We start from the raw sequence: 66,292 nt of genomic DNA, 5'->3' as shown, positions 1-66,292 counted from the left end.
TTGCTAAATGGGCCAAAGCCCATCAGGCTGCAGTACTTGAGAGAATAATCTGCTCATCTTCTCATTCCAGGATGCTGCAGACTGGCGACTTTTTCTTTGCTTTCATTTCACAATCCCGGGTTTATTTTGGCCTACGAGTTTCTCCAAAGTCATCTCAGTGGTTAACTTTAAAGTGCCCGACAGGGAGACTTCTGACGGATCAGCTCTGTCTCAGACGGCTCCATATCGTCGCGCGGATCCCTGTCAGTCTCTCTTTGAGAAGATCCGTAATGTCAAGTGCCTTTGACACTGGAGACAAATGGTCCTCTCAGCCCATGTTGCAGAATATTAGAACAGCACAGATGGATGCACGGCCGACTGGCGCCTCCTCAGACACATAGGAATCTAAATAGAGCTATTATCGTGATCATCACCATCAGCATCATCATCATCACGTTCACGTCCAGTGACTCCAAAAATGCCTCCGAGTGTGGGGTTGTTAGAGAGCTTTATCGTTCACAGAGGCACCGGCGCCTCTCGAAACTTACAAGCATTAATTAAGAATCCATTATGAGCCCAAATCCATCAGAAATGTGGTCATTACGTGGAGTGACACCCCCATTATTTCAACCCGCGTCGTGTTTTGTATGCCAGGGCCGTAGCAAATTCTTGTGAGTTTATGTAAAAAAGAGCAGCAGAGCCATCTGTTCGTGGCAGTTGAGGACGCAGAGCGAATATTGATAAGGGGAGCAGTGTTCTGGGTAATGTGACGCCTCGCAGCTGTATCAGATAAGCACCAGCAGCAGGATATCATGTCGCTTGTGTCATAACTATCAATCTCTTACAAACAGGCAAAGCGCACGGGCTTTAGCATTTTGTTTCTCTGATGGAAAATTGAACCGATCCTGACCTGTCACATCAAACTACACACAGCCTGTAGCTCCGGACAGGTATTTTCAAGCCGGCGTTTTTCCATGCAAGGTTACGAGTTGAACAAAGCGATGTTCACAGACGGTATTGATTTTCTGTTACCAGGCGTGGGCACGGGCGCTTCGGTCAGTGAGAAGAGAGAGTATAAAAGTGAACTCATCCTTCAAATATCCATTATAAAACCAATATTATTTTTATTTCCACAGCCTGATTCACTGCCTGGCCGCCTTTGACTTTGTATATAATGAAGTCCAGACCAAGGTTATGTTCAATGTGTGAGATTAGAGTGCTGGAGAAATTTGGAGCTTGCTCAGGTTTTCTTAAATGTGAGGCTTTCAGTTCAAGGTGACATCATCGCGAAGGAGCCCATGAATAGAGAAGCGCTGAGGCGGCGTGTCAGGCGGCATTAGAATCGAGCCGAGAAAGGATTTAGCTCCTGAAGGGCGAGTTCATTTGGAGTGATTATAGACGCGTTACCTTTGAATTTAAGGAGTTAGAGGGTCGAATTCAAACATGAATAAATCTGCCAGGAGGTCGTATACGGCATAAAGGAGCGTGCACAGTCTGTTCCGACACATCTCCTTTAAGGCGGCATGGCTCGTCTAATCTTTGTCTTAAGTCTTCACATCCAAAGAAAAAGTCCAACAACAGAGAAACAAGATTCATCTCAAATCCCTCTAAGCCTTTATTGAATACTCACTCAGTCACAATGAAGCCGCTGTGCTGGAACAGACCTAAGAAAAAAAGAGAACTGCAGAACACAACCACACACAAACACTCACACACACACATACACACACACACACACACACACACACACACACACACACACACACACACACACAAACATACATGTATGCAGGGCTTAACACTGCAAAGAAAACAGCAGTGAAAGAACACAGTTGCAGATGTTCATGGTTATATGCAGAATTGTGGCGCAGTTTGCTTTGAACTGCCATTTGAAACTATTTAAAAGTCAAATGAGCGTTTGTGAATAAAGTATGAAGAATCATGGGGCGTTTATACTTCTAGTGATGATTATCTAGAATGACAAATGTAGATCTGTCGGCGAGGATGTGCGTGTGGTGCTAAGTCTACGTTTAATGTCAAAACGCCTGGAGTATTGTGATTGCTTCTGAAATCATTGACCCAGTTGAAGCCTGATTAAAGTTAATTGCTCCCCAGCGTGCTATGACCAAGCATGACAGATTGCATGGGTATGTACATTCACATTTACTCCCACATAGCCTAGTGTGATTGAATACCTTTGTGGGCGCTGCCAAGTGGGATTTCAGATGAAGGTCTAATGTGAAAGCTATCCATCAGCTCTGAGGGCCTTATTCTTAAAGCGCTACTGAGTGGAACTGATGACAAACTGGTAAAAATCCACACAATGCTCCCCCGTGCCAGTAGGCATTACACTGTGTTGTTCTGCCATTTCTCAAGCTGTTGATAGTGGAGAGGTCGTTTCATTTTCAAGCAGGACATAAGTGTAATATAGTTTGGAAGATGTCAACGTAGTAAATGGGGACGTTCACGCCTTAGTTCCTCCAGTAAGGCTAGATAACTGCACCTATTAAATAGCTCGCTGTAATGTGCAACTCCAATGGTCAATCGTGGCATTTTATGACCGCTGAACTTGAAATGTGCCAATTTTGCTTGTTTGTGCAAACAAAGATGGCTACAATGAAGTACAACGGCTTTTTTCCCATGTTACAGAATTGGCAGCAGAGACGCCATTAAGGCCACTTTCTTACCGTCTACTCAAAACTTCTCTGGACTTCATTGGAGGTCTGAAGATGCTGCATGTGCTACCCCCACAATAATGAACACAAAGGCTGGTTAGTCCTTTACCTCCATATCATGTTTTCTGTAAGTAAATATGTTACAACTTCCCCTTTTTCACCAACAAAAGACCATGCAGTCTGACCAAACTGGCCAATCAGAACACAGAGTGTCTAGAACTATCTGTTCTCACTCAGTGTACAGTGCGGTGTAAGGGAGAGTAGAAGTGCAACAGTGTACAAGGATTCAATTCGACCAATAAATGCATAGAAGAACATAGAAATGTGTGTAATATGTCCCCTTCAACAGTATCAACCTAAACATTCAAGGCGTTAATGAGACTGGGTGTTATTTATTGTTGAACCTCTCACACACAAAATCCAATATTCTCTTTGGAAATTTCCCCTCAAAACTTTCCCCAGAATGCCACAGAGAATTCACGCAAACACGCAGAGTCTCCTCTTCCTCCTCGCGCAGCAGAAGTGCATTATGCATAAACCGCATTGACTAAGAACAACCGCGAATCTGATCATTTGATTAGGCCGAGCTAATATAGCTGCCATTAAATATTCAATACCTTCGTCCTCTGTTCTCAGCTCTGAATTAATGTGAGTGTTTTCAGCCTGGTGTTACGCCTCTCACAATAACAGAGTAATATTATAATGCACTCTGTGAGAGGAAACACACAGAATCTGTAATGGCTGCTGGAGGGCTGAGAGGGAATGAGCGGCACATGCAGCTGAGATCACTGCGAAGATGCAACCATGACATCATCAGCCCATGGTCAAATCATCAATTCATTATGTTGTTTTTGAAGCATGGCATGTATTTCTTTGGACTAATTAAATATAAAAAGGTTTTAGTAAGGAAATGTCCAGGGTTTTCTTCCCCCAATCAATAAAACGTTTAATATTTCAGTTGAGGGCATCTAAGGTTAGGGAAAAAAAGTATAAAATTCCAGAAAGCTCATCATTTAGGAGTAAGCTCGAAAATAGAATACAATTTTAAACAAAATTCAAGAAACATTGTAGCGACAGCGTAGAATATGCACAGTAAAAAAACAGACTTAATTTGATCTAATCTAACTTTAGCTTCTAATTGGATGCAATTTTCTTTTAAACTCACTTGACAACTACTGTAATGTTGTTTTTGAGTTCTTGCTTGTCGTTTGCAGGTTTGGCAAGAAAAGACAGAAATGTTGGACAAATTGAATCCTCCAAATTACTTACAGTAAGTACCTGGTTCAGTAGAAAACACAAAAGGGAAGAAACATTACAGTTCTTTCAAAAAGGAAGGAAAGAAGAAATACAGGTTTGGTGTATTTCCCTTTAACGTTGTTTCCCCCAGTTCTCATACAGTCTCAAACTGAAGACCGACTTTGAATTACAAAGTTTATGACACACTGTATGCACTGAACAATAGAGCTGTCAGGCCTATTCTTGCACGCTCAGCCCTTACTTTGTTTTAGTGCTGGAGCAGCACAGAGAGAGGAGAAACAAAAGGCAGAAGCTTTATTGTTTTGCGTATATTCTATCTAGATGGCCTCATTTGTAGAATTAATTATGAGTGTGTCTAATTTAGGAGGAAGCCGGCATGTAACAGAGAAGTGACGTGAGAGGTGTGTGTGTGAGAACCAGGCGTCTCACCTCACAATTACAACTGTTAATTGGAACAGTCACTATAATAATGAATCTAAGTCATTGTCACAATATTATCATAAATTACAGGCTTGTCTTAATCACTCACATGTCACAACATTTACTCTAACCAAGTCAAACAGAAGCCGTGATCAACCATAGAAGGTCACAGTTATTTCTAACATCAGCTTGCCAACGATTTCCATGCACAATTTGCCGTTTGTAATTCTTAGGCACTGCGCAGATGAAAAGACAATTGAATAAAATACAGTTTAATAAGAACCGGTGTTGAGTTATTGCCAAGTTTAAACTGATCTGGGGCCATTTTCACACAGAAGTGGTTTGGTAAATCGCACTTGGGTTCGTTCCCCTCTTGTCAGGCGTCATTCGGTCAGTTCTGAACGCAGCAGTCGCACCGAAACAAGACAACCAGTGGGGGATTGTGTTGATTGATCTGTGATACACGTCCTTAAAATGAACTAAACCAGACCTTTGATTAGCATTAGCATCAAGCAAATTCTCTGAAAAGGTGGTAAGACATCAAACTCGCCTAACGCGCCTCAAGAGGTTGCGCGTGCTGCTTGATATGAGCTCAATTCTCCTGCTCAGCCATCTGAAGCGGCACGTCGTCACGTTTTATGAAGACGGATGAGGTTTTCCATGCATCAGGGGGAATTCATAAAAAATCACAGTCACAACTCACCGCCACGTTAAATATGTGCCACAATAATTTCAACTCAATCGTAAATGCTGCGTATATAAGAGCCTGGCTGTACACTGCTCTGTGTAGTGTTAGAGAGATACGTAACTCCACCGTATATACATGAGACGCCGCTCAGATGGGATCAAAACTGAATAAATAAACAGATTAATCAACTCGATAGCTCGGATGTAGTTGCAATTTGTTAAAAGTATCAACCAGATTTCATGGTGCTATTCATTACTGTTAGATTGAAACAGGTTTTGTGATGCTACACAGCTACTAAAAAGTAGTTCAGTTAGCAGCTAGAGGCTCGCTAATGCCCAACGCTGTATCCAGATCCAAAAAGGCTTGCAGAATATCTACTTAGTGTTTACATGTTCACAACGCAGAGCCGTTGTGCCTGTTAGCAAAAACTTTAGCGTAACGGCCTGTTTCGTGAATCATCTCCCAGAAATGCAAATAGAGTAATACTGTAGTAACGCCCCCTTCAGGGCAAATGCTTAAAAAAGAGGCCAGTAGCAGACATTTATGAATGAGGGAACGATGAAATCTGCCCCGACCGAACAGCACATTAAAGCTGGCGCTGTGCTTTATGAATCACCATCATTGTCCATATGTGTCCTGCTGACACCGTTTCGTGGCCCAAAGGATGTTAGTATCCCAGTTTCCTCCTCATGTCATTTATTTATTCTGGAGTCGTTAACGTTGTCCTGATTTGATTTATGGCTCCTGCACTCTGACCTATAAGCACAGCTGCTGTCACGTGACTTTTGTTGATATATTACAGTTTGCCTGCGCTCCTGTGTGTACAACATGAGTGAAGCCAGCAGCAAACTCGGTATTGTGGTCCCTAAATTTGGGCCAGAGCAGACAAACTACAGATCTGGATGACATGCTGAGAAGTTTATTTAAAGACAGAAACAATATTTAAGGCTTAAATAGTGTAGCGGCCCACCTACTGAGGCAGCACCCAGAGAACAAGAACACAAGTCATCATCAGGTGTGAATACAGTGTGAAGGAATTCAGATTCTGAGACTATATTTACTGCAAGACTGGAAAGGATCCTGACTAAACCGTCACGTGCTGCCACCTTCCATCCTGTTATGTATGTTGGTATTGGATGGGATTTTGCCCATTGCTGAATCGTCCAATATGAATAGAGGCTTAATTTATGACTTTACTCTCCAGATAAGCCTCCACTTTCTTAGATTCACACTTCAGTTCATATAAAACTCAATCCTCCAGCTTATTTTTGAGATTTTAATAAAAAACCCTGAGCATCATCAATCAGAGTGGGATTCTGTTCGAGTCGTACCAGACGCAGATGCTCAGCTGGTTCCTTTTGGGAGTCGTAGACAGCGAGGTTTTCCCAGAAAGCACTGCTGCGTTCAGCACGAACGCCGGGCCTGCCGAAGAAATATAGGTGGCACTTCTCAGACACCTCGGTGCCTCAAAAATAACATCCCATTAAAAGCATGAATCATAACTCTGCACACCTGCAGAAACACATTAAAGAGAGAGGCGGGGTGTATTTCTATGCTGCCCGTTTGAACTCATTTGAGCAGCACTCAGATGGGAAACATTTAATTCACTGTAACAAATGTTTGCCATCAAGGTTGCTCTAAACATATTAATTGCTGGATTTAATGAGGGCTGCACTATAAGTGCCGGACCTGTTTATTAAAGAGCAGGCGGAGTGTCTTAATGGTGGCCGCACTGATACCTCCCATGGAGTCATCCTGGCTGGCTGCATTTTCTGAGTCATTAATGCGGCGCGGCTGCAGAGTGAGGTCGCCCGTTCTGAACAGTCGGGTCAAACGGGAACAAAGGGAGCCCAGCTTTTCTCAGCTTATGACTGTGGAATCAAACCAAGCGCCTTCTTTATTCCTGTCCCCCGCGTGGAAAGAGCAGGAAGACGCGGCGCATTGCAACATTTGGAGATTTTATGGCCGCTTTATGTTCCTGCTGCCATGTTGTGTTGGACGGTTAGGGGCTTGCAGCTCTCTATTCAGCCCGTCTGACTCACAGGATGCTGCGTGGGCTCCCTGCTGATCAGACATTGCCTCGTGGTTTCGTTCTGCTCTCCTTTCAGCTCTCTCTGCGTGTGGCCATTATGGCCCGAGTCGCTCGATGTGAACAACTGTGACGAACGACCCTCTGGCCAACTACTCCGCCGTTTCTTCCTCTCGCTAACAGGTTCATGTGTCGCCTGAGTGTCCTGAACAAGAGCAAAGCCAACTGATAATGATGCCAAAAAAATCTGCAAGCCCTCTGCGCTGTGCTAGAGAAAGGATTTCTGTGGATTCTATCTAAAGCGACATTTACGCATCTTTATATCGTCAGTCTTGAGACTTGAATCGGATTTTTTCACAGTGTTTATCCCTGTTGACAAGACAAAGCATCACAATGTATACAAGTGAGGCAGAAGTAACTATACAAGCCTGTTGCCCTCTGGAACATCATTTAATGTCCACAAGTCAGGTGGGGTGAATTTACTTATCAGGTGTAATAAATCCTTTGATTCATGGAATGAAGGAAAAAAGCTCAACTCACAATGTGAATATGTAGAGAAAAACTATGTAGGATTGTTTTGAATATGTGTGTGTGTGTGTGTGTGTGTGTGTGTGTGTGTGTGTGGTTGTGTGTCAGGCGTGTGTGCGTGTGTGTGTATGGACTACATTTCCAATAAGACTGAGCAACGGAAAAGCAGTGGCGTGTGTGTGTGTGTGTGAGTTCAGTCTGAGTGTGATTGTGTGTTTTGAGTAGTTTGGCCTCATCTGTGACTCAGAGCTCAGAGCTCACTTAAAAACGGTAAGTCACTGGAAAAGCTACATCGTTTTGAAAATAGATAAGCTACTGTCTAGCTACTGGAAAAGTAGCTTTGTCCACTACAGTACATGTGCTCTTCTAAAGCATATCTGATGTGTGTGAGCCACAGAAATCAGATTTGGGTCGATTTAATCTGGATGCATCGATGTCTTCTGAGATTATATATGAATGTGTATGTATCTAAATAAAATATTTTCCAATTCATGCATAACGAAAGAACTTTAACATGTACACTTTGGAATACAACAACAGGAAGAATGTATATGGATTTCAGTACAATGGCCAGGTTGTGACCCATTTCTGTGCTGTGGCGTTCTGCAGCCTGTTAGAGGGTCTGGGGGCCTGCAGCCAGTGGTCTCAGTCTATTTGGGGACTGAACTCCTGGCACGGCAGAGTTGTTGGATACCACAGCAATACGGGCTCCCGCTTCCCTCTATGCCGAGATATTGCGTTGACCTCCAGCGACCCGCATCCCGAGATTACCTTGACATCTGCCGGGTGGGTTTCAAACAGCTAATTAATCCCTGCTGACCTGAGAGTTTGGCCGTCTGTTCAAAAAGCCGCCGGAGTCTCAGGGTAAAGATCCGCCGTAGGTCAGACGTCGACTCCGCCGCCGCTGCAGCCAACGATTATGACTTATCTTGGGAAAACCGTCCGCCGCTTTATTCCCCTCCCCAGACAGCTTTTTGTGTTGGCGAGACACGGCAATCATGTCAGATATTTGAGTGGAAGCTGCACGTTTATCTGGCTGTAATCATATTCCCTTCACCCATTTGTTATTCCCGTGTATCTGCTTGCACGAGCTCCTGATTCGCCGATCCACAAACTCCCACTCCGTATTAGCGAGCATGATTTTTCTCTGCTTTGTCTTGTGGCCTCTTCCAGCCCGCTGAGCATTGCTAACAGTTTGCACCACGAGGCAACATTAATATTCATGAATAATGTTATGCAAAGAAAAGAGGAAATTAATAAATAAACAGCCAACACATTTGGCAAAGTCACCCCTCTGTCGCTGAAAGTGCTACAGGGCCCCCTGATGGAGCTTGTGATTTTTCTTCCGTGGCATTTGTAATTGTTGCAGTCAGGAAAAACATTGAAGGCCTCAGTGATATTTCCCGAGGTCCTCCTGGGGAAGGCGTCGCGCCCCTGTGGACGCACGGTTACCGCAGATTCCCAGAACTGTTCAAGAATTCTCCCAGATATTTGCTAATTTATTGCTCTAGTTTGGAGCAGGTGAAGGGAGCCTTGGGCAAAATTAGGTTTATCTGAGCGATGTTTGCCGAGGTATTCTGAGGGGACTGCATGGCCCTTTCCGTTTGTCATCGCTGCAGACGAGCGTGCTCAGCTGTTGTGCCGGGGGAAATTACCGGGCTGTTGTCTACACACACACACACACACACAGACACTCAGACGAATCCACCTTTCTGAATTGGGATGCACCTCAGGTAAACTTGTCAGATTTTCCGCCACAGAGAAAAATGTGTTTGGTCTTGGCTTCTCCAGGGAAGGTCAAGAAAACGATCAAAAATGGATGTGACTTTAGAAACGGAGCTCTATTGTTGTGCGAGTAATGGAAGCTTTTCATGTATTTTATTCTGGTTTTCTGTGTCGTCTAAGAATAATCATGACGAGCGTATTTTAAGCCCCTCCTACCAGGTCACAGCATTGAGATATCTGACTGAACTCAGATTTCATTGAATATTGGAAGGAATTGAATCAACAACAGGTTTGCTAAGTGACCATGTCAGAGTTAGAGACCTGTGTGACCTTTGTGACCTCCCAGGGGACATTTCTAACTGAACTGGCTGTTTGGATAATTGATTAGTTCGGTGATTGTTTTTCTGTCAGAGTTCATTTGAATAAAACCAAACAAAGCTTTGTAAAAACAGACCACAACAAAAAATAATGGTTTACAAAGGAATTCAAACAGTAATTAATTATGAATAAACCTGGATTCCACAGCACATAGAGTGGCACTTCTGTATTAAAGGCTTTGAAATGAATAAGTTATGTAAGTTGAATTACTATCACATCAATTTTTCACTGGCCTGCAAATAGGGCGAGGGATCTGTAAAACATTTATCTTCACATTATCATCATTTTAAGGGTTTAAAGCAGTAATTCTGTGATGCAGAAAGTGAATATAAACTCAGAAATAAACCTTCTGGTTCCAACGACCGACGCTTCAGCTGGAGTCCTTCCTCTCTCAGCACATTAAGGCTGAGACAGAGTGACGGTGAAGGTGAGAGAAGGTTTTAGTGCTTTTGTCAATAAGTTGTTGCAGTTACTTTTGGTTTTGGTGACAAACTACTCGCTAGTTACTCCACAGAAAGGCTTGAATTCTAGTAGAGTACAGCCTGGTGCCTTCCCTGACTGTGAATAACTGAAGAGCTGATTGCTTTCTTTGCTGATCTGTTATCATAACGTCTACATTTCTGAACAAATTGATCACTCATCCCAATTTTCCGGAAACAAATAAAGTCCAATCAAACATTAGCCTGCGATGTTGTTGATATTCCTTGTTGCTTCCTGCATTCATTGGCTAAATTCAATCATTAACACTCAATTGTAATACAATTGCTTGTGCTAAATGTTATGGCACCTGTGGGACGGTGTTAAATGGCCACAACTCCGAGGTTTGAGTCGCAGTATATGTTGCTCATCTCACTCTGATATGAAGCTCTAATAATATTCCAGACAGGGAGTTGCGGTTGTCGATTGTCTCTCACAAAATCTGACATGAACAGATTTCTGTTACAGAAATCACAGAGTTGCAGAGGTGTGACTCTTCTCTTGATACTTTCGATTTCAATTTGCTGATGTAATTTGTTTAGGCTAATTAAATACAAAAAGTAAAACAGATCTGTCTCTCTTTCCGTCTGACACCCTCGTCTCTCTGCATGTCCTCGTTTTATCTTCTTTTTGAAAGAAAGTAAGATATCTTGGCCATAGTTGCTGTTGTCGACGCTGCTGTGACTCAAAGCAAAATGGCAGAGAGCCTTTTATCAGCCGCTCCGACGAACTGAAGCCCTTGAGTGTTCTTTGCAGCCTTTCAGAGAGGGTGACCCCCGTCTCTACCTCCCACCACCCCCCCACACACACACATACGCACACACACACACCTTTCATGTCGCGTTCCCCCCTCTGGATTCTGACCCTCCTCCCACCTGCTCACCTCTCCATCTCCCTGGGCTCTTACTCTCCTGTTCTTCATCACCCCCCCACACCTCCCCTCCTTCTGTCCATTCTGCTCCCTGGATCTATGAAGACCTCTGCCTCTTGATCTCCAGTCCCTGAATACCTGCCCCAGCACTCCATCACTCCCTGTCCACCTCCCCCTGCCTCGTCGTCACAACCGATATCCTTTTGTCCTCCTGGTCATAGATCTATTTTGGCTTTCTCCCTCAGAGGAGCGGAGCGAGGAAGGGGAGGGGAGGGGAAGCCTTTACAATCTATAATTGTGTTTTGAAGAACTGCTCACTGAACAATCGCCCGGCTCTTTAGCAGAGATGCTGAAATACGTTTGGAGTCATTTGCGAAAAAGCATCCGGACGAGAGAAACGTGAACCTGATGGCGTCCTCTCTCAATTGACAAGGACACAAAAGCCTGAAATCCTCAGCTGCAGTTCCACAGCCGCATACGAAGGACAAAAGTAGTGCAGGCGTCTGTTTCGACCTTTGTGGAATGCTGAAAGTTACGCCGAGCGACTTTGCGTATCAGCGCTAATCGCCTATTGTCGTCCCTCTTATTGTGGTGCGACTTCAAAAATAAAGTCGAGCAGCGAGGAGGAGGAAGAGGAAGAAGGCTCACCGCTGCAAACTAGGACACAAACTCTGCCTCTCTCTCCCCTGTGGGTTGGGTCGCCAACACCGGCGTTATGCTGATGATACAAACACCATTTGTGGTGGGGGGGGAAAAGAAGCACACGCGGGGTTAATGTATCATGAAAAACATTTGATTCAGCGCTTCACGTAATCTTTGATCTGATTTTACAGATGAACAGATTCATTTACATTACATTACAAAAGTGGGCAGGGTTTTCCTCCCACCCATGCAAGAATCTAACAAGTATAAATGTAGCATGGCGGCTCTCTGCTGTTTGCTAAGCTGAGGCGCTGACTCGTCTAATGGCAGCCGAAGCCATTAGTGGAACAACTGGAACAACTGGAGTGCTGGAGCTTTGAGTCTGAACAAAACTACACATGGTTTGATGGAATACCACCCAGCTTAAGGTGGAATTGGTGGAAACAAAAGACAAGATAAGATAAGATAATCCTTTATTCGTCCTACAATGGGGAAATTCACAAAAGGGTTGCAAAATCCAAATTATTAATAAACCCATGAACACGGTCAAATATAAAAGCTTGCGACATTGTATTTCAAATATGTACTGAATCCAAAACACTACTAAGTATGTTGTAAAGTACACAGGCGCTCTGCGTGTAAACAGGTCGCCTCCCTGCAGGTTACCTTGATGAGGGGACAGTGCGGCCACCTGCAGCGAGGGTAACATCCCCCGGCCTTGCTCCTTACACGCTGCGGTCCAGTGCACAAATAGCCCACCCTACTGCCCCCCCCCCCACCCCTCTCCCCTGCCGCTTAAAGGACAGCAGGCATCTGAGTGTGTAATGATGCCAGGGGGTGTGAGGCACTTTGCAACCAGCCCACACCTTCACCCACCAACTGAGATTAATTGCGCTTGATTGGCTCTATCAGATGAGCTCCGTTCCAGCCGTCTGGTTTGGAAAACCAGGAGAATTTACGGCCGCACCTCCGCTCGCTCAATATATATCGCAGCCTTATCAGCCAAAGCCTAATTAAGCTCCATTTCCACGAGGTTATTTCTCCCTTCTTTCTTCTTTCAGGGCCCGCAGGTGGAGGTGGAAGAAATCTATTAATGCACCGACATGCCGATGTCAGTACGCGGCAGCAGGCGAGGGACAATCGCGTTGGCATGCAGTGCACGCTTTGCAGAACGGAACCGCAAATTGTTATTGTGTGCTCATCACGCAAACGTGTTCACGACTCCCCTCATATGATGTTGCTTTCAGAACGGCTCAGACCAAAACAAACATGGAGCCCAAACTCAGATTCTAGAATCCACAACGACCCAGACAACAAGCTCCTCCCTCCCTGAGCCCATTAGTCTCAAAAATGTTTCTACGCTGGCTACAAGTGGCTTTTGTGGCGAGTTGATACACATTTGATTTGTAAAACAATACTAGAAACAGGTTTTGTGCAAATTGTTGCTTATTTGTAGTATTTTATTGAATTATTTATGTTGTCTCTTATTTGTGTCTGATTCCCGGAATAGGTCGTCCGTAGTAGCCCGACAAAAATAAATAAACTACAAACTTGAATGTGGTTACAGGGAGAAAGACGCTTTTCTTATCAATGTAATTTCATCTTTTAAACTTTCAGTCAGTATATTTGCTTCCAACAACTTAAATTACTTCCTTCTGCCCTCAGCAATAATTAGTCAGATTTACTGGAACACACACGCAGGTGTTTTGGCTTATTTGATTGCTGATTATTCTTCCTCTCACATCGCAGTGCTGAATGAACACTTTCCAGATGCTCCCGACAGGTTTACCTCCTACACACACACACCCATACCCACACCCACACCCACACCCACACTCACACATACACACACACACACACACACACACACACACACACAAACGGGCATCAGATGCATGCTAAAACCGCAATACGCCGCCGTGTTGGATTAAAACTCGAGTGTTTTTTCCAAGTCCAACTCAAGCCATCACAAAATGTTTAGAATCCGAACTCCATCAAGATAGTTTGGAATCCGAACGAGAACATAATCAGACAGACCTGAACCCGATCAGAGAGCAAGTGGAGAAAACTGGACACCCTACTTTGTCTCTTTTGTTATAACCATTGTGTCTTCACTCAAACGCTTCAGACAACTTTTTCACTGTAAGAACTTTCTAGGTTTTCTAACTATACCGTCTGAGCCCAACCCAAACTGTCTGGTGTCGTTGGGTGTAGAGGCGCATTTCCTGCACCACCAGCGTAAAATGATTGAATAAGGCCGTGTACATTATCTGTAGGCGTGATGCGAGTGTGTGTTGTGTGTGTGTGTGTGTACATCACACGACAACTCTCATCTTTGAGGGCAGATTGCCTGAAGTCCTGAAATCTTACCTTTTCTTCACACTTTGGTCAAAATCAAACAGGGTTTATCTTTGTAACCCTCCAATAAATAATAATAGTAATACATACCATATGTTCGCCCTGTACAGATTCTGTTTCACTGGCCTGGTTCATCAAAACATGTCAGGTTTTGTAAAAGGGACAGATTGTGAGGCGTTTCTGCTGAGTTCCTTCAGGATGAAAGCGTTGCAACTGCTCAGATTTGTCAGTGGTGGAGGATGACGCACGCAGCTGTCACAGTGTGCATTATATAAGCGTGAAGCCTCTCTGTAGCACACATGATAAAGATATTTGCTTTGTGAATTGTATGGGAGAGATACAGTGTGTGTGTGTGTGTGTGTGTGGGAGAGGAGCCGTATACGCAGCAGAAGCCAGATCAAGTCAAACCTTTCCATTTCTGTTCATTATTTTTACCAACATCCGGAGAAATGTCAGCTTGCACCCCTCCCCCCGTTTCCCTCCTCCTCCTTTTTTTTCTCTCCTCGCCTTTCCTCCCCCGCTCCCTCGCTCTCCCCGGGCTCTGATTGACAGCCCGCCGCGTTCGCTCGCCTCCCTCCCTGCAGCCGGGCCGGAGAGACAGGCAGGTGACCCCCGCCTGCCGTGCTCTCCTGGCGGACCTGTGATTTCATAAGGATACCTCACAGCGACAACGGGGGCGGGGCGGTTCTGTCCTTCAGATGAAATGATGCGGAAGGCGAGAGAGAGGATAGAAAAAGAACTCGACACGACAATCTGATACGGCACAGCCTGATAACGCCGGAGCGATCAAACCGTCCGGCCTTCCCGAGCAAACGCACAAAGCGACGCCGCAGGTCCTTTGTTGTGGGGAGCGGGGCACCCTGCTGCCCAGTGATATAGCAAATCAACTACGCCGTAAGAGCTGAAAAAGAGGAAAAATTTAATTGCCTGACAAATCTGACAAAGGGAGACAAAATAAAACGTGCAATTTATTTCTCTCACGGAGGGAAATGTGATGTATGATAATGGAATCGGCTCCATTTGCAACTGTGGCGAAGGCTTTTAATATTCTACAGCAACAGTGTAAAGCTCCGATAATGGGATCCGGGCGACTTGCAAGGAAAATAAATTCTGCTAAACAAACAAAGGATGTAGTCAGGCAGCACAAACGTCCACCTGGACCCGGATGTCTGTCTGACTAAAACACAAAACCAGGAGCTGAAAGACGCTGATTTGAATTTGTCAGTGCGTCAGAGCCTCTCACTTTACACAAGGACATTTACTTCAGCTCTATATTCAATATTGCTTATCCAAGGTTTCAATTTCATTCTGATCCTTTGGACACTGCCAGGAACTCATTTGTTCTTAACGTGGAATAATTGTAATTGATTAAAAAACACACGAGGACTGAGATGGACGCAATTTAGAAAACAATCTACCAAACAAGTTTCCATTTAAGAAATTGAAAATGAAATCCGTCTGCCAATAAGCAATGAGGCTGGAATGATTAGCGTTGTAATCAAAATCACGATGCGTTTTGTCAATTCCCTTAATGCACTGTGATGATGAACTGTTTGCGGCTCCGTGATGGAGCTTCTGTCTGCCACCTGGAGGTCAAACGTGCTCCAGCGAACACATTCAGGGTTAAATCTCTGCAGTGTTCCGATATAAATAACCGATCGATACACTTTATAGTCCTGTAAAAGCAAAGTTGCTCGGCCGAACTTCACTCGTCGGCACACATGAAAGGAAACCATTGTTGAGGTCTATTTATAGTGGTGTTTAATGCGCTCGCCGCACTGTCAGCCCACTCCCAGGAGGAAGCGCTTGGAAAGTTCCCTTCCGTTCTCACAGAGGACAGCGGCAGGCCGTAGAGAGAGAGGTTTACTCACACTCATTTCTCTCTCTCTCTCTCTCTCTTGTGCGTTTACAAAAAGGTGATTCTCAGTTCATTGCCTCAGATGGATTCACAGAATTCCGCAAATCCCCCTGATGATGAATCGCTCTGAGCTAAAGTCATCAAAGGAAACGTGCCAAAAACAATTCACACATCACGGGGCGGGTAGAAATGTTTCCTGTTGTTGGGTGCGTCAAGCGTGAAAGATGGGAAATGTGTGTAAAAGAAAAAAGAGGGGCAAAGCATTAATGTCTGGCCTTGGGACCATAGTTATGAATCAGTGGCCGTTTGTTTCAGGTGCGAATTTGTAAATTTAGCCGTTGATTGTTGCTGTTTTGCACCTAACAAATGACAGAAAGGCGGCGGCATAAATAAAAGCTGTGTTAATGCGTTTTCTCATACATATGACAGCTAAAATATGGGAGGAGGGAACGGAGATTGATTCAGATGCACCGTTGGATTGATTTATGACTGCTGCAGGATAAGTGCCTGGGAGAAGAGCGTGTTAAGTTTGCAACTAAGAAAATAGAATAAAATAAATGTAATTACATGGAAGCAGCCGAACTTAAATTTGTAACGAATCAATTCATAGCACATAATCAGTAGGTGAATACACAAAACTGCAGAATAGCACAAAACTAAATTCAACATTCCTGTGCGTTTGCAAGATGCAGTATCTACTAAAGTTGAGAGGGGGCAGTAATGTCAACGTCGTTCGGGTAATGATAAGAGGGCAAACAGAGAGAGAGAGAGAGAGAGAGAGAGAGAGAGAGAGAGAGAGAGAGAAGGCCTGAAGGAGGAGCAGATGGAGCGGTGATGATCGCTCGGAGAGTAGCTGGCAGCAAATCGTCACAGTTAAGCAGAATTGGAAATAGTGCAGTGCTAACCAAAGCCAACGTTTGAACTCTTACATCACTCCCAAGTGGGTGTAGATGTTAATCCTCCAGATTGACATAAAGAGTGCAAGAAATGTGACCAAAATCTTTGCCTGTAACGACTATGTGAGTAATTAAAACGAGCATCCGGCTCACATGCAGACAGCAGCGCGGCACCGTAGAAGTCTGATTCTAAGATCTACTCATTTTCCTCTGCTCTGATTTCTGAGTGCTTGTTTGGTGCATGAACATCAAATCCCAAAGGGTGAAGCTTCGCACCATCGCTTACAAGGACAGAATCGATACTGTGTCGCCATGCCAACGCCTGAAAGTCTTGGTGGAGGGCAATTAATTTCAAAACAGGAAAGTTTGTCACTGTGACTCCTCTTGGCTGTCAGCTGCCAATTAATGTATGACAAAGCCATTTCAGAGGATTATGTGAGGTGAACTACAGGCTTAAACCAACGTCAACCATTAAGCTCACTACATTTAAGTACATTTGTGTACTTTTCATGTTGTACCTCTAATCCACCACAGTTGGGAGTCGACATATATCACTTTTTGTCTCCGTCACATCTCTGCTGGCTGTAATTAGGACGAACTGTCGAGCTTAAACCCAAATGGTGCGTAGGCACGGCCCTGTCCGCCCCAAAGGGGAAAAGTTCCATCATGTTCCATTGACTTGTATTGTGGTGACCATAACTCCTTGTCATTTTCGGTCTGCCAGCTCAGAGCGCAAAAAATCTAAAAAGGTTGTTATGGGGTTTGAAGCACGACGGACCCAGAAGTGAGTTTTTCTATAGAATTCTGTAAAGTGGAGCCAGCGAGCAGAGGAAAGTGGAAACTATAAGATCCTGACACTCAGGCAGGCATTTTGTCACAGATAAGTGAAACAAGTGACCCATTTTCCAATTTAAGGATAAATGTGCTGCTGTAAGTAACGCTCACATACTTTTCTTTCTGACAGTATTCACTTCTTGTACTTGTCATCGTCTGGCCACTCAGTGGGATCGTTTCTCGTGGACGTGGAAGTCGAGCAGCAGGATGGCCGATCCTGAGTTGCTCTAGGGTACTGAAAGAATCCAGATTGCTGCTGCTGAGCGCTGATTTATTAATAACTGACTCGCTCAATGTCAGAACACACTCGTCAGAAGGAAACACACTCTCTCGCTTTTCGAATGAATAAGTGACGCAGATACATCTTGAAAAGACGTGATGTGAACAGTCGGGTGCTGTCGCGTTGCGGTACGATACATTAGTATATAGTAAATTAATGAAATAAATTAGGTTTGGACAGAGTTGTCGAACTTTATATCCAATAATGGTTTGATTCCAATACTTGTTGTTTATGTAGTATCTTCCCTTGTTGATTTACTGCGTGTTGTTGAAGAGTTAAGAGTGCTAGCACTTCCTCCAACACCTCTGCTACACATTTAAGGCATTTAACTAACAGCTGAGATATCATGTCTGCTGTGAATTTCACATTTCTGGTGTTTGTAAGTAATTCCTTTTGCGTGTTCACCGTGCTGTGCAGCTTTGAATGTGTTTGGCAACGCATCGTGCAGGGAAAAAAACCGTCCTGTTTGACTTTCGAAGGCGCGTCATGTCTCTGATTGTCTTTCTGCAGCGGCATGTGGCAAGTTCAGCGCGGTAAAATCCCTGTCAGCCACATCGTCACATTCCGGGCCAACCCCAGGAATCCGCCTGAATTGTGCCGACACAAAGATGTTATGAATTTGTCACCTCGGCGTCGTTTTATCTCAGGCTGCAGGCGGCCTCCCCTCACAAAGCGCTGCTGCGACTGCACGCCGTGCTCAGCCAGGTTTCTCCTTTTCTCCGTCCCGTCTGTGAAAACTAAGAGTCGTCTCAATGTTATCAGAAAATTATACAGTACAGGACGTAAGCCCTTCATATCTGCCTATATTGAAAGCCATTTTCCCCTCTTCGTCTGCGCTCTTTGGGTAAGCCCTCTTGCCCAATTAGTCGTCTTAAGCTTCTGTACATGATGGACAAAGGCAAAGACAGATGTTAAATTGGCTGATTAGCCTGCTGTAATTATGGCATTTAAAAAAAAGAAAAGAAAAAAAAAAGTGGGACAAAAGTGGGAGAGAGGAAGCAATGGAGGAGACGTGGGGGGGATGGTGACTTTAACAGAGTGCAATCAGAGGTGAGAGTGTGACCGGGACGGTGTAGAGCTTTCAAAGATCAGGACGTAATAAGCTACGACCTCAGCCCGACACCTCTGGATGCTTTTGGTTCCTACACCCCATTACTGCCTCCTTGTTTTCCACTAATTCAATCGGGTCTGCTGCATTATCCGCAGCCTCCACATGTCCACTCAGGAGTCGTCCCATAGTCATGTCCTGAGGAGGAACTTGAGAGATGGATATGAGGGACTTTCTAAAGGTTTGGATGTCACGGTGTCACCAGGGGTTCAAGCCAATCAAAGACAATTGAAACTGTTCTAATAACACTAACACAACCAAGCACAATGACTCAAATAACTTCCCGCCAATCTCGGGAAATTGTATTCTAAATTTTAGACCAATCAGAGTTGAAGTCAAAGTTGTCTTGAAGTTTGGAACACGTTTTGGAAGTTTGTTATCCAACACTATCTGAGTAAGAAGTATGTCAGTAGTATTTCATTACTTGTATTTGCTCCGTTCTTCAAGTACTGTGGAAATTAAAGCAAATATATGTGTATATTGGACTCTGGGTAAGTAAATGTAGGAGGATCTTTGTGAATATGTTCTCATCTTTAATGGATGACTGAATACTCTGGATCTCCACATTTATAGACCCTCTTGCATTTTATTGAGAAGTGAAACCTAAAAGTTGAATTTCGAACTGTAGTTTTAGCTTTGTAAAACATTGGTAAAAATTATTGTGAGACATAGTGTTCTCTTCAGCTGTACAAATAAGCTCAACTTTACTTTACTTTAAACACTGAATGCATTGCCAACATTGTATATTTTCCATTGCGGCATTATTGCTTTTCCTTGTTTAAAAATGTTCTGCCTGCCTTCATGCTGCAGGGATATGACCAGAGGAAGAGCTCAGGACTCTGCCTCTGTCTCTCCTATTATGATAGATTTATTGCCAACTGTACAGAGTTTTGTACAAAGAACTGCTACCACTCTAATCCTTCTAAATATACTGTGCTCGGTACTGTCTTTTGATAGTGCCAAGGCTGAACAACACACCGTTAGACAAAAATATCAAGTGCATTGTGCTTAAATGTTTGTTATTGCAAATGACTGCTATTTCACGGGAGATTATATTCATTGGAAAGCACTTTACACCATCAGTCAGGGAACATCTTGCTGCCTTACATCTTTGTGGCACTAAAATAAGTTATTATGGCTGCAAAACATAAAGCAGCGCAATTAGCCTTTAACTCCCAGAAGACATAAGTCTGGTCTATGTCAAGAATTCTTCCATTTGCTCATTCAGTAAAGCATCAATCAGACATCAGACATTGTTTTAGGACCTTGACACCGTGTACAGATGAGACCTAAAACCGTGTTAAAGATGTAGAGCTGCAGATGCTTCTTTCCTTCTATACAGTTGGTTTGGCATTCCACGTCTACACATAACAGCTGAAAGTCGGCAGACTCATGATGTCCTAACCTTTGGTGCGTTATCAGCAGACGGTACCATGTGCAGAGGGGACCATCTGGCCCGGCTGAGTGGGAGCCGTCAACTGTGGCTCAGGCCAAGTGACCTTGGCAGGGACCAGACCTGGAGGTGCAGAGATGGCACCAATGTAACACTCACACCATGGAGGTGTTGCTAACTTCTGCGAAAAGGAAAACAAAACACTCACGTTCTAAAAACAGAAGCAGAAGTGTAATCACAAAATCTTTATAATAACAAAATGACTGAATATCAGATTTATTTCATTAAAGGCAACATTTAACTTCATAACAGAGGCTTCTGCTCAGCTACTGCCTATTAAGAGCCACAGTATGTCACTGTTTTGTTAAATCCACTGACATCCTCACTACATCGTGACAGGAATCCATAAATGGAGTTCCCTGAAAGAATATTTTCCTGTAGCGCCTCCAACTGATAGGATAGGGAACAACCTTTGAGCCCAAGAGATGCAACCATTTACCACACAGAGTGTTGTGTGGTACTTCAATCATCAGAACATAGCACATATTTTTGCCAAAAACCCAACAGTGAGCAATGGTATTTGTGTTGGCAATTGTTTTCATGTCCATCTAGAGCCCAAATATCAGCCTGGACCTCATCTTTTAGGTGGACTATGCTTAGTCTGATTAAAGTGTTGGTCAGACTGTTTTCATGAAGGTATCTTGGTCTTACTTTAGGTCTTTATCAGACAACATCAGATTGTTGCTTGGCATTTTCCACCCACACTGCTCCTGTAAAGAGACATTTAAACCATAATACTTTGAGGTCAACAGTTTAATGAATTTATAATGGCCTTTAGTGCCGAGATAGACATGATTTCATTACTTTTCAATGTCCACTGTGCTCTCAAAGTAAAAAGCCTTCATGCTATGGAGGGTGTCATGGCCAAGGACCCCATTGAAATGAGATGACTGCTCAGACCTTCTATAAGTTATTGACCTGCTCACTGAGAATATGGGAAACCACGTCTTTCATCGCTCCCATTCAGAGAACGCGGACTCTGCAGTCTGACGCCATGAACATCCCACCCACGCTCAACCACTTTTAAGAGCAAACAATTTACCGTCGCCTCGTGAACCCAGTCAACTTGAACCATCTCCCTGAAGGAAAAACCCCTGCTGAGACAGAGCATCGTGTTACATGGACTGTGCCCTCATGACTGATGACATTTTCAGAGCCATCTCCAGTGACTACCTCCAGAAAATGTTGTACAGTTTTTAAATGCTGCACAAACATTTTCACCTACTGTGTATCTGTGTATATAAGTTCCACAAGAGCAAAGGTCACAGCTATCAAAATTAATCATTCATTTACTTCAGTCAAGTTGACTAAAAATACAGACAAAATCAACAAAATCGAGTGGAAATTAAGTATTTAGTGTAAATAAACATTTTTAACTATTAAATTCACAGATACGTATGGGTTAAATATACATAAAATACTGCCAGTAAAAGATTTATATAATGTAAAATGTAAACAAATTTGAGGAAAACAAACATCAGCGAATAATACTGGCTGCCCATTTATCCGTTGAGCACTCATTTTGACTTAACTGATTCGACAGATTTGCTTTAATCATAAATACGTTCAGAAATAAAAGTTGCTTTTCAAAACTATTCAGCATTTTGTTGGTTATGTAGCAGGCAACATTAAAGAGGTGATGCGAGATGCAAAGTGTTCATTCAGGTAATCTCAAATCAAATCAAGACCTCCGTTTCAAACATGTCCAAAGAATAACAAGAACACCAATCCCTTCATTTCAGCTACATGTCACACAAGCAAAATGAGAAGGAATGCAAAGGGTTTCAACTGAGATAAAACTGCTTTAAATAAAGCTTCAAAGTCCCCAAGAGAATAAAAGCTTAAATAGAGCCACCTACACTTCTGAAACATGAAAAGTTCTTTGTGTCGGTTAAGAGCCTCGGGCAAATGAGAGTGTCATCGGCATAATAACAAACACTTGAGCCTTGGTATGATCTGGATTCAGCCTGCGTTATGATCAGATGGGCCGTTATATTATAAAAACCTGCTTATTATTTTTTGCGCACGTTGTAAATAATTAGTACATTTTTTGGCGTGGGTGGTTGCTATGCTGCTTTCCTGGTGTAAGAACACAAGGCAAGTAAAAACAACCGATTCAAAATAACTTTACGGAGAGGAAGAGGTGCCAGGAGGACGAGGTGGGTAATGTTTTGAACTAGTGTGTGGATGGTTTTACCTGGAGACTGGAGACCAGATGCATGGACTGTATTTCGGATCACTATGTGAGATAGATTTGAATTGTGATCCAATAATGAAGCGTTCCGTACACATTTCGATATAATTACCTACACCAAGGAGATTATGCTTTTGCCTGCGTTTGATTTGTCTGGTACTTTTTAAACTTTTTCTCATATAATCAACATTTATTTCTTCTTGGATTCCTTGTGTCGGTATCCATCCATATAGGCCACACCCAACCAGTCACAAAGTGTTACTTGTAGAATGTCTGGACTGAGGACTCTGTTTTCATTTATATTCTATACAGCTCTCCAATGATTGGCAAGTTGGGTGGCTGTGGCTCATTCTTCAAAAAGTGCTGCATCTCATGAATGAATCAACGGACTGTAACCAAACTGGGTGGACTTTGATACCAAAAATGATTATGTAAGAAAAACCACATAACACCATAAACCCTAACAACTGAGAGAGGAAAAGAATCAATAAAAGTGTTCTTCTTCTTCTTCTTCTTCTCTACTTTTGCTGAATATGCTAAGGAAATTGTTATTCCCACACACAAATGCAAATGCTATAATGTTGTAATAGCACCGACATCAAGTTAATTGATATGTAGATTTTCTCAATGTCAAGGATGACTCACACTAAAATAAGAGTTTCAATTACCTCTTAACAGTAAATTAACAGTAGATTTGAACTTATATCTTAAAAGCATTTAATTTACATGGATGAGTACATGAAGTATATAGAGCTCTTGTTGATACATAACAAGAACATCTGTAAAATGAGTGAACATGAATATTAATGGAAGACGTGGAAGCAGTGGAATTGCCGTTGACGGGAGATGAATGGGGCTGCTCGGCCATGGAGGAAATTAATGAACTTCCCTGTGTCTTGTTGATGGCGTTGCTCAGTGTGAAGGAAGCGCCACCATGCAGAACAGGTTATCTTTAGATAACTGATGTAGACATGCGGCACCATCTGTGTTGTGTAGGGTTGCATGTGCACAATGCAGAAACATAGATCAAATGTCCTCAGGCATGTGGCTCGGCAGTGGCCTAAGACGGAAAATGGAAAACAAACAATTTGTTTCAATCGGAACAAATGTCGCTCTGTACAGTTTTGATTGTCCTCTGCAGTAAAATGATCACAAAAGGCTGACGGCAGTGAGAAATATCGCTCCGCCTGCGTCCTCATTTCGGAGACATTTAAGGAAGACAAACTCATTCATAAGGACAGCTGTCAAACCCGCCAATTAGCATGCGTGTGCGTGTCAAGGTCGTTTACATGTATCTGTCAGAATCGGAAACGGCGGTGGCCCCTTCGCCTTAAAAAGTCATTAACTTCACAGAGGATGCAATTACAATGGATCAATTTAGCTTTGGCCTCTGACAGCGTGGGTCCGCTGGTCCCTCGATGGCCTAAGATAGATCTGACTGGGAAGCTAATGGGTCCAGCAGCTTTCCGATCACTCCTACTCAGTCAAGTGTTTACAACGGGTACCCCACAGGGTCCGCAGGCATTGGAGAGGCTCTTTATCTTAATCAAAAGGTTAATGTAGTGGTATTTAAACAACGCTGGTGACAAACAGCACGCCTGGTAAGTGCTTGAAACGCTGGTGTACCACAACAAGGAGAAATAAATTCATCTTGACACATTAAATTAGACTTAATCTAGAGCAAATGAGTGTCCGTGGAGTGTATTACAGTTAATGTTGGATCTGTCAAGCAACACGAACGCTGAAGTGTTTAGTTTACTGCTTTTTAGTTGCCAGAGTTGTGGAATTTCTGATGTCTTGGGGGGATTTCTTTCAGAAATGTGCATGCTAATTTGCCAAACACAGCTGGAATGTGGCACACTTTCATTCTTGGATGAAAATGGAGTAACATTGCCAGATTCGAGAGTGAAACGTGACTGTGAAAGGAAACACATACCTGGCGATGATGTCACCTTTTCTTTTCAGGCCGGCTGTATGTTGAAATAAGGCCAGGTTATAGTATATCGTGAATGAGCCACTCGCTACAACCAATGGCGCTCCTGGGAACCAACAATGGCTGTTTAATGTGTCTTCTTGGTTGTCATATTCTCTGTCGTGTTGTGTATTCTTGGGTGCTGTTGTGCTTGCAGCTATGCATCATGGATGTGTGTATACAGGCTTCATGACACAATACCTTGGAAACGTCTGGCAGAGTGAATAAACCAAACCTTGAAACGCCAGCACAGCTGCCCGAATCGAGTTTTCAACAAATCTCCATCATCAAGGTTTGGGTCTTATCACTCTTGACCACAATCACACTTTAACCATCGACCGTGTAAACAGGGAGCAGCTAATTAAGTGGGTTTATTACTCCATCCATTACGTGTGTTTTGTGTCATAACAGCAAGTAGAGTGGCACTATCCGATGTGGGAAGTAAACACATTTACTCAGACACTCCAGGTCTGGTCCTTTGGTCTGCCTCAATTTGGTTGTGACCAGAATACTTCCACCAAGAAATTCAGCGTTGCAGAGATATTTTCATCACTAAGAATCTATGCGTACTTGGAAAAGAGTTCAGACTTGGCCCGTCTCTTCATATTTGTCACCTTTGGGTAAGCTTTCATGCATTGTAATCCTCCATCCTCGATCCCACTTCTGCAGTGTAAGAAGCACAATCTCTACCTCTTGTCCTTTGGCCTTCGCAGATTTGTCGTCTATTGTGTTCACAGTGCGAGGATTTCTGCCATATAGAATGATAGATTCACGTAATCCTTTTACAATTGCTTATTTGCATAGTTCCTGTTCCAGTTGACAACATTAATCATGGCGTGCAGAGCTCGGCGGATGAATGTCTCTTGTTTATCATCGCCGTTCCCTAATTGCCTGAAAGCGACATCTCTTACCGTGTAGCATTAGAATCCGAATCCATCTTCAACCCAAATTATTGCTACCCAGTCCTTCCGGTGAGCCTGAATAAACCTATAAACATGAATATGGCGCGTTTAAAGAGGAGCTGTTTAATTAGTATTTCAATTCCTCTTCTGCCAGACAAATGAACTGCACTCTCAGATATTAAATTCATTGTATGACTGGCTGTGGGGCAGATCTGCTGTCACACTGAAAATGTAATTTATGCAGTGCAAATGAAGAAGAATGACCGTGCCATGATTCTAACACCCGACGCTGCGAAGAACACGCCGCAAACACAGCCACTGCACTTTTGATGCCCAGTAAACCCATCGCAAAGGATGTTATTCACCACAACCTTTCCTTTATTACATTTTTAATCTGCGTTTTGACTTCTTTTTGGTGTTGGTGTCAGTTTGTTTCTGCCATGAATAAACAAAAAGAGAGATCCTCTACAGGGGTGACCAGGGGAGGACACACAGACACACACAGACACACACACACACACACACACACACATCAACTCATTCTCTGTGACAGTCACGCCCGCAGGCAATTTCGACAATCCAATTCTCAATAATTCATTTGTAGGTCTTTGGACTGTGGGAGGAAAGCAGAGCACCTGTGAGAGAACATGCACACACCAAAGGGAAAAGGTCCCAGCTGGAGTTCAAACTGGGAACATTATCATTCCTAACCACTGGTGCTCAACATAAACAAATGGGACCTCGTCTGTCACAGCCGAATAGAAATGACCAGTGGAAGTGTGAGAGGCACAGCAAGAGATTGACTTTTTAAAAGGGACATGTTATGATTGTTGTTATTTTCTCACATTTTCGTGATGTAATAGAATATGGAGTATGAGCTGAACTTTGAAAATGATAGAAATTCATCCATTAAGTGTCTTTAATATATTGAACTTAGACACCTGCATGGAAATAACCATGAACTGTGATTACCTAAGATGCCCTGTGTTCACTCAGTGTGCACAGTGGTGCTGTGGCAAGCGAGTGTACCTTAGAACTAGATTGAAAATGAGGATAGAATTGTGGATGTTGTGAAAGTGCAACCTGGCGAGTGAGTGACAGGACAGTAGTGAAATTGTTGAGGCGGGAAGAAGAAAGTCGCAGCTACCTTTCATACAAAGGAGGACACAGAAAAAGGCGAGCGTTCAGGAGAATCAGAAATCAAAAGGGTGGAGTGATCATCTGTCATGTAGGAGACAGATTTTGAGTTCTTGCGTAAACCTATAGGCTTCTGTGTACGCGCCCCAGTTACATTTATAGATGTTTGGTTTCTGGTTCAGTCCATGTTGTCGAGGATGTGATATTTATGAGACGCCACAGAAAAATAACAGATGAGCATGAATTATCAATTGTCGGTGGCCACCCAATTGTAAACATCAGACGAAAAACACACCCAGACGACGCCTCGCCACCACCAGCGTGAGCAACAACACCGCCCATCACGAGCCCTCGAAGGAAGCGGCTCCTCGTGACGAACGGCATCCACGCCAACCCGAACCAACGCTGCAGTCTTTCATATAATGGAGGTACTTGGATCGCAGTAAAGTCCTGCCGGGCTGCAGCTTTGCATCCATGTATCTCTTTGGAGAGAAAAATGAGTCCCTGGGGAGCTCGGGGAGGGACACGAGTGTCAAACTACACACTTAGAATGAATAATGGAGGTGCAGGCTCATAAATGCCTCCGCTGACCTTTAGGTATTCATACACAATGTGCATAGCAAAGAAGGGGAACAACATGCCAACATTAATTGCTCCAAAGCCGACATTATTTTTCCTGCGTCGGTGGAAACGGCGGAACGGAATTATGAAATAAGTGTCGGGTGATAAATACAAATGAGTGGGAGAGGGTGTTCTGGGTCAGGTGGAAGCTGAAAGGACGGTGGGTGAGGAATGGAGCAAAGCTTGAATCTTAATCTGTAGCCAAGCTGTCGGTGGGTGACACCTTCAGGCTCGGTGGCTGGCTTGTTCTCCGTGTGACAAGGTCAGCCCAAAGCCCCTTCTTTACATCTTCACCAAGCCGCCTTCTATAAATCTGCACCTTCTTTGTTTCTGCTCATCGTTTCCTCTCCGGCTGTCACCACGGGAACAGATTGATGGTGCATTACCTTTGATTCCCTGGCTCGCTGTCATATCCAAGTCAGAGATCAAAACCGAGATGGTACAAAACAATGACAGTGATCTGCTCCGACCTATCTGAGGCTTCAAAGGGGCCTGAAGACACACGGCACCACAGACACACACACACACACACTCTCAGTCATCCAGTTGACCCAGTTCCCTAACGCTCTGGTGGCAAACATGGTGACGGCGTAATTCATTCTGCAGGCTAAAATCCTTCCCTGATCGATGGAGCCATCAGCTGCTCTGACGGTCAAGTTCACCGTTGCCACCTCTGCCCCCGCCCGTCTATAATGTGGCTACTTTGTTCTGTGCTAATTGGCACTTTCCACTTCATAAATCACCTAAAAATCTCTAAGCGGCAGCAGCTCTCTCAGGTTTTTCTGCGCTGCATTCAGAGTGACCTGAACCTTCTCATTAGAGAGGACAGACGCTGTTTCCTTCCTGTTATGTGCGCTGAGTAAACTCGCTGCTCCCCGACTGACGAAGACTGGAGGCCTGAACCGTTTAACCCTCTGCTGTCTGTTGTTATTCTCGGCTTTCACTGAATTCCGTCACCTAAAATACTATAAGAGAAATAGTTATTGTCTAGACAGGATGTATTAATGTCGTTAGTTTATTTGACAGGGACGGCACACGTTGATAACACCTCAGGAAACTTGGCCAAGTCACCCGCAGGCCTTCAGCAGGCAGCTGGTTATAAAAGAGAATTAATTAATGCAGTAGAATACAAATATGTGAGGATCAGATCTAAACATGGTATGAAGACAGAGACAGGACCTTTCTGGAATTGTTGCCTAATTTCTGAGATGGACCTTTTGTTTAAATGTCCTTTAGTGGAGATGTTGCTTCTTTTTTTTTTTTCAATGTTTTCTAGTTTTATTCTTCAGAAATTCTATTTAATTTTTTTCCTCATGATTTTTCACTTTTTTGTAATATTTTACATTATTTTTACATTTTGTATCCAAGTTAAAAGCTTTTGCTTTGCTTAGCTTTTGTGTGTTGGTTGGTTTTGGTTTGTTTACAGTGCAGCTCTGTTAAGGGCAAATAAAATCCAAATTCAGTCCAAAGTAACATTGAGCAGATATGACTACAGCCTCCAAAGCTTCAGGATGAGAGAACATCTGTTTAATCAGCTTCCCGTTCTGCTCTAGGTCATCACCTGAGTTATGCTCATAAACCGTAAATGAACAAAAAGATAAAGAGTTACAGCAATGAAAACATTCCCCCCGTCGCCGCCTGAAGGAAGAGGAAGTAAAGGGGCAGCATTACGATGAAGAGTGCCGCAGCAGACTGAGATAATTCATTAAATCAGCATCCCGACGTGGCCTCAGCCTGTGCATGTAAATGAGCAGGGAGCCTTTCAAAGCAATAAGCCGACGCATGACTGACCCCATTTTTAACACCGACACTCTAACATCGTCTCTAACTCCTAATGGAAAAACATCAATGCTGTATGAAAAGCCTGACGCCATCATAAAACCGTATTAACTTGATTTTTTTTTTTTATTAAATTTGCATTCTCAGGACCTCATCTGGGCAAGAAGATGATTTCATTCACTTATGTCTTTTAATTACCATCTCCCACCAATGACTTCAGACAATTTGCCCCCAGGGGCCTCTGAGTGTTGGAGGGGGCTGAGCGTTATTTCATTAGTTTGTGATAACATTTCTTAAGTCGCTGAAATTTATGAATGCTAAGACTCAACACAGCAGGATGGTATTAGAGTGGGCGGCTGCTGTTGCGGCGGCGGTGGCGGTGACACGTTCCTTTTCATAGTAAATAATAAGCTCATTAAATGGCTGAAATGTTTTTAAAAGCTATTATCTGCCCCATTTCACTTTAATTAGCCAAATGTCTCTGAGACCTGCGTGAGGCTCACACCAGATTTACTCTTTTTGTCAAACGGCGACAGGATGTTGAGTGAAGCTAATGCGCAATAATGGCAATGCGAGCGGTGTGTGACAGGTGTGACACGCCAGGGAACGAGTCGCTCCGGAGTTAAGCTCAACTAAACTAAATGCCGCAGGTGATGAACATGACTGCCTGGGGGGTAGCAAGCGGCACGCCAGGTCACTTACATGCAGGTAAACGTTCCAGTGTGTGTGTCTTTGAGTCGTCTCAGGTCACCTCAGGCTGTCAGGTGCAGCTTTGTTTATAGCCGTGGGTTTGCAGGTTTGTGTGTTTCCGGTGGCTTTTGCTGCTTTATTTGAGAGCCGAGCCACGGACATGTTAGCTGACTTCAGCAAAACTGAAGAGTGAGAGAATCTTCATGTGAGGGCGAAAAACGAGCACAGCAGGTCAAAGTTTAGCTTAGACTCACAGGTGTGTAGTTCATACCTAACTAGACTACCAACTAACTAGAATAAGTTACCTAGCAACTGTGCAGACATTTAGTTAACGGCATCTGCAAAATGTGCAAAAAAAAGAAAGGAAAAACGAAAGAAAAGAAATACACTTTTTAAAGATGACACTTTTTTCCAATTTTTTGGGAAAATCCAGTGTTCGAATAATTTCAGATTTTTTCCCCAGGTATCAGAAATTGTATCTATGTATTTATTGATTGGCTTTTTTATTTTTCCTTATGGACTGTGGGAGACTGGAGAGTAAAAATCTCCCTCCATACATTCGACTTTCCTTTTTCTGGCCTTTATAGGGGAATTCTTTTCCTGACATCCTGTAAAGCAGCCAGCGTGACGACATGACCCCCTGCTGCCTGACACTTTCACGCTTGTCTCTAAAATGGTCTCACCGCTGAGAGCCCGGTGTAATTAAATGGAGCGTAATACTTTTCTTCAGGTGGTAATTTGTGCTGCTGGAGAAAAGGTGGCCGAGCTCCTTATCACGGTAGAGGGACAAAGCTCCTAATGAGAGAGCTGAGGAGCCATAACGCTCCACACGTTCATTATTCAACTCGTACCAACAATTACAAGAGTTGAGCGGAGGCCTGTGCTAGGGGTACAACTCAAGTAGAGAGACTGAGGGAATGGAGCCACTCTGAGCACTGAGAGGGACTCCAATGGAATCTAATACAGGTATACAAGGAATTCACTATGGTGGAATTGCTCAACATACACTCATCTTATAAATAAATAAATAAACTGTACATGCAGTAAATTTTAGTAAGGAAATAAAATATGTACAGACATGTGCAATGTATCCGTAACATTAGGTCTTTTAATTTAGGCATATTCATCAGTGCAGAGAATGATTCATAAGCGAGACAGAGCAGGAAGCTGCAACATCTCCTGTTTAGGTGAGACTGAAAATGTGATATTTCACTGTTAGATAGAATGTATTGTATTGGAGAATGTATCTGCAGTCTACCAGAAAGACTTCAACAGAGGTGATGGATTATATTTCCCATAATGCCCGATAGCTCTGAGGAAGAGATTTTGAACTGTTCATTGTGAGAAACAAACTCGAGTTAACAGCGACGTCACAGCTCGCCAAGACAATTCTTTCATTCTTGAAAATTCTTGATTTAAAAAAAAAAACTCAAATAAAGAAAACTGTTCATTCTAATTCCAATTATAGTTTAAAAATCAGACAATTATTTGTTTCCAACAATGATCATAAAAACATTTGATCACGTCCAGGTTGACTGCAATAAAAAAGGTTTTGCTAAATACACTGTCCTGTCAGCAACCGTTTTTTACAGTGACACATAAAACTCAAATTTAGTGAATGATAAACAAAAAAAGAAAAAAGAATGTCCTGTATCATTCCTTCACTTGAATGTGGAAAAGAAGAACAATCTCTTAACATTGGAGTCAATTGAAAACTCGCAAATGGATTTTGATTTGATTGTTGATGACTAAAATTGAATGCCAATATTAAAATTCTGAGTTGAATTCCAAATGTAGTATTTTTCATTGTGGTTGTGGTATTTATCCCTGAGTGCTAATAGCTGGAGCGTTGACATCAGCGCGTAACACATTACCGTGTACATTGCAGAGGACTGTGCGTAAAATTCCAGTCGCTATATAATGAAGATATTCAATTACACCGAGCCGACCACAGGAAATGATTAAAAATGGTCACCACAGAGCGCAGACAGGGGAATTAACTAAAAGTCTTTAATTACACTTGGTGGACATTTATCATGCTGAGAGATGAGGTTCATTTCCAGCTCATCTTAATCTTCATCACGGAGGGGACAGTGAAGAAGATCCCGACTGGTCCCCGTACGCGCAGATGTGAATTCAAACCGCAGTACTTCAACGCGTTTTACCACCAAATGAAGCAAAGTGTTCAGCAGCACATCTCAGCACTTTGTTCTTATCTGCTTCAAAATGAATATTTATTGATGCTCACTTTTTGTGGGATTCATTTGCACTTTTCGAATAATAAAGGAGATAAACAGCGACTCCTCTTCTGTCTGCCTGATTAATATCTCCCCTTTAATTATTTATATCTAACACATTTCATCACTTTCTGCTGACAAACTAATTACAGATATGAGAGATTTAATTAAGAATAAATAAATGATACCTTATCCTCCGCAGAGGGTGACCTCACGCCGAGACAACACGAAGTGCCCATGACGGTGATGCGTTGTTGTCCTGGAAAACCGGAAAACGTTTTTCTCTCTGTGTGCCAAGGTGAGTTTCCAATCAAATCCTTGCCGCAGTTGTAATACGCTTAGAAAAACACATGGAATGCAATACTGACAGGACGAGGTGGCCGAGAGGTTAAGGCGATGGACTGCTAATCCATTGTGCTCTGCACGCGTGGGTTCGAATCCCATCCTCGTCGGTGGCTTTTGGCTTGAATTTACCTCATCGGATGAATGTCATGCCTTTCAAATCCATGGAGCCCCTCACACCTCATATCATGTTAGCTTAGGTCCAAAAAATGCAAGCAACTGCAGTCCGACGGAAAACTGAACCCCAAGTCATATACTTCTCCAGTTTTTTCTCACTCAGGACCATGCTTTATCTAAGGACGAGATGGCTGAGCAATGGACTGCTAATCCATTGTGCCCTGCACGCGTCCCATCCTCGTCAGCCAGCATTTAGTTTGTCTTATCTCACAGTGACGGTCCACACTGATGTTCATAAGGATTTACGTGTTGTAATAGTCGCATTAGCAAAGCACCTATCATCTCTTCCGTATTAGTCAGGATGTAACAGCGCACAGGACGAGGTGGCCGAGTGGTTAAGGTGATGGACTGCTAATCCATTGTGCTCTGCACGCATGGGTTCAAAATCCCATCCTCGTCTACTCCCTTCTGACTGGATCGGATTTTTGTACCCATCTCTTACCTTCAAAGGTTCATGCTGATTCCTCTGCCTTGAACCAAAGGCATTACACAGCCCTCGAATTGGTCCTGAGTTGCAGCACTGTAGCTTCCAGTTGCACAAAGTGATTAAGGTGCTTTAAATGCAAAGAGCAAGTTTTGTTGTACTTACTGGATAACAATAAAGAGAATAGAAAAACCAAGAAAGATGAAAATGTGCCATCAGTCCTCTTTAGAAGCCCTTTTATGGCGGCGTTATTGTGTTCTACAGCACGGCTCCTGCTGGTAGTGCTTCTTTCCACTGCATGTGCTCCCATTCGTGTGTGATCTCACCTTAATCAATGTATTCTCCGCTCTGCCTTTGCACGGAATCAATGCACCTGAAACACTATTACTGTTGTGCAAAAAAGTACTCAGATATTGTAACCTAAAGTACACCATTACTGCCTGTGATGCGCTAAACTCCAGCTGAAACCTTCCTCCAACTGGCTAATACGGCCTCCCTAAACAGAAGTGACACAGGGGCATATGCTGGAGGTCTTCTCTGTGATCTAACCATCTCATTATGCTGCCTGGCATGGAGCTGGGAGGAATAATCTGCTTTGGCGAGAGAAACTTGTGCCTAGAATGAGTCCTGGTGTTTTATAGCACGGCATACAGTCGCGTGAGAGCGAGCAAGTAAACTGAAGCTGTGGCTGTTGAAGGCTGCCATGTAGCATTTATGTCTGTGGAAATATGGCCTCTTAGTCCATCAAGAGATATAACTGATTAAGCGGCTGGGTTCAGTGTGACTGATAAGAGCCAAAAGGCAAAGAGAGAGTAAACATGACAGATGTGCATGAAGCTCCGGGTCCATTTTAGATTGAGTCCCTCCTTTCCCTCCTCTTTCTTCTCCAGCCAGTCACTTTTACTTTGTGCCTTTGTGCCTTAAGTCTGATTGAAACTCAAAAAAAGAGAAGAAGAGATTAAATTGCAGATTGAATTGCATCTCAAGGTCACTGAAGTGCTGGAGAAACGCGTTGCAGAAGCAGGTCGTTGCCTGTGGCCAATGGAGGTTCTTACTCTTCCCTCAAAAGCAATTTAGATTTTGTCTGCACTATATCTGACTATTTTACTTCCAATGTTAAAATACACGATGAAAACCAAAACAGCTTTGATCAGATTACACAAAATGTTGCAAACTAATCAATATGTGCAGGATTCTGTGATCTCTTTACAGTTCAATTTAGGTCGCAACCCTTCATGACACCTCATCTTGTTGAAGGTCGGGACCTCATTTGAACATAAACTTGATTCAATGAACCATTGATTCATGCTACGGATTGACTGAAGCATAAATCCCGTGGGTTCAAATCCAATCATCGCTTACATTTTGGATTTGATTCCCTCACAGAATGCAAGTCCTTATACTTCTTGTATCTTCTTCATCTTCGTCCAACACCACTGAAATGGAGCTTATACAAAGTTTGATTCCAACTCAGAGTCAACAATTAACAAACAGTGTTAAATTGCAACAGTTTCCTTGCAAAATCCATATCCTGGCCTTAGAATCCTGTGTCCTCCCTGATCCTCTCTGTGTTTCCCTCTTCCAATAATGTCATTAGCATTAGCACAGCTCCAGTTAGCATCTGGCCTAGATGTTGCGTTAGCAGCAGTTGGAGTTAAATAAGCTTGTGGTATCAGTTTGCTGAATTTTTTTAAAAGGTCAAACCGACATCAAAGGGAGGACGAGGTGGCCGAGTGGTTAAGGCGATGGACTGCTAATCCATTGTGCTCTGCACGCGTGGATTCGAATCCCATCCTCGTCGGTTTTCTTTTGGATTGGCTGTCCTCGCAAAATCCATATCTTGACCTTAGAATCCTGTGTCGTCCCTGATCCTTTCTGTGTTTCCCTGTTCCAATAATGTCATTAGCATTAGCACATCTCCAGTTAGCATCTGGCCTAGATGTTGCGTTAGCAGCAGTTGGAGTTAAATAAGCTTGTGGTATCTGTTTGCTGAATTTTTTTAAAAAGTCCAACTGCGGCAAAGGGAGGACGAGGTGGCCGAGTGGTTAAGGCGATGGACTGCTAATCCTTTGTGCTCTGCATCAGGGGTTCGAATCCCATCCTCGTCGGGTTTCATTTTGGATTGGCTCTCCTCGCAAAATCCATATCCTGGCCATAGAATCCTGTGTCGTCCCTGATCCTTTCTGTGTTTCTCTGTTCCAATAATGTCTATTGCATCAGCAGAGCTCCAGTTAGCATCTTACCTAGATGTTGCGTTAGCAGCAATTGGAGTAAAACAGCTTGTTGGATCTATTTGCTGAATTTTTTTAAAAGGTCAAACTGACATCAAATGGAGGACGAGGTGGCCGAGTGGTTAAGGCGATGGACTGCTAATCCATTGTGCTCTGCACGCGTGGGTTCGAATCCCATCCTCGTCGGTTTTCTTTTGGATTGGCTGTCCTCGCGAAATCCATATCTTGGCCTTAGAATCCTGTGTTGTCCCTGATCCTTTCTGTTTCTCTGTTCCAATAATGTCTATTGCATCAGCAGAGCTCCACTTAGCATCTTACCTAGATGTTGTGTTAGCAGCAGTTAGAGTAAAACAGCTTGTGGGCTCTATTTGCTGAATTTTTTTAAAAGGTCAAACCGACATCAAATGGAGGACGAGGTGGCCGAGTGGTTAAGGCGATGGACTGCTAATCCATTGTGCTCTGCACGCGTGGGTTCGAATCCCATCCTCGTCGGTTTTCCTTTGGATTGGCTGTCCTCGCAAAATCCATATCCTGGCCTTAGAATCCTGTGTCGTCCCTGATCCTTTCTGTGTTTCTCTGTTCCAATAATGTCTATTGCATCAGCAGAGCTCCAGTTAGCATCTTACCTAGATGTTGCGTTAGCAGCAATTGGAGTAAAACAGCTTGTTGGATCTATTTGCTGAATTTTTTTAAAAGGTCAAACTGACATCAAATGGAGGACGAGGTGGCCGAGTGGTTAAGGCGATGGACTGCTAATCCATTGTGCTCTGCACGCGTGGGTTCGAATCCCATCCTCGTCGGTTTTCTTTTGGATTGGCTCTCCTCGCGAAATCCATATCCTGGCCTTAGAATCCTGTGTTGTCCCTGATCCTTTCTGTTTCTCTGTTCCAATAATGTCTATTGCATCAGCAGAGCTCCAGTTAGCATCTTACCTAGATGTTGTGTTAGCAGCAGTTAGAGTAAAACAGCTTGTGGGCTCTATTTGCAGAATTTTTTTAAAAGGTCAAACCGACATCAAATGGAGGACGAGGTGGCCGAGTGGTTAAGGCGATGGACTGCTAATCCATTGTGCTCTACACGTGTGGGTTCGAATCCCATCCTCGTCGGTTGACTTTTGGATTGGCTGTCCTCGCAAAATCCATATCCTGGCCTTAGAATCCTGTGTCATCCCTGATCCTTTCTGTGTTTCCCTGTTTCAATAATGTCATTAGCATTAGCACATCTCCAGTTTGCATCTGGCCTAGATGTTGCGTTAGCAGCAGTTGGTGTTAAATAAGCTTGTGGGCTGTATTTGCTGAATTTTTTTAAAAGGTCAAACCGACATCAAATGGAGGACGAGGTGGCCGAGTGGTTAAGGCGATGGACTGCTAATCCATTGTGCTCTGCACGCGTGGGTTCGAATCCCATCCTCGTCGGTTTTCCTTTGGATTGGCTGTCCTCGCAAAATCCATATCCTGGCCATAGAATCCTGTGTTGTCCCTGATCCTTTCTGTTTCTCTGTTCCAATAATGTCTATTGCATCAGCAGAGCTCCAGTTAGCATCTTACCTAGATGTTGTGTTAGCAGCAGTTAGAGTAAAACAGCTTGTGGGCTCTATTTGCAGAATTTTTTTAAAAGGTCAAACCGACATCAAATGGAGGACGAGGTGGCCGAGTGGTTAAGGCGATGGACTGCTAATCCATTGTGCTCTACACGTGTGGGTTCGAATCCCATCCTCGTCGGTTGACTTTTGGATTGGCTGTCCTCGCAAAATCCATATCCTGGCCTTAGAATCCTGTGTCATCCCTGATCCTTTCTGTGTTTCCCTGTTTCAATAATGTCATTAGCATTAGCACATCTCCAGTTTGCATCTGGCCTAGATGTTGCGTTAGCAGCAGTTGGTGTTAAATAAGCTTGTGGGCTGTATTTGCTGAATTTTTTTAAAAGGTCAAACCGACATCAAATGGAGGAAGAGGTGGCCGAGTGGTTAAGGCGATGGACTGCTAATCCATTGTGCTCTGCACGCGTGGGTTCGAATCCCATCCTCGTCGGTTTTCCTTTGGATTGGCTGTCCTCGCAAAATCCATATCCTGGCCATAGAATCCTGTGTCGTCCCTGATCCTTTCTGTGTTTCCCTGTTCCAATAATGTCATTAGCATTAGCACATCTCGAGTTAGCATCTGGCCTAGATGTTGCGTTAGCAGCAGTTGGAGTTAAATAAGCTTGTGGTATCTGTTTGCTGAATTTTTTTAAAAAATCAAACCGCGGCAAAGGGAGGACGAGGTGGCCGAGTGGTTAAGGCGATGGACTGCTAATCCATTGTGCTCTGCACGCGTGGGTTCGAATCCCATCCTCGTCGGTTTTCTTTTGGATTGGCTCTCCTCGCGATATCCATATCCTGGCCTTAGAATCCTGTGTTGTCCCTGATCCTTTCTGTTTCTCTGTTCCAATAATGTCTATTGCATCAGCAGAGCTCCAGTTAGCATCTTACCTAGATGTTGTGTTAGCAGCAGTTAGAGTAAAACAGCTTGTGGGCTCTATTTGCTGAATTTTTTTAAAAGGTCAAACCGACATCAAATGGAGGACGAGGTGGCCGAGTGGTTAAGGCGATGGACTGCTAATCCATTGTGCTCTGCACGCGTGGGTTCGAATCCCATCCTCGTCGGTTGACTTTTGGATTGGCTGTCCTCGCAAAATCCATATCCTGGCCTTAGAATCCTGTGTTGTCCCTGATCCTTTCTGTGTTCCTCTGTTCCAATAATGTCTATTGCATCAGCAGAGCTCCAGTTAGCATCTTACCTAGATGTTGCGTTAGCAGCAATTGCAGTAAAACAGCTTGTTGGATCTATTTGCTGAATTTTTTTCAAAGGTCAAACTGACATCAAATGGAGGAAGAGGTGGCCGAGTGGTTAAGGCGATGGACTGCTAATCCTTTGTGCTCTGCACGCGTGGGTTCGAATCCCATCCTCGTCGGTTTTCTTTTGGATTGGCTGTCCTCGCGAAATCCATATCCTGGCCTTAGAATCCTGTGTCGTCCCTGATCCTTTCTGTGTTTCCCTGTTCCAATAATGTCATTAGCATTAGCACATCTCCAGTTAGCATCTGGCCTAGATGTTGCGTTAGCAGCAGTTGGAGTTAAATAAGCTTGTGGTATCTGTTTGCTGAATTTTTTTAAAAAGTCAAACCGCCATCAAATGGAGGACGAGGTGGCCGAGTGGTTAAGGCGATGGACTGCTAATCCTTTGTGCTCTGCATGCGTGGGTTCGAATCCCATCCTCGCCGGTTTTCTTTTGGATTGGCTGTCCTCGCGAAATCCATATCCTGGCCTTAGAATCCTGTTTTGTCCCTGATCCTTTCTGTTTCTCTGTTCCAATAATGTCTATTGCATCAGCAGAGCTCCAGTTAGCATCTTACCTAGATGTTGTGTTAGCAGCAGTTAGAGTAAAACAGCTTGTGGGCTCTATTTGCTGAATTTTTTTAAAAGGTCAAACCGACATCAAATGGAGGAAGAGGTGGCCGAGTGGTTAAGGCGATGGACTGCTAATCCATTGTGCTCTGCACGCGTGGGTTCGAATCCCATCCTCGTCGGTTTTCCTTTGGATTGGCTGTCCTCGCAAAATCCATATCCTGGCCTTAGAATCCTGTGTTGTCCCTGATCCTTTCTGTGTTTCTCTGTTCCAATAATGTCAATTGCATCAGCAGAGCTCCAGTTAGCATCCAGGCCTAGATGTTGCGTTAGCAGCAGTTAGAGTAAAACAGCTTGTGGGCTCTATTTGCTAAATTTTTTTAAAAGGTCAAACCGACATCAAATGGAGGACGAGGTGGCCGAGTGGTTAAGGCGATGGACAGCTAATCCATTGTGCTCTGCACGCGTGGGTTCGAATCCCATCCTCGTCGGTTTTCCTTTGGATTGGCTGTCCTCGCAAAATCCATATCCTGGCCTTAGAATCCTGTGTCGTCCCTGATCCTTTCTGTGTTTCTCTGTTCCAATAATGTCTATTGCATCAGCAGAGCTCCAGTTAGCATCTTACCTAGATGTTGCGTTAGCAGCAATTGCAGTAAAACAGCTTGTTGGATCTATTTGCTGAATTTTTTTCAAAGGTCAAACTGACATCAAATGGAGGAGGAGGTGGCCGAGTGGTTAAGGCGATGGACTGCTAATCCTTTGTGCTCTGCACGCGTGGGTTCGAATCCCATCCTCGTCGGTTTTCTTTTGGATTGGCTGTCCTCGCGAAATCCATATCCTGGCCTTAGAATCCTGTGTTGTCCCTGATCCTTTCTGTGTTTCTCTGTTCCAATAATGTCAATTGCATCAGCAGAGCTCCAGTTAGCATCCAGGCCTAGATGTTGCGTTAGCAGCACTTAGAGTAAAACAGCTTGTGGGCTCTATTTGCTGAATTTTTTTAAAAGGTCAAACCGACATCAAATGGAGGACGAGGTGGCCGAGTGGTTAAGGCGATGGACTGCTAATCCATTGTGCTCTGCACGCGTGGGTTCGAATCCCATCCTCGCCGGTTGTCTTTTGGATTGGCTGTCCTCGCAAAATCCATATCTTGGCCTTAGAATCCTGTGTCATCCCTGATCCTTTCTGTGTTTCCCTGTTCCAATAATGTCATTAGCATTAGCACATCTCCAGTTAGCATCTGGCCTAGATGTTGCGTTAGCAGCAGTTGGAGTTAAATAAGCTTGTGGTATCTGTTTGCTGAATTTTTTCAAAGGTCAAACCAACCTCAAAGGGACGATGAGGTGGCCGAGTGGTTAAGGCGATGGACTGCTAATCCTTTGTGCTCTGCACGCGTGGGTTCGAATCCCATCCTCATCGGTTTTGTTTTGGATTGGCTGTTCTCGCGAAATCCATATCCTGGCCTTAGAATCCTGTATTGTCCCTGATCCTTTCTGTGTTTCTCTGTTCCAATAATGTCAATTGCATCAGCAGAGCTCCAGTTAGCATCCAGGCCTAGATGTTGCGTTAGCAGCAGTTAGAGTAAAACAGCTTGTGGGCTCTATTTGCTGAATTTTTTTAAAAGGTCAAACCGACATCAAATGGAGGACGAGGTGGCCGAGTGGTTAAGGCGATGGACTGCTAATCCATTGTGCTCTGCACGCGTGGGTTCGAATCCCATCCTCGTCGGTTTTCCTTTGGATTGGCTGTCCTCGCAAAATCCATATCCTGGCCTTAGAATCCTGTGTTGTCCCTGATCCTTTCTGTGTTTCTCTGTTCCAATAATGTCAATTGCATCAGCAGAGCTCCATTTAGCATCCAGGCCTAGATGTTGCGTTAGCAGCAGTTAGAGTAAAACAGCTTGTGGGCTCTATTTGCTGAATTTTTTTAAAAGGTCAAACCGACATCAAATGGAGGACGAGGTGGCCGAGTGGTTAAGGCGATGGACTGCTAATCCATTGTGCTCTGCACGCGTGGGTTCGAATCCCATCCTCGTCGTTTTTCCTTTGGATTGGCTGTCCTCGCAAAATCCATATCCTGGCCTTAGAATCCTGTGTCGTCCCTGATCCTTTCTGTGTTTCTCTGTTCCAATAATGTCTATTGCATCAGCAGAGCTCCAGTTAGCATCTTACCTAGATGTTGCGTTAGCAGCAATTGCAGTAAAACAGCTTGTTGGATCTATTTGCTGAATTTTTTTCAAAGGTCAAACTGACATCAAATGGAGGACGAGGTGGCCGAGTGGTTAAGGCGATGGACTGCTAATCCTTTGTGCTCTGCAAGCGTGGGTTCGAATCCCATCCTCGTCGGTTTTCTTTTGGATTGGCTGTCCTCGCGAAATCCATATCCTGGCCTTAGAATCCTGTGTTGTCCCTGATCCTTTCTGTGTTTCTCTGTTCCAATAATGTCAATTGCATCAGCAGAGCTCCAGTTAGCATCCAGGCCTAGATGTTGCGTTAGCAGCACTTAGAATAAAACAGCTTGTGGGCTCTATTTGCTGATTTTTTATAAAAGGTCAAACCGACATCAAATGGAGGACGAGGTGGCCGAGTGGTTAAGGCGATGGACTGCTAATCCATTGTGCTCTGCACGCGTGGGTTCGAATCCCATCCTCGTCGGTTTTCTTTTGGATTGGCTGTCCTCGCGAAATCCATATCCTGGCCTTAGAATCCTGTGTCGTCCCTGATCCTTTCTGTGTTTCCCTGTTCCAATAATGTCATTAGCATTAGCACATCTCCAGTTAGCATCTGGCCTAGATGTTGCGTTAGCAGCAGTTGGAGTTAAATAAGCTTGTGGTATCTGTTTGCTGAATTTCTTTTAAAAAGTCAAACCGCCATCAAATGGAGGACGAGGTGGCCGAGTGGTTAAGGCGATGGACAGCTAATCCATTGTGCTCTGCACGCGTGGGTTCGAATCCCATCCTCGTCGGTTTTCCTTTGGATTGGCTGTCCTCGCAAAATCCATATCCTGGCCTTAGAATCCTGTGTCGTCCCTGATCCTTTCTGTGTTTCTCTGTTCCAATAATGTCTATTGCATCAGCAGAGCTCCAGTTAGCATCTTACCTAGATGTTGCGTTAGCAGCAATTGCAGTAAAACAGCTTGTTGGATCTATTTGCTGAATTTTTTTCAAAGGTCAAACTGACATCAAATGGAGGAGGAGGTGGCCGAGTGGTTAAGGCGATGGACTGCTAATCCTTTGTGCTCTGCACGCGTGGGTTCGAATCCCATCCTCGTCGGTTTTCTTTTGGATTGGCTGTCCTCGCGAAATCCATATCCTGGCCTTAGAATCCTGTGTTGTCCCTGATCCTTTCTGTGTTTCTCTGTTCCAATAATGTCAATTGCATCAGCAGAGCTCCAGTTAGCATCCAGGCCTAGATGTTGCGTTAGCAGCACTTAGAGTAAAACAGCTTGTGGGCTCTATTTGCTGAATTTTTTTAAAAGGTCAAACCGACATCAAATGGAGGACGAGGTGGCCGAGTGGTTAAGGCGATGGACTGCTAATCCATTGTGCTCTGCACGCGTGGGTTCGAATCCCATCCTCGCCGGTTGTCTTTTGGATTGGCTGTCCTCGCAAAATCCATATCTTGGCCTTAGAATCCTGTGTCATCCCTGATCCTTTCTGTGTTTCCCTGTTCCAATAATGTCATTAGCATTAGCACATCTCCAGTTAGCATCTGGCCTAGATGTTGCGTTAGCAGCAGTTGGAGTTAAATAAGCTTGTGGTATCTGTTTGCTGAATTTTTTCAAAGGTCAAACCAACCTCAAAGGGACGATGAGGTGGCCGAGTGGTTAAGGCGATGGACTGCTAATCCTTTGTGCTCTGCACGCGTGGGTTCGAATCCCATCCTCATCGGTTTTGTTTTGGATTGGCTGTTCTCGCGAAATCCATATCCTGGCCTTAGAATCCTGTATTGTCCCTGATCCTTTCTGTGTTTCTCTGTTCCAATAATGTCAATTGCATCAGCAGAGCTCCAGTTAGCATCCAGGCCTAGATGTTGCGTTAGCAGCAGTTAGAGTAAAACAGCTTGTGGGCTCTATTTGCTGAATTTTTTTAAAAGGTCAAACCGACATCAAATGGAGGACGAGGTGGCCGAGTGGTTAAGGCGATGGACTGCTAATCCATTGTGCTCTGCACGCGTGGGTTCGAATCCCATCCTCGTCGGTTTTCCTTTGGATTGGCTGTCCTCGCAAAATCCATATCCTGGCCTTAGAATCCTGTGTTGTCCCTGATCCTTTCTGTGTTTCTCTGTTCCAATAATGTCAATTGCATCAGCAGAGCTCCATTTAGCATCCAGGCCTAGATGTTGCGTTAGCAGCAGTTAGAGTAAAACAGCTTGTGGGCTCTATTTGCTGAATTTTTTTAAAAGGTCAAACCGACATCAAATGGAGGACGAGGTGGCCGAGTGGTTAAGGCGATGGACTGCTAATCCATTGTGCTCTGCACGCGTGGGTTCGAATCCCATCCTCGTCGTTTTTCCTTTGGATTGGCTGTCCTCGCAAAATCCATATCCTGGCCTTAGAATCCTGTGTCGTCCCTGATCCTTTCTGTGTTTCTCTGTTCCAATAATGTCTATTGCATCAGCAGAGCTCCAGTTAGCATCTTACCTAGATGTTGCGTTAGCAGCAATTGCAGTAAAACAGCTTGTTGGATCTATTTGCTGAATTTTTTTCAAAGGTCAAACTGACATCAAATGGAGGACGAGGTGGCCGAGTGGTTAAGGCGATGGACTGCTAATCCTTTGTGCTCTGCAAGCGTGGGTTCGAATCCCATCCTCGTCGGTTTTCTTTTGGATTGGCTGTCCTCGCGAAATCCATATCCTGGCCTTAGAATCCTGTGTTGTCCCTGATCCTTTCTGTGTTTCTCTGTTCCAATAATGTCAATTGCATCAGCAGAGCTCCAATTAGCATCCAGGCCTAGATGTTGCGTTAGCAGCACTTAGAATAAAACAGCTTGTGGGCTCTATTTGCTGATTTTTTATAAAAGGTCAAACCGACATCAAATGGAGGACGAGGTGGCCGAGTGGTTAAGGCGATGGACTGCTAATCCATTGTGCTCTGCACGCGTGGGTTCGAATCCCATCCTCGTCGGTTTTCTTTTGGATTGGCTGTCCTCGCGAAATCCATATCCTGGCCTTAGAATCCTGTGTCGTCCCTGATCCTTTCTGTGTTTCCCTGTTCCAATAATGTCATTAGCATTAGCACATCTCCAGTTAGCATCTGGCCTAGATGTTGCGTTAGCAGCAGTTGGAGTTAAATAAGCTTGTGGTATCTGTTTGCTGAATTTCTTTTAAAAAGTCAAACCGCCATCAAATGGAGGACGAGGTGGCCGAGTGGTTAAGGCGATGGACTGCTAATCCTTTGTGCTCTGCATGCGTGGGTTCGAATCCCATCCTCGTCGGTTTTCTTTTGGATTGGCTGTCCTCGCGAAATCCATATCCTGGCCTTAGAATCCTGTTTTGTCCCTGATCCTTTCTGTTTCTCTGTTCCAATAATGTCTATTGCATCAGCAGAGCTCCAGTTAGCATCTTACCTAGATGTTGTGTTAGCAGCAGTTAGAGTAAAACAGCTTGTGGGCTCTATTTGCTGAATTTTTTTAAAAGGTCAAACCGACATCAAATGGAGGAAGAGGTGGCCGAGTGGTTAAGGCGATGGACTGCTAATCCATTGTGCTCTGCACGCGTGGGTTCGAATCCCATCCTCGTCGGTTTTCCTTTGGATTGGCTGTCCTCGCAAAATCCATATCCTGGCCTTAGAATCCTGTGTTGTCCCTGATCCTTTCTGTGTTTCTCTGTTCCAATAATGTCAATTGCATCAGCAGAGCTCCAGTTAGCATCCAGGCCTAGATGTTGCGTTAGCAGCAGTTAGAGTAAAACAGCTTGTGGGCTCTATTTGCTAAATTTTTTTAAAAGGTCAAACCGACATCAAATGGAGGACGAGGTGGCCGAGTGGTTAAGGCGATGGACTGCTAATCCATTGTGCTCTGCACGCGTGGGTTCGAATCCCATCCTCGTCGGTTTTCCTTTGGATTGGCTGTCCTCGCAAAATCCATATCCTGGCCTTAGAATCCTGTGTTGTCCCTGATCCTTTCTGTGTTTCTCTGTTCCAATAATGTCAATTGCATCAGCAGAGCTCCAGTTAGCATCCAGGCCTAGATGTTGCGTTAGCAGCACTTAGAGTAAAACAGCTTGTGGGCTCTATTTGCTGAATTTTTTTAAAAGGTCAAACCGACATCAAATGGAGGACGAGGTGGCCGAGTGGTTAAGGCGATGGACTGCTAATCCATTGTGCTCTGCACGCGTGGGTTCGAATCCCATCCTCGCTGGTTGTCTTTTGGATTGGCTGTCCTCGCAAAATCCATATCTTGGCCTTAGAATCCTGTGTCATCCCTGATCCTTTCTGTGTTTCCCTGTTCCAATAATGTCATTAGCATTAGCACATCTCCAGTTAGCATCTGGCCTAGATGTTGCGTTAGCAGCAGTTGGAGTTAAATAAGCTTGTGGTATCTGTTTGCTGAATTTTTTCAAAGGTCAAACCAACCTCAAAGGGATGATGAGGTGGCCGAGTGGTTAAGGCGATGGACTGCTAATCCTTTGTGCTCTGCACGCGTGGGTCCCATCCTCGTCGGTTTTCCTTTGGATTGGCTGTCCTCGCAAAATCCATATCCTGGCCTTAGAATCCTGTGTTGTCCCTGATCCTTTCTGTGTTTCTCTGTTCCAATAATGTCAATTGCATCAGCAGAGCTCCAGTTAGCATCCAGGCCTAGATGTTGCGTTAGCAGCAGTTAGAGTAAAACAGCTTGTGGGCTCTATTTGCTAAATTTTTTTAAAAGGTCAAACCGACATCAAATGGAGGACGAGGTGGCCGAGTGGTTAAGGCGATGGACTGCTAATCCATTGTGCTCTGCACGCGTGGGTTCGAATCCCATCCTCGTCGTTTTTCCTTTGGATTGGCTGTCCTCGCAAAATCCATATCCTGGCCTTAGAATCCTGTGTCGTCCCTGATCCTTTCTGTGTTTCTCTGTTCCAATAATGTCTATTGCATCAGCAGAGCTCCAGTTAGCATCTTACCTAGATGTTGCGTTAGCAGCAATTGCAGTAAAACAGCTTGTTGGATCTATTTGCTGAATTTTTTTCAAAGGTCAAACTGACATCAAATGGAGGACGAGGTGGCCGAGTGGTTAAGGCGATGGACTGCTAATCCTTTGTGCTCTGCAAGCGTGGGTTCGAATCCCATCCTCGTCGGTTTTCTTTTGGATTGGCTGTCCTCGCGAAATCCATATCCTGGCCTTAGAATCCTGTGTTGTCCCTGATCCTTTCTGTGTTTCTCTGTTCCAATAATGTCAATTGCATCAGCAGAGCTCCAGTTAGCATCCAGGCCTAGATGTTGCGTTAGCAGCACTTAGAATAAAACAGCTTGTGGGCTCTATTTGCTGATTTTTTATAAAAGGTCAAACCGACATCAAATGGAGGACGAGGTGGCCGAGTGGTTAAGGCGATGGACTGCTAATCCATTGTGCTCTGCACGCGTGGGTTCGAATCCCATCCTCGTCGGTTGTCTTTTGGATTGGCTGTCCTCGCAAAATCCATATCTTGGCCTTAGAATCCTGTGTCATCCCTGATCCTTTCTGTGTTTCCCTGTTCCAATAATGTCATTAGCATTAGCACATCTCCAGTTAGCATCTGGCCTAGATGTTGCGTTAGCAGCAGTTGGAGTTAAATAAGCTTGTGGTATCTGTTTGCTGAATTTTTTCAAAGGTCAAACCAACCTCAAAGGGACGATGAGGTGGCCGAGTGGTTAAGGCGATGGACTGCTAATCCTTTGTGCTCTGCACGCGTGGGTTCGAATCCCATTCTCGTCGGTTTTGTTTTGGATTTGCTGTTCTCGCGAAATCCATATCCTGGCCTTAGAATCCTGTGTTGTCCCTGATCCTTTCTGTGTTTCTCTGTTCCAATAATGTCAATTGCATCAGCAGAGCTCCAGTTAGCATCCAGGCCTAGATGTTGCGTTAGCAGCAGTTAGAGTAAAACAGCTTGTGGGCTCTATTTGCTGAATTTTTTTAAAAGGTCAAACCGACATCAAATGGAGGACGAGGTGGCCGAGTGGTTAAGGCGATGGACTGCTAATCCATTGTGCTCTGCACGCGTGGGTTCGAATCCCATCCTCGTCGGTTTTCCTTTGGATTGGCTGTCCTCGCAAAATCCATATCCTGGCCTTAGAATCCTGTGTCGTCCCTGATCCTTTCTGTGTTTCTCTGTTCCAATAATGTCTATTGCATCAGCAGAGCTCCAGTTAGCATCTTACCTAGATGTTGCGTTAGCAGCAATTGCAGTAAAACAGCTTGTTGGATCTATTTGCTGAATTTTTTTAAAAGGTCAAACTGACATCAAATGGAGGACGAGGTGGCCGAGTGGTTAAGGCGATGGACTGCTAATCCTTTGTGCTCTGCACGCGTGGGTTCGAATCCCATCCTCGTCGGTTTTCTTTTGGATTGGCTGTCCTCGCGAAATCCATATCCTGGCCTTAGAATCCTGTGTTGTCCCTGATCCTTTCTGTGTTTCTCTGTTCCAATAATGTCAATTGCATCAGCAGAGCTCCAGTTAGCATCCAGGCCTAGATGTTGCGTTAGCAGCACTTAGAGTAAAACAGCTTGTGGGCTCTATTTGCTGAATTTTTTTAAAAGGTCAAACCGACATCAAATGGAGGACGAGGTGGCCGAGTGGTTAAGGCGATGGACTGCTAATCCATTGTGCTCTGCACGCGTGGGTTCGAATCCCATCCTCGCCGGTTGTCTTTTGGATTGGCTGTCCTCGCAAAATCCATATCTTGGCCTTAGAATCCTGTGTCATCCCTGATCCTTTCTGTGTTTCCCTGTTCCAATAATGTCATTAGCATTAGCACATCTCCAGTTAGCATCTGGCCTAGATGTTGCGTTAGCAGCAGTTGGAGTTAAATAAGCTTGTGGTATCTGTTTGCTGAATTTTTTCAAAGGTCAAACCAACCTCAAAGGGACGATGAGGTGGCCGAGTGGTTAAGGCGATGGACTGCTAATCCATTGTGCTCTGCACGCGTGGGTTCGAATCCCATCCTCGTCGGTTTTCTTTTGGATTGGCTGTTCTCGCGAAATCCATATCCTGGCCTTAGAATCCTGTGTTGTCCCTGATCCTTTCTGTGTTTCTCTGTTCCAATAATGTCAATTGCATCAGCAGAGCTCCAGTTAGCATCCAGGCCTAGATGTTGCGTTAGCAGCAGTTAGAGTAAAACAGCTTGTGGGCTCTATTTGCTGAATTTTTTTAAAAGGTCAAACCGACATCAAATGGAGGAAGAGGTGGCCGAGTGGTTAAGGCGATGGACTGCTGATCCATTGTGCTCTGCACGCGTGGGTTCGAATCCCATCCTCGTCGGTTGTCTTTTGGATTGGCTGTCCTCGCAAAATCCATATCTTGGCCTTAGAAACCTGTGTCATCCCTGATCCTTTCTGTGTTTCCCTGTTCCAATAATGTCATTAGCATTAGCACATCTCCAGTTAGCATCTGGCCTAGATGTTGCGTTAGCAGCAGTTGGAGTTAAATAAGCTTGTGGTATCTGTTTGCTGAATTTTTTCAAAGGTCAAACCAACCTCAAAGAGACGATGAGGTGGCTGAGTGGTTAAGGCGATGGACTGCTAATCCTTTGTGCTCTGCACGCGTGGGTTCGAATCCCATCCCTGTCGGTTTTGTTTTGGATTGGCTGTTCTCGCGAAATCCATATCCTGGCCTTAGAATCCTGTGTTGTCCCTGATCCTTTCTGTGTTTCTCTGTTCCAATAATGTCAATTGCATCAGCAGAGCTCCAGTTAGCATCCAGGCCTAGATGTTGCGTTAGCAGCAGTTAGAGTAAAACAGCTTGTGGGCTCTATTTGCTGAATTTTTTTAAAAGGTCAAACCGACATCAAATGGAGGACGAGGTGGCCGAGTGGTTAAGGCGATGGACTGCTAATCCATTGTGCTCTGCAGGCGTGGGTTCGAATCCCATCCTCGTCGGTTTTCCTTTGGATTGGCTGTCCTCGCAAAATCCATATCCTGGCCTTAGAATCCTGTGTCGTCCCTGATCCTTTCTGTGTTTCTCTGTTCCAATAATGTCTATTGCATCAGCAGAGCTCCAGTTAGCATCTTACCTAGATGTTGCGTTAGCAGCAATTGCAGTAAAACAGCTTGTTGGATCTATTTGCTGAATTTTTTTCAAAGGTCAAACTGACATCAAATGGAGGACGAGGTGGCCGAGTGGTTAAGGCGATGGACTGCTAATCCTTTGTGCTCTGCACGCGTGGGTTCGAATCCCATCCTCGTCGGTTTTCTTTTGGATTGGCTGTCCTCGCGAAATCCATATCCTGGCCATAGAATCCTGTGTTGTCCCTGATCCTTTCTGTGTTTCTCTGTTCCAATAATGTCAATTGCATCAGCAGAGCTCCAGTTAGCATCCAGGCCTAGATGTTGCGTTAGCAGCAGTTAGAGTAAAACAGCTTGTGGGCTCTATTTGCTGAATTTTTTTAAAAGGTCAAACCGACATTAAATGGAGGACGATGTGGCCGAGTGGTTAAGGCGATGGACTGCTAATCCATTGTGCTCTGCACGCGTGGGTTTGAATCCCATCCTCGTTGGTTTTCCTTTGGATTGGCTGTCCTCGCGAAATCCATATCCTGGCCTTAGAATCCTGTGTCGTCCCTGATCCTTTCTGTGTTTCCCTGTTCCAATAATGTCATTAGCATTAGCACATCTCGAGTTAGCATCTGGCCTAGATGTTGCGTTAGCAGCAGTTGGAGTTAAATAAGCTTGTGGTATCTGTTTGCTGAATTTTTTTAAAAAGTCAAACCAACCCCAAAGGGAGGACGAGGTGGCCGAGTGGTTAAGGCGATGGACTGCTAATCCTTTGTGCTCTGCATGCGTGGGTTCGAATCCCATCCTCGTCGGGTTTTGTTTTGGATTGGCTCTCCTCGCAAAATCCATATCCTGGCCTTAGAATCATGTGTCGTCCCTGATCCTTTCTGTGTTTCTCTGTTCCAATAATGTCTATTGCATCAGCAGAGCTCCAGTTAGCATCTTACCTAGATGTTGCGTTAGCAGCAATTGGAGTAAAACAGCTTGTTGGATCTATTTGCTGATTTTTTTTAAAAGGTCAAACTGACATCAAATGCAGGACGAGGTGGCCGAGTGGTTAAGGCGATGGACTGCTAATCCATTGTGCTCTGCACGCGTGGGTTCGAATCCCATCCTCGTCGGTTTTCTTTTGGATTGGCTGTCCTCGCGAAATCCATATCCTGGCCTTAGAATCCTGTGTTGTCCCTGATCCTTTCTGTGGTTCTCTGTTCCAATAATGTCAATTGCATCAGCAGAGCTCCAGTTAGCATCCAGGCCTAGATGTTGCGTTAGCAGCACTTAGAGTAAAACAGCTTGTGGGCTCAATTTGCTGATTTTTTTTAAAAGGTCAAACCGACATCTAAGGGAGGACGAGGTGGCCGTGTTGTTAAGTTTTGGTCTGCTAATCCTTTGTGCTCTGCACGCGTGGGTTCGAATCCCATCCTTGTTGGGTTTTGTTTTGGATTGGCTGTCCTCGCAAAATCCATATCCTGGCCTTAGAATCCTGTGTCGTCCCTGATCCTTTCCGTGTTTCTCTGTTCCAATAATGTCAATTGCATAAGCAGAGCTCCAGTTAGCATCCGGCCTAGATGTTGTGTTAGCAGCAGTTGGAGAAAAAATAGCTTGTGGGACCCATTTGCTGAAATTTTTTTACAAGGTCAAACCTACACCAGAAAGAGGACGAGGTGGCGGAGTGGTTAAGGCGTTGGACAGCTAATCCTTTGTGCTCTGTACTCTGGATTCGAATCTCATCGTCTTTGCTTGGCTTTTGGATCAACTTGTTAGATTTTCATCTAATCTCTTTGTCTCTGTCTGTTTACTTTTGTTAATTCAAACAGGCTGCGAATACTGAATTGATTTCCTCTTACCTTCTTTTAAAAAAACTGATGGGCTGCGACATGTCACCACTGCTGTTTCCTCTCTCTGCCAAACTCCATTATCATTGTAGCCTCTCGCATGCCAGCACCGAACTAGAAGACGAAAGCTTCAGTAGTTCCACACAGCTGAGCTCATTTGTCATGTTAATTGGGTCGCGCACGTGTCGTCTCCTTGACTTGGCTGGACACCTTTAACTTTGGCGTCCTGTGAATCCGCACACAAGGCTCTGCGAATTTATGAACGTGGTCCGGCTTTATTTACTGCGCTGCCTGGAGCAAAGGCCGGACGTGTCATCTCTGAGGACAGATGGGCGAAGGCGGCGTCACATCAGTCACATCAGTCACATCGTTAAGCCACGGAAACAGCAAAACAAGAGCGCTTCTATTAAGCAGAAATGTCACAGCAATTTTACTGTCAATTCATTATCATCACACACCCTGAAGGCCCAAAAAGTCTGTGTTTTACTCCACTAACTCCTCTCTGCTCAACAACCGAAGGCTACAAATTGACTGCCCATATTGTGATAACATTTTGAGGGAAATCAATGAAAACTGAAAAACAAGATGCAAAATGTCTGTTTATGGTTTTGTGGATGTTTATAACAATAGAATTCTACTATCTGAGAGACACACACACTTTGACTTTCTCCTTTACTTCGTCGACTTCTCAGAGGCAAAAATGAGCATGCAAAGTCCTCTCAGGCGTCACATAACACAAATGTCACAAAACATTAGAAATGGGGCACGAAAAGGGAATTTGCATTCCATGACTGGGGACTGAGGCGAAGTTGGTGCTGATGAGAGAATTAGTGTCACCTGATTCCTGTTAACAGCCCAATATATGTCAACTGCTGTTCAACTGCTGGCAAGGCCGATAAAAGAGAGACCAGAACGGGCGAGCGACCATTAGCAAACAAGCTGACGGTAGTGTTGATTTATAAACCTGTAGAGCCTAAAGAGCAGATGGACATTATAAATATTTAAGATCAAAAAGCAGGGTGAGGCAAACTTCACACCAATTGGCCAATACCTATGATTTTTGTTGGAAAATGGCTTGAAAAACTGAACCCCAAGTCAAATACTTTTCATCCAGTTTTTGGCAGTCAGTATAGTAGAGCTCTCTGAGGACTACATGGCCGAGAGGTTAAGGCGATGGACTGCTAATCCATTGTGCTCTGCGCGCGTGGGTTTGAATCCCATCCTTGTCAACTGCCCTCTGAGGTGAACCTGTGTTGTGCTGTGTTCCCTGCTGATGCTCTGCCCTTGAACCAGGACAATAGAAAGCCAACAAGAAATGTGAAAATCATCTGTCCTCCTTAGGACCTCTGTTATGTTACAATCAGAACATTTTGAAACCTTCCCAGAAGCGGCCTCTTGTGCGTCAGTGCTTCTTTATCTGCCACCTTCTTGCTGTTCCCTCATTTTTCCGGTTGTGGTTTTCTCACAGCGAGACTCAGAGCCGTCAGCGCAGATCGGTTAAACGCGGCCACTTTTTCGCTGGCCTTCGCTTGCTTTTCCCGATACAATTTCACAGTCGATTCAGACAAGGGGAGGCAGCCACAGACGGGGGAAATCTGCTGGCCGGATGGAACGTGCTGAACCTTCACCAACGCTGCACAGCTGTTTGGCAAACTGCTGATTAGAGTGTCAGTGCAGCCGCCCAGCTTGGACTCCAATAAGCTTCCCATCAGCGAGGCCAAACATCAGCGTCACACTTGTTTAGCACAAGGGAGTTAACCCCTGTTATCCAGGGTATCAGCAATCCAACAATCAGCAGGGGGACCTCATGCAGATCTTGAACATTTCCGTGTCATTCCCACTATGTGTGTTATATTTGAAACAATGGAAAAAGATTTGAACAATATATCTCTACTTCTCTTTTCTACAATTGTTTTCCCAGTCATTTCCTTGTGTAGCAGTGATGTCACACAGTTAAATGAAATGTCAAAGTAAAGAAACAAATTAAATGTATCGAGCTGTTCATACACGTTATCGATCAACTTCACTTTATTTACTTTATCAATACTAATGAGATGCTTGTGAAGGCCACCAATCGATGCCAAGAGGAGAACACATTTTTTTTCACAGCCAAATTAGTACTTTTGCCTAATTGAATGCCCAACAAAACAAATAACAGCCGTGCTGAGGCGAGGGTCTATATTGTAGATAAACTTGTTAAACTGGAGCACTAAAGCAGCTTTAAAAGGTCAATAAATCGTTGCCACATTAATTCTGAGACATTAGTATAATTACTGACAACATCATCAGCCTTTACCACGAGAGGAACTTTCACTTTGTTGCTCGTCTTTTACTGTGTTGAGTCAAAACTGGATTTTAATGGAAAAAGGAAGCGAGGAGGCGTTGAATATTTGTCTTTCTTTAAAGTTTTATGGTTGTTTTGACAGTCCACTGTCGCACAACGTAATCCTTCTTACAAAGTCGACTCTCTTTTTTCACAGCCTTGTTGTGATTTTAACCCTTTGTAACCTGCCATTGACACTGTTCCTTAGACTCATCCTACATACAGTAAATCTAGTTATACTGAGCTGTTATTTGTTTTTCTTTGGAGAACCTGGTCTCCCATTGGAGTGCATTTTTAGTCACAGTCTTTTTGAAGTGAGAGTGCCGAATTTTATATAACACCTTGTTTTATTCCAAGTAGATTTTAGGTATAATAAAACCGTTCCTCATGAAGTTAGAGTGAGTGTTTGCTGCTATGGTACTTTGAACATGTTTTACTGACCCATTTAAGTAGCATTTTGAATTTAAGTCGTAAACCTTCATCATAATTGTATTGGTGGTAGAATTTGAGACATGTATACACTACAGCAGCAGTGCAATGTAATTCGCAATTTAATTGAAACTGAAACTAACCGAAAGGAACGATTGCGACGAGCTGCCTACCGCACACGCTTCATCACATCATGCCATCAAAGTTTTGACGCAGCCTTAATTTAAAAGACGAGAGACTTCACGTCTTGTCAGCGGGCCAGATAATTATTGCTCAAGAGCCAGATTTGGCCTGCCAACCCCGAATAATCACTCATGATTCATATCCTCCTGTTGATGATATAATTTTAATTTGTCACATGTCATCGGCTCGCTCCTTCAGTGGCAACACGCTGACTGAACGGGACAGAGGAGAATGTGCCTGGTGCTCAGTAACGCGTGTCCCGCCGAGGTACAAAACTAATTACTCAGTAATGACTTGTCGGCCACCGCTGACTTACACACTCATGCATCGGCGATGTAATTTAATATACAATAGATAAGAAATTAAAGGTCAGACAAGGCTCCTTTCTGTAGCACTGCACATTGGCTTTATTTATTTTTTAACTGTTGACTTCAGGACCTTTAGTGTCGGCACTGACAAGATAATTGGCACACTTTGTTTGGACTGTTTGTCGTCCATCCACATAAATGTGTCTTTGTCTCCAGTCAGAAAAAATGAGTTTAACGGAGGAAACGGTAAAGACTAATACCTGACAGAGAAGGCAACAGTTTATTTAAATTAATCCAGATTATCATTTCTATTCCACAAGAAATCTTTGGAAAGCAGCTGCATGTTGCTAAAATTCCGCTTTGACAGGTTAGATTTATCAAGCTTCCTATTGTTGCCACAATGCCAAAAAAAGGGATTATTCAACTGAATATAAATGTAAAGTATAAAGGAGTTCAATCCTCTCTCTATTATTTATCCTCGAGCAATGCTAAATCTGGGATATGCAGAGCTCGCCATCTGTATATTTTACATTCTAATTGCCTGGAAATGAGGGAACCTGCTTGGCTTGGAGAAACTTCAGCCATTTATATGTGTATACAATTATCAAGGAAACTTTGTCCCTTCCACAAAAACACACAAGTTGCCTCTGGAGCATATGTCCCGGACGCATTAAGTCCCTTGACACACACGCACGCACACACACACACACAGACACACGCACAAACGCACACACACAAATAGCCGACCTGTCGATTAATCATCAGCACAGGAGAGCTGCAGGACCTGGGGGACTGCGATGTTATAGATATTGGCTAGTCCATAAATCTAAGCAGGACCTATATCTCAGGGCACAGATGATAAATGCTGGAATCTACTCTCATCTCTTCTCATAAACACTGTGTTGGGATGAATTAATTGTTGCAGCTGACTACGTTTGAAAACAAATAAAGGAAAAAAGTGGAGCTCATTACGGCAGCTCGCTGAAAGACTTGTTTATAATGAGATTTCAATATTTATATATATACATATTTATATATATATAAGTATGAAATAAGGAATGTTTTGCTGCAGCTAGAGAGCACTTGAGGAATATTACACAGGCGTTAATGGGCTTTCATTATAAACCTCTAACTATTGGAGTGAATCCACCTGCATGCTCCCCTGCAGAAACAGCAGTCATAAGCGAAAACGAATCGAAAAACGAGAGAGACATCAATGCCACCAGGACCTTTTGGAGTAAAACACTGACAAATGCACAGTGTGTTGCTTTAATTATCCTCCACAACAAATCCTCCCAAATAATAATTGTAATCCTGCTAATGAAGAGGATTTGCAGCAGTGCTTTTGCTGTGAGGTGAACAGTTTCCTCAATAATGTGAGACTCTGTTAAGCCTCAGGAGGCCGAAGTCGTTTTTGCAATTAACTGTTCTTTTAATTTGCCACCAAAAAGCTGCAGCGTGTATAGAACTTGCGAGACGAGATGACACTTTTTGCCGCATAACAAACTTGACAACTGCACACCGGAGAAACCAGCTTTGAAACAGATCAACTGTGAGGGAAATACATCATATATTGATGAGGAATCCTTTGTGATCGATTTTCATCGGTTCTTGCTGCGCTGTCTCCCACAATCTCCATGATTTTATTTATCATAAAATTATACGACTTTGCCCAGACACAATGACTCCATAAGATGTTGCCAGTCTCATTTATTGAAAAGTTCATGCTAAACACTTTTCATATACAAAGAATGTAACATACAGATATGAATACACAATTACAATTTATTGATTTTCAAGAGTTCACGCATAATATTTGTACATTAAAATGACAGATTTGATAAAACCTCATCATGTTGGTCAGAATCTGATGTTATTTTCATGCATTTTAATGAGCACTGGTGGGTGGTAATGTACAAAGGTGAGTGTGCATATGCAGTGAAATGTGCTGTTAATGGAAAAGCTGTTCCTAAAGGGGTTAAATGAGGTCTTATTATCTGTAAATAGGAAAATCCCCAAAATGCATTGCAAGCCTAAGAGTGTGAGAGGCCTCATTAAATTTACATGAACTCTATACTCATACATAGATTATTCATCCGTGCTGTCATTAAGGTCTGGATATCTGAATATAAGTGACAAGTTGCTTTTTTTAATGTTTGTTTAAATGTCTGAATAGACCAATGATCTTTATACTGCGCTATTAGAATGGTGGTTAGTTAGTTTGAGGAGGCAAACTTTGATTCATGTACTGATTTCAGTCTGACTTTTGAAAAAATTCCTGTTATCCGATTCGTTCAGGAATCATGTTCTGCTGATCAAGTTCTTCAACCTTTTGTGAAAACTTGTAAACACTTACCAGGGGGAAAACAACAAGTGGAAACAAAGTGGATATAGCAGGTTTTTACATGACAGCCTTATATTATGAGGTTATGTTTTTAGTTTAGTATTAGTTTAGTATTATTTTTTGGTTAAACATGGTGATGTGTTCTATCTCACGATTACAGCCAACAGATAAACGTAGTGTTCGTTCCACCTCTGTTCATAATAATAATAAATCACTGGCGGCACTTTTTCCTTTATCACCCTCTAAATTTTTTCAGAATTCGATCGGTATTGTCATGAAACCCCCAGAGCACAATGTCTGGCCCAGCCCGACCTTCCATCGTACAACCTGTCACACTGTATTCGTGCCTGGTGGAGTAAAGTGAAAAGTCTCATGAGGTTCATCTCCTTGACGTGCAGCGGAGCAGAGGGGGGGGAACTGCTCAATGCTCTCTTTGATGAGTCTCTTCCAGACATGCCGGGCTCTGTAGTTTGCCGCAGTACAATGAAGGGACTTCTTGCAATGGCTTGCATTGCCGAAGACAAAGTTCAGCCACTGAAGAATGTTCACACAGAGAATTGTCATCCGCAACTTCCGGGTGTGTTGTTGTCTACATGAGGCCAAAGTGAAGTGTTGAGTTGAAATTGCCTCCAATCCTGAAATACCTCTTTTATAATGAACACATGTGCCGTGGCTCCCTCGTTGGTGTGAAACGTGAACCTTTCCTGTCAGCACATCTCTGATGGCTGTGTGAAAGTTTCAAGGTGTGAAGCTCTGTTGCCATAGTAAACCATCTTCACTTTCATGTCCCTGGATTTACATCCGTGGCGCTCGGTGAGGTCTGCTTCTCGTTGTTTCGGGATATAGACAGCGAATGCGTCCAGTTTATTGCCACCAGTTGGAGGATCATGCTAGACTTATTTGTGACCTTTTCCTCTTCCGAACCTCCCAGTTAATACGAATGGGAATCAGTAAGGAAAAATTACCAGACGCTAAAACCTTTATAAACTCCTGATTTAATTTGCAGCTGTTGGCTCTGCGTTGTCAGGGAAACTGATGAATTAATCAAAGATCCCCTGAAGGTCACATTAAATACGCACAAGGTATCTGAGGCAGACAGAATGCCCTGGGCACAGCATCCATACAGCCTGCAGGAAATAAAGACATTGGAAGTAATTCCTAAGTAATACTAGTCTACTGCCAAGAGTACTGCAGTGTGATTTGAGGCTGGAGCATCCCTGAGCTGCACACTGTGTATACTGTGAGAGCAGGAACATACCAGACAAGGGCCAGATTCAAGGATTACCTCTCCAGCAAAGAGTGCAGCTGAATATTGAATGGAAGTAAATGTGACACCTCAATTTAGACAACCTGCAACTCCTGAAACAAGTTTCTGTTCTTACAGGAATCCGAAAGAAACGATGTGTAGCATCTTTATTTGGAGGATCCTTTGCCCCCAAAAGAACTCGGCACAATGCAGATATACCGTATGGACGATGAATATGCCTCTCAATCCATAATGGCCTTTTTAGTGAAGTTGGTGAATAGCAAATTGGAGGAGATCTGAGTGGCGTCAGTCCCTCTGAACCCACAGGAACCTTTCAGCGATAATCAACGTATTGGACTCGGTAATTGCTGCTCTCGACACTGCTTCACACAGAGTCGCTAATTATTTATCCAGCTGGGAAGCAGGTGAACTTTAACTAGGGGGAGTATTTTACAATCTGCCTTCTTCTCCCAAAAAAGGACCGAAATTATAGGGTGAGGCGCTACTGGGTCACAACTGTGGTCACACATCACCGTGACTGCGGGAGTCAATGTGACCTTAAAGGACTTTTTAAAAGATGTAGAACGGAGAAAGGGCTCAGCATTTTAAAGGTTCGGCTTTGGTTTGGCTCCTGAAAATAATGTCCTCTTCCTCCCATGCAGACACACAGCGCCTCATTAAAGCAGCCCGCAGACGCAGCATCACACCCTGCAGGCAAACCGGCCGGTCCAGGGATTCACTGCTTTAGATTTCTATCAACACAGCCAACGCAGAGACAAATGCTCTGTTCACTGATTCTTTCTACACACACACACACACACACACACACACACACACACACACTCACACACACACACACACACACACACACACACACACACACACACACACACACACAAACAAACAATGTAAATCCCTGCAAATGAGCCAACCTTATCCCATCAGTTAATCTTCAGCTGTCGTCCCCCGATATAAACACAACAATGTGTGAATGTTTGCGACTCAGTGAGTGCAGGAATGCCTGGTGTTTTGTTCCCTAAACAAAGATCCTATGCAAACAAGAGGGGAGTGTGTGTTTTAGATGGAACAATCGTCCATCCTTCCATCCCTCCACCCGTTGATTCGCCATCATTTATCCACGTCCTGATTATGCAGAAAGCATGCTAAGCATTGCAGCCCAGATGTCCGTCTCCCTAAGCATCCTAGGGGATCCAAAGATGTCCCCAGGCCAGATGTGACACGTAGTCCCCCCTGATACCTTCTGGGTCCATCCTGTGGTCAACTCCTGGTTGGACACACCAAGAATACCTCAACAGCCTGAATTTTACACGAGGTCAGAGGTCGGGAACAATGCCAGCAGAGACGTCCTGGTATTTTAGTTGAATAAGGGCAACTACATTTACTGTGATTGGACAGGAGTGAAACTAAGATTGGGGACGCACATCCCACATTTTTTGCGAACAGTACTCATACATGTAACAGGTGAAAATGTGTAGAATGTTATGACTCCCGGCACCCTGCAGAGGAGCCTCGCGTTGAGAAGCTTGTGTCTGGGATCTGTTTGTTTTGCTCGCTGCCCAGAGCTCCTTATCATGGAGCAAAGGTGAAAGTTCCACCCATTGATCAATTGGTATATTGTGAGCTTTTATGCTTCAGTCTCTGCTCACTCTTTCTTTCTGTCTCCACATCAATGCAGGCACATCCCATGCAATCCTTACATTTAAAAAGACCTCTACATAAGCCTTAAAGGCACAATCCACCATTTCTAATCACTTCACACTCTAGCGACAGGCGGCAGGGCCAGTCATGAAACCATTACACCAATGTTTGTGTCGTACTTACCATCATCACCTGTTTTCCTTATCACAACATAAACATTGGCAGGTATGACACGTCACGACTGAGCACCTCTCCAGCATCCTGTAATTGTCTCATCAGCTAATTAATAAGCCTATGTTATTGTTCAATTATTACATCTTAGGGGAGCTTATTCTATCAGCAACCCTATTAAACTGCGTAATCAGACTAACAGAGTGTGAATGGTGTGTCTGTGACGGCGTGTCTGTCGCCACCGTCCTTATGCACTACTGCTGTATATCTGTGTACAAGAACACAATGACCAATACAAACCAGCCTGCACAGATACTTTAACAGCACAGCACTCTGCCCATACTAATTATAGCTGATGTAAAGAGGCAGTAAACAAACCTCAGCGCTGCCACAGCAAATGCTTCTGCATCAAGCCCAGAAGTGGCATAGAGCTGAATTTCATCTTCAAAGACTTTCACAATAATTAGGTTCCACAAATTGCTGCATACGCAGCACTGCAAAATTGAATGTCGAAGCTACAGTGTGGGTAGATTCCCGGGTTATTGTTGCACTGTGACCACCTTCTCTCGGCACAACAGTTCACTTTACACGCTTGAATTTTGATCAGTTTACTCCTCTGTCGTCATGCTGCTTGTTTAGCAACAGTAAAGTTCAATCTACGTGACCAGATGTGAAGTTGTTTTTCAGGAAAATCAGGGCGATTTGCCGCCTCTGTTTGGCTTTATTTTTATTTTCTCCCTGGTAATTTTCTGTTGTTGTTGCCACATTTATTTGTCCGTTGCATTTTCTGTATTCCAGAGCTCACATCAGGAAGTTACAGTGGGTCTCTGAGATGGGTCATTGAGACGCCTGCGCCCCCAAGTCTTTCCTTTTATAGCACTTAAAGGCTTGTGAGCTTTTGTTTTCACTGGGAGCTGTGTTCACCAAGTATTTTATCTGACCATGAGGGATCCTCCTAAGTGGCCACTGAAAGTTTTTTAACAAATCGTTTCCTCGCAAGAGCTGCACAGAGTGTTTTTACTGAGGACAGAATGCAGAGGATTGGAATTGGAATGACTCTGTTGCTATGGATGATGTTATATTTCACAGGCGACATTGCCAGGTACTTAAACAGGAAACCAGTGGCAGGTAAAGAAAACACTGTCAATATGTAGTGATGGATACAGGCAACACCCGGTGAGTTTCCTTCCACCAGCTGCCTGTTTGCAGAATTTAGTATTTTTCTGATTTTTGGAGATGGCAAAAATGAAGTGTTTAAAATGGACAGGAAATGGTTTGTAGAGTTTGGCAGAGGGGGCGTTTGATTTTATGTCTCTTTATAGTGTAGGTGCAAGCTTTGGCTACGGATTTTATGACTTTCAAAGTGATAAATATAAAACACTTGTGAGAAATGCTCGTTAAGTGAAAGTTCAGGGCAATTCTTAAAGCAATACCACAAAACATAATGATTTTTGAAGAGTTCACTTACCAGGTACACGAAAGACATGTTAAAGCCTCTAAGAGCTACAGGGCATTGAGTTATACGTTGAGTTAAATACGCTATAGTGACTTCTCACATCAGATGATAGCTTGAGTGATGTTGTTAGTAGCTCAGAGAATAATATATATTCTATATATAGAAGGCAATTTAACGCTCGGCACTCTCATGAAGACCCCTCACAAGTGTTTTCACTTATTTTAGCCGTTCAGACCTCTAATAAGTTAACTCTTGGCATGCCTGAATACAGTGATCTCTGTATCTGTCAGGAGTTGACTCAACAACCACGCAGAGACCCTTTGCTAGAGTTTGGCATAATAAATGTTAGTGTAAACTTTCTCTGCTTTGATTGCCTTGCTTCTGTCCATTTTTGTTCAAACAGAACCGAGGGTTAACGCAACAAAAGTATGAGCTCATTCACCAGCCTGGAACAAACAGACTAAAGCACAAAGTGTTTGGTGACCTCTGCAAACTTCACCTAGATTCAAACTGAAAAGAGTCCAATCACTCCAGGCGTCGGCACACTCACACAGGTGCTGATGGGCCTGACACACCCATTATTCTGAGGGGTTTTACTCTAAACTAGCCATCAGGGAGCCACTCTTAGCCTTAATTTATTTTGTGAATAAGTAGTGCCAGAGATCCTTCCAGAAACGCTCTGGCAAGCTAATCGGCGTCTCTGTCACACCTCCAGGTCCTGCATGTGGACATGTTGGGTCTCTGCAGGGCCTAAACTGAGCAGAATCCAGTGATTACAGAGGACCACAAACATCGGTCCTCAGAATGAGAGAAGCCGGCGTTGTTTGATCCAGCCTGAGTGTTCTAATGAGAGAGACCAGCTGTGCCGAGCCACTGCAGGGATTTTGGTGAATCAGGAATGGTTCTCATTAGTAGACTTTTATTGGACAATAAAGGGGAGACAATCGGGACTAATTGTAGCTGTTTGGCTAGACTTTGTCTGAAAGTGCCTGTCCTCTCTGAGCTATGGTAACACCTGTGATCGGCCTGGCTCAGCATTCAAAATGGTGCTACTTTATCATCAAATGTACTGCATTTTTACTTTTGAGATTCACATTAATACATAAAAAGGTAATATAATAAATAAAGATTAACATTATTATTACTACTACAGTATTTCCTCAGTTGCGTGTCAGGAAAAGTGTTTTCATCAGTCTCTCTCTTCATCTCTCTCTCTCTCTCTCTCTCTCTCTCGCTCTCGCTCTTAATGATTCACCCACAGTTACTTTAAAATTAAGTGTTCACCCAAACTAACACTTTAGCAAGAAGCTTAATTAATGGGCACTGCCACTGTCAGAACAAACTGTCACAGATCAAACTGGAGGCAATGTTTAAATTAAATCATTATATGCAAAATCATTTCGGCCAGTTAACTTTTTGGAGCGTAATTGCTTTTCTACTTTTATGTATAAAAGTGTGAATTTTACCTCAGAGTTTGGCTGCTTTACTGCTGAGCATAGACGCCTGTGAGAGCCCAGCAGGATCAAATCCAATAAACCCCTGTTGGATTGGAGGAGGAAAGTTCTGGCGGAGCTCAGTTAATTCTTCCTGCTGCACTATTTCAGGACACTGAATAGAGGGCACAGGATGTTCACTTGTCATGATTTATGGCAAAGTAACAGCCTTGTTAAAGTAACACCAATTACAGTTCCTCTTTACCTGGTCAGGCTTACATCTTGCTGCCGTCTCTGGGAACACATCTGGGTCAGGGGAGGCTCCGACAGGAAGGCCACTGGACGCGCCGTTAAAGCCTCCCGCCCTCATCTTTTGCTGAAAAACACTCTCGGGCTCTTTTTCACTCGGAGCAAATGATACTGAGCCTCCTCCCTTGGTGCCGTCCGGCTTTTGAAGAATGCCTAAAATGTGTCAAGATGACCTTCTCCACTCTCCTGCGACCTCCAAAAGCTTCCTGGGAAACTCTTCATTGTTGAAGTGATGTCTTTTGACCTTCACAGGACAAAGAAATACTTTAAGTGCTTGTACAATGTTAATGTCTCCCATCGTTTTCGCACATTGTTGGCGGTTGCTGTGATGTGTGATTAAAATGAAAGAAATTCAGGCCTGTCGTGATGGAAAACTATTTTAACACATTTGATACGGTCATAAATCCCCAAATTATTGCCCCACAAGCTCATTTACATTATATTTTATATTTAGCACTTGTGCAGCGCCTCGCGATTTATATATATAATTACGCTTTTTAATGCAAATGGTTTTCATTTTTCTCATTAGTACCTCTATGACTAAGAGTAATTAACGTTTCAGTAATTTATGCTGATTTCTGCAGCTATTTGCTTTGGCTCACTCTCCATCCACGCCGCTCCGATTCAGAGCCCAATGCAAACATGTCGACATGTTCAAAAAAGCTTCGCTGACGACATAATTAAACTGCAAAATCTCCTCAGGTGATTTGTCACAGTGCCTCTGCATAAAATCTGCAACTCTGAGTTATTTTGGAACCAATTTCATAGACAGCAGAAGAATAATGGAACAACAACAATATTAATGATAATGATAATAATAGAAGTTCAGGGTTTGTTTAATTAAATGACACTGTCCCAGAATGACTTTAGTTTAGTTTGTTTGAAGACCGTGCTGATGTTCTTCTTCTTTTCGGACCTTTCTTTAGTTAGGGTATTTGCTTGTTTGCTTTCCTGTTTGTTTGTTTTTAAGCTCATCTGTTTTCCTATTCAGCCTCTGGATTAAATAAATAAATAAAAAGATAGTACCAAAACCAACTTTTGACTTGTTATGATACCATTCTGCTAAATGTAAAGAGGTCTGCCAAGCCTACCTACATTTTATTTGTTTTGAGAAAATTCTTGATTCTGCAAAAGATTTTAGAAAAAATATATAAAAATATACAAAATCCCCCTTTAATTCTTAATTTGGATGTTGATTCTTAGAATTTTTATAAAATGAAAGAAATGTTTCACCAAGTTTGGGAAGTTCTTTCCTCAAAATTCTACCCAGTAAAAATGATCATTCCAACACTTTTCCAACCTTTAACTGTCATGTGATCCACTTTTGCTGGAGTCCTTCACGCTCCATTAACGTGTCTCTAACGTGTCTCTAACGTGTCCCCTTGGAGCCTCAAGTGAATCCCATGTGACACAACGACTCTCCTGCATGAAGGTGAGAACGACACAGAGGCAAAATGCTGCTTTGGTCAGAAGCTTCGTGGATCTGTGGTGAAACATCACGCCTCATTGACTCGCTCTAAGCAAATACCACTACAATGTGTAACAATGTCCTTCATATGACCTTATCCACGTGATGTCTTGGGTACTGTCCCATGTCACTCTGGCGGGCTGTTGCTAACTAATCTCCTGTTGTTTAATGGTAGTTAGTAGCTGACTCAGAGACTTAGTTCTCAATGTGACTAAGTCCACCGAAGGAGTAAGAATCCATGGGACCAAACTGAAAACGTGTGCTTCTGAAGTAGGAATCTTTGAGATACACTCAATTTCATTAAAAATGATGAAGGAAAACAATGCTCAGACCTGACAGACTGTTTTCTTCAGCAAGTCGTCGGCATGGTTGTGTACAAATCCTCCACCACAGCAGAATCAAAGTGACGACAGAGAAAGGTCGCCATAACGACACAACCTTCCTGAGTGTACCTTCGTAATCAAGCTTAGCGAAGGATGTTTTGGAGTGCAGTTCTTCAGGTGGCGAATGAAAGCTGGGAACGACTGCAGACTTCAGAGTGTCATTAAGTGTAATAGCCAAAGTCTGATGTCTGCATTAACTTCTGCTTTCAGCCTTAGACGTCTGGGGGACCAAGCGCGCTTCTTCGTCTGTGCCGAGCCGACGTACCAATGCGGCACATTTTGCAGCGTCCATCAAACCGCTGCACTTATTAAGACAAAGTGCTCAGCTCGGCGCTCTGTACAAGATGTCCATCAGGCTGCTGGACATTTTCAAGCACTTTTCTAAAAATAGAGCCATCAGCGAGGATCCATTGGACGCGGGCGCGACAATCCTTCATGATGAACACTTGTAACACACAGACGGGGACACTTTTCACTGTCGTCTTTAATGGTTAAGGCCTAACATCCTGGTTTTTGTGCGTTCATACACTTTTTATGCCACGAATGGAGAAACCTTTGACTGAATTATTGCTGCCAGTGAACATCAGGTTTCATTTACAGCTGCAGAAGATGAAGCACAGAAGAAGAAACTTTCATGTGAGCCAAAATGTGCCTGGGAAGAGAACAAGATCTCTGTTCACCATCAGATTCTTGGTGAGATACGTCTTGCGTATGTGTTGCGTTGCATCTTTTCCATTTTCTTTTCATTCGGACTTGTCTCCTTCCCAGAATGCCTTTGGATAAACCCAGGGAACACGCCTGAGCCTCTGGGTTACACAGTAGATACAGAGATGTACTGCATAGATGGAGAATATGTGAACAGGAAATCCCAGTTGATGAGTTTTTCCATGAGAGAAGAACACACATACACACACACACACACGCTCTCCTTACCCACAACTTCAACGTCTCCTCTGGCTGCATTGCATTGTGGTCTGCCGAGGTCAGCGCTCGAGGAGAAATTGGTCTCTCTGCTTCTGCTGTGATGGATATCTCTGAAGTACCAAAGAAGTACATTCATCCCTCCATCCAAGCACTCTCTATACACGCTAAGAGCTTTCATTGAAAACCTAAATAGAATACATTGTTATTGTGTGTCAAAGGTTATACATTGAATTCATTCCTTTCATGTATTATGTGTAGTATTGGCAGACAAAACATTAATTATTTATATACAGTCATTTGAAACATACAAATTTTAAGTATATTAAACAGATGACACAAAATAGTACATTTCACTAAATATAACATATAAAATTGTACAGTACTATTAGCAAATATGCAGGTACTGTCAAGAGCAACATGATAGACTGGATGAAATACACAGTGAAATACTCATCAAGAAAAAAACCTTTCCCCATATTAAATGACAATCTTATCATTTATCTTTCCTTTAACGTGTGATGTAGCACTTCAAATACATCACAGATATATATATTTAAAGCAGTGCAGATATGAATACGTATGGAAAACACTTTTATGTATATGTATATACACTAAATGTACTTAGAGTTGACCTGCAGTTTAGGAATAAATGCCAAACAAAAAGTACGCTACCTTTACAAAGTACCTCCAGTTTTGATGTACGCAATGTCATTTGAACGCCACATAGAGACAGAAAATCTACAATGCGCAGTATGAATGTGTATAAATACAGGATGTTGACAAAGTTGTTAACACACTGTAAAGTATCCACTTAACAATCCATCAGCAAAATCCATCGAGTAAATGACATCGCCGCTGTGTTTCCATGACGATCTGCTGGACAACAACCTCCCAGCACACGTGAGTCACAGCACATGTGAGTCACAGCACACAGACCCCAGAGGTAGCAGAGTGTCTGCACGCCGCTTCCTTAAAGGCTTTTTGGGTATCTTACAAAATATTACCAAGTCTTATTCCAAATCGTATTTCCCTCCATCGTGTCGTTATGCTGTTTGTCCGACTCCCAGCGCGGGTGAACCATTATCAAAGTCATCGTTTTTCCGAGCATA

General features: G+C 43.7%; 51 non-coding genes across 51 annotated transcripts; all 51 read left to right on the top strand.

Moving 5' to 3' along the window:
- The first annotated feature begins 32,358 nt into the window (after positions 1-32,358).
- On the top strand, positions 32,359-32,440 carry trnas-gcu (transfer RNA serine (anticodon GCU)). Its single transcript has one exon. It is a non-coding gene; the product is annotated as a tRNA-Ser (tRNA).
- A 384-nt stretch (positions 32,441-32,824) lies between these two features.
- On the top strand, positions 32,825-32,907 carry trnas-gcu (transfer RNA serine (anticodon GCU)). The gene has a single exon. It is a non-coding gene; the product is annotated as a tRNA-Ser (tRNA).
- A 1,743-nt stretch (positions 32,908-34,650) lies between these two features.
- Positions 34,651-34,732, top strand: trnas-gcu (transfer RNA serine (anticodon GCU)). Its single transcript has one exon. It is a non-coding gene; the product is annotated as a tRNA-Ser (tRNA).
- A 226-nt stretch (positions 34,733-34,958) lies between these two features.
- trnas-gcu (transfer RNA serine (anticodon GCU)) lies at positions 34,959-35,039 on the top strand. Its single transcript has one exon. It is a non-coding gene; the product is annotated as a tRNA-Ser (tRNA).
- Positions 35,040-35,266: 227 nt separating this feature from the next.
- trnas-gcu (transfer RNA serine (anticodon GCU)) lies at positions 35,267-35,348 on the top strand. The gene has a single exon. It is a non-coding gene; the product is annotated as a tRNA-Ser (tRNA).
- Positions 35,349-35,572: 224 nt separating this feature from the next.
- On the top strand, positions 35,573-35,654 carry trnas-gcu (transfer RNA serine (anticodon GCU)). The gene has a single exon. It is a non-coding gene; the product is annotated as a tRNA-Ser (tRNA).
- Positions 35,655-35,880: 226 nt separating this feature from the next.
- On the top strand, positions 35,881-35,962 carry trnas-gcu (transfer RNA serine (anticodon GCU)). Its single transcript has one exon. It is a non-coding gene; the product is annotated as a tRNA-Ser (tRNA).
- A 224-nt stretch (positions 35,963-36,186) lies between these two features.
- On the top strand, positions 36,187-36,268 carry trnas-gcu (transfer RNA serine (anticodon GCU)). Its single transcript has one exon. It is a non-coding gene; the product is annotated as a tRNA-Ser (tRNA).
- A 227-nt stretch (positions 36,269-36,495) lies between these two features.
- On the top strand, positions 36,496-36,577 carry trnas-gcu (transfer RNA serine (anticodon GCU)). Its single transcript has one exon. It is a non-coding gene; the product is annotated as a tRNA-Ser (tRNA).
- Positions 36,578-36,801: 224 nt separating this feature from the next.
- trnas-gcu (transfer RNA serine (anticodon GCU)) lies at positions 36,802-36,883 on the top strand. The gene has a single exon. It is a non-coding gene; the product is annotated as a tRNA-Ser (tRNA).
- Positions 36,884-37,110: 227 nt separating this feature from the next.
- Positions 37,111-37,192, top strand: trnas-gcu (transfer RNA serine (anticodon GCU)). Its single transcript has one exon. It is a non-coding gene; the product is annotated as a tRNA-Ser (tRNA).
- Positions 37,193-37,418: 226 nt separating this feature from the next.
- On the top strand, positions 37,419-37,500 carry trnas-gcu (transfer RNA serine (anticodon GCU)). The gene has a single exon. It is a non-coding gene; the product is annotated as a tRNA-Ser (tRNA).
- A 224-nt stretch (positions 37,501-37,724) lies between these two features.
- On the top strand, positions 37,725-37,806 carry trnas-gcu (transfer RNA serine (anticodon GCU)). The gene has a single exon. It is a non-coding gene; the product is annotated as a tRNA-Ser (tRNA).
- Positions 37,807-38,032: 226 nt separating this feature from the next.
- Positions 38,033-38,114, top strand: trnas-gcu (transfer RNA serine (anticodon GCU)). Its single transcript has one exon. It is a non-coding gene; the product is annotated as a tRNA-Ser (tRNA).
- Positions 38,115-38,340: 226 nt separating this feature from the next.
- Positions 38,341-38,423, top strand: trnas-gcu (transfer RNA serine (anticodon GCU)). The gene has a single exon. It is a non-coding gene; the product is annotated as a tRNA-Ser (tRNA).
- A 224-nt stretch (positions 38,424-38,647) lies between these two features.
- Positions 38,648-38,729, top strand: trnas-gcu (transfer RNA serine (anticodon GCU)). The gene has a single exon. It is a non-coding gene; the product is annotated as a tRNA-Ser (tRNA).
- Positions 38,730-38,956: 227 nt separating this feature from the next.
- On the top strand, positions 38,957-39,038 carry trnas-gcu (transfer RNA serine (anticodon GCU)). Its single transcript has one exon. It is a non-coding gene; the product is annotated as a tRNA-Ser (tRNA).
- A 226-nt stretch (positions 39,039-39,264) lies between these two features.
- trnas-gcu (transfer RNA serine (anticodon GCU)) lies at positions 39,265-39,346 on the top strand. Its single transcript has one exon. It is a non-coding gene; the product is annotated as a tRNA-Ser (tRNA).
- Positions 39,347-39,572: 226 nt separating this feature from the next.
- On the top strand, positions 39,573-39,655 carry trnas-gcu (transfer RNA serine (anticodon GCU)). The gene has a single exon. It is a non-coding gene; the product is annotated as a tRNA-Ser (tRNA).
- A 226-nt stretch (positions 39,656-39,881) lies between these two features.
- On the top strand, positions 39,882-39,963 carry trnas-gcu (transfer RNA serine (anticodon GCU)). Its single transcript has one exon. It is a non-coding gene; the product is annotated as a tRNA-Ser (tRNA).
- A 227-nt stretch (positions 39,964-40,190) lies between these two features.
- On the top strand, positions 40,191-40,272 carry trnas-gcu (transfer RNA serine (anticodon GCU)). The gene has a single exon. It is a non-coding gene; the product is annotated as a tRNA-Ser (tRNA).
- Positions 40,273-40,499: 227 nt separating this feature from the next.
- trnas-gcu (transfer RNA serine (anticodon GCU)) lies at positions 40,500-40,581 on the top strand. The gene has a single exon. It is a non-coding gene; the product is annotated as a tRNA-Ser (tRNA).
- Positions 40,582-40,807: 226 nt separating this feature from the next.
- Positions 40,808-40,889, top strand: trnas-gcu (transfer RNA serine (anticodon GCU)). Its single transcript has one exon. It is a non-coding gene; the product is annotated as a tRNA-Ser (tRNA).
- Positions 40,890-41,116: 227 nt separating this feature from the next.
- On the top strand, positions 41,117-41,198 carry trnas-gcu (transfer RNA serine (anticodon GCU)). Its single transcript has one exon. It is a non-coding gene; the product is annotated as a tRNA-Ser (tRNA).
- Positions 41,199-41,426: 228 nt separating this feature from the next.
- Positions 41,427-41,508, top strand: trnas-gcu (transfer RNA serine (anticodon GCU)). The gene has a single exon. It is a non-coding gene; the product is annotated as a tRNA-Ser (tRNA).
- A 226-nt stretch (positions 41,509-41,734) lies between these two features.
- trnas-gcu (transfer RNA serine (anticodon GCU)) lies at positions 41,735-41,816 on the top strand. Its single transcript has one exon. It is a non-coding gene; the product is annotated as a tRNA-Ser (tRNA).
- Positions 41,817-42,042: 226 nt separating this feature from the next.
- On the top strand, positions 42,043-42,125 carry trnas-gcu (transfer RNA serine (anticodon GCU)). Its single transcript has one exon. It is a non-coding gene; the product is annotated as a tRNA-Ser (tRNA).
- A 226-nt stretch (positions 42,126-42,351) lies between these two features.
- Positions 42,352-42,433, top strand: trnas-gcu (transfer RNA serine (anticodon GCU)). The gene has a single exon. It is a non-coding gene; the product is annotated as a tRNA-Ser (tRNA).
- A 227-nt stretch (positions 42,434-42,660) lies between these two features.
- Positions 42,661-42,742, top strand: trnas-gcu (transfer RNA serine (anticodon GCU)). The gene has a single exon. It is a non-coding gene; the product is annotated as a tRNA-Ser (tRNA).
- Positions 42,743-42,969: 227 nt separating this feature from the next.
- Positions 42,970-43,051, top strand: trnas-gcu (transfer RNA serine (anticodon GCU)). Its single transcript has one exon. It is a non-coding gene; the product is annotated as a tRNA-Ser (tRNA).
- Positions 43,052-43,277: 226 nt separating this feature from the next.
- Positions 43,278-43,359, top strand: trnas-gcu (transfer RNA serine (anticodon GCU)). The gene has a single exon. It is a non-coding gene; the product is annotated as a tRNA-Ser (tRNA).
- A 227-nt stretch (positions 43,360-43,586) lies between these two features.
- trnas-gcu (transfer RNA serine (anticodon GCU)) lies at positions 43,587-43,668 on the top strand. The gene has a single exon. It is a non-coding gene; the product is annotated as a tRNA-Ser (tRNA).
- Positions 43,669-43,896: 228 nt separating this feature from the next.
- On the top strand, positions 43,897-43,978 carry trnas-gcu (transfer RNA serine (anticodon GCU)). The gene has a single exon. It is a non-coding gene; the product is annotated as a tRNA-Ser (tRNA).
- Positions 43,979-44,202: 224 nt separating this feature from the next.
- On the top strand, positions 44,203-44,284 carry trnas-gcu (transfer RNA serine (anticodon GCU)). The gene has a single exon. It is a non-coding gene; the product is annotated as a tRNA-Ser (tRNA).
- Positions 44,285-44,511: 227 nt separating this feature from the next.
- trnas-gcu (transfer RNA serine (anticodon GCU)) lies at positions 44,512-44,593 on the top strand. Its single transcript has one exon. It is a non-coding gene; the product is annotated as a tRNA-Ser (tRNA).
- A 226-nt stretch (positions 44,594-44,819) lies between these two features.
- On the top strand, positions 44,820-44,902 carry trnas-gcu (transfer RNA serine (anticodon GCU)). Its single transcript has one exon. It is a non-coding gene; the product is annotated as a tRNA-Ser (tRNA).
- A 529-nt stretch (positions 44,903-45,431) lies between these two features.
- trnas-gcu (transfer RNA serine (anticodon GCU)) lies at positions 45,432-45,513 on the top strand. Its single transcript has one exon. It is a non-coding gene; the product is annotated as a tRNA-Ser (tRNA).
- Positions 45,514-45,739: 226 nt separating this feature from the next.
- Positions 45,740-45,821, top strand: trnas-gcu (transfer RNA serine (anticodon GCU)). Its single transcript has one exon. It is a non-coding gene; the product is annotated as a tRNA-Ser (tRNA).
- A 227-nt stretch (positions 45,822-46,048) lies between these two features.
- Positions 46,049-46,130, top strand: trnas-gcu (transfer RNA serine (anticodon GCU)). Its single transcript has one exon. It is a non-coding gene; the product is annotated as a tRNA-Ser (tRNA).
- A 226-nt stretch (positions 46,131-46,356) lies between these two features.
- Positions 46,357-46,438, top strand: trnas-gcu (transfer RNA serine (anticodon GCU)). Its single transcript has one exon. It is a non-coding gene; the product is annotated as a tRNA-Ser (tRNA).
- A 227-nt stretch (positions 46,439-46,665) lies between these two features.
- On the top strand, positions 46,666-46,747 carry trnas-gcu (transfer RNA serine (anticodon GCU)). The gene has a single exon. It is a non-coding gene; the product is annotated as a tRNA-Ser (tRNA).
- Positions 46,748-46,973: 226 nt separating this feature from the next.
- trnas-gcu (transfer RNA serine (anticodon GCU)) lies at positions 46,974-47,055 on the top strand. The gene has a single exon. It is a non-coding gene; the product is annotated as a tRNA-Ser (tRNA).
- Positions 47,056-47,281: 226 nt separating this feature from the next.
- trnas-gcu (transfer RNA serine (anticodon GCU)) lies at positions 47,282-47,364 on the top strand. Its single transcript has one exon. It is a non-coding gene; the product is annotated as a tRNA-Ser (tRNA).
- Positions 47,365-47,590: 226 nt separating this feature from the next.
- On the top strand, positions 47,591-47,672 carry trnas-gcu (transfer RNA serine (anticodon GCU)). Its single transcript has one exon. It is a non-coding gene; the product is annotated as a tRNA-Ser (tRNA).
- Positions 47,673-47,899: 227 nt separating this feature from the next.
- Positions 47,900-47,981, top strand: trnas-gcu (transfer RNA serine (anticodon GCU)). Its single transcript has one exon. It is a non-coding gene; the product is annotated as a tRNA-Ser (tRNA).
- A 226-nt stretch (positions 47,982-48,207) lies between these two features.
- Positions 48,208-48,289, top strand: trnas-gcu (transfer RNA serine (anticodon GCU)). Its single transcript has one exon. It is a non-coding gene; the product is annotated as a tRNA-Ser (tRNA).
- A 227-nt stretch (positions 48,290-48,516) lies between these two features.
- trnas-gcu (transfer RNA serine (anticodon GCU)) lies at positions 48,517-48,598 on the top strand. Its single transcript has one exon. It is a non-coding gene; the product is annotated as a tRNA-Ser (tRNA).
- A 226-nt stretch (positions 48,599-48,824) lies between these two features.
- trnas-gcu (transfer RNA serine (anticodon GCU)) lies at positions 48,825-48,906 on the top strand. The gene has a single exon. It is a non-coding gene; the product is annotated as a tRNA-Ser (tRNA).
- Positions 48,907-49,133: 227 nt separating this feature from the next.
- On the top strand, positions 49,134-49,215 carry trnas-gcu (transfer RNA serine (anticodon GCU)). The gene has a single exon. It is a non-coding gene; the product is annotated as a tRNA-Ser (tRNA).
- A 227-nt stretch (positions 49,216-49,442) lies between these two features.
- trnas-gcu (transfer RNA serine (anticodon GCU)) lies at positions 49,443-49,524 on the top strand. The gene has a single exon. It is a non-coding gene; the product is annotated as a tRNA-Ser (tRNA).
- Positions 49,525-49,751: 227 nt separating this feature from the next.
- On the top strand, positions 49,752-49,833 carry trnas-gcu (transfer RNA serine (anticodon GCU)). Its single transcript has one exon. It is a non-coding gene; the product is annotated as a tRNA-Ser (tRNA).
- Positions 49,834-66,292: the final 16,459 nt, after the last annotated feature.

Source organism: Genypterus blacodes, unplaced genomic scaffold (genome assembly GCF_046128005.1).
Source record: "Genypterus blacodes isolate CSIRO-AG114 ecotype Tasmania unplaced genomic scaffold, CSIRO-AGI_Gbla_v1 ptg000062l_1, whole genome shotgun sequence".
Taxonomy (NCBI): Eukaryota; Metazoa; Chordata; class Actinopteri; order Ophidiiformes; family Ophidiidae; genus Genypterus; species Genypterus blacodes.
The sequence above is the reverse complement of the archived record's forward strand: the minus strand, read 5'-3'. Positions and strand labels throughout refer to the sequence as shown.